This window comes from Phoca vitulina, unplaced genomic scaffold (genome assembly GCF_004348235.1).
Source record: "Phoca vitulina isolate PV1807 unplaced genomic scaffold, GSC_HSeal_1.0 scaffold12, whole genome shotgun sequence".
In the NCBI taxonomy this organism is placed as follows: Eukaryota; Metazoa; Chordata; class Mammalia; order Carnivora; family Phocidae; genus Phoca; species Phoca vitulina.
Window position 1 is genome coordinate 21,291,051 of NW_022589715.1, and position 72,089 is coordinate 21,363,139.

The window sequence follows — 72,089 nt, forward strand, 5'->3', positions numbered from 1 at the left end:
ATAGGCCTTTTGACAGCCATAGGACCCAGGAATGTCCTTCTCAAGGGCCTAAGAGCCATCTCTTCAAAACATAAATATCTAGGGGCACCTGGGTGGCTCAGTTAGTTAAGGGTGAAGCGTCTGCCTTCAGCTCAGGTCCTGATCCCGGGGTCCTGGGACTGAGCCCCACATCCTGGCTCCCTGCTCAGTGAGGAGTCTGCTTTTCCCTCTCCCTCTGCCCCTCCCCTTTCTTGTGCTCTCTCTCTGTCAAATAAATAAATAAATCTTAAAAAAAAAAAAAAAGAAACATAAATGTATAGAAGGACAGTGCCCTGTCTCCTCCTTTCTGTGGGAAGGTAGTGACCTAGCTTCAGTAGGCTCCTCCTTCCAAGTAGTAAAACTACTTTCTGTCATTAAGAGTTGGAGTTTGCCTTTTCGTTTTTATTTCTGGATAAAGCTTGTTAATATACATGATCACTCCAACTACCAAGTACTTAGGATAAATTATGAGTGATCATTGGTACTCTCAAGTTCTCTTACTTAGTTATTGTTTACCTTGAGAACATTTATGTAATACGTTCTATCTGCTTGGCTGTTTAAGGGAGTGTGATTTCTTTCTGTCTTTGAAATCCCTTAGTGGATTGCCTGTGATGTACATCACATTCAGGTGTAATGTTTATTTAATAATAAAACTGTTTCTGTCTCTATAACCTTTATGGAGAGGTTTTCTGGGTTGGAGTAAGATTTTGCGTTTTTTTATTGTATTTCCCTGACACCTTCACCATAATAAAACCATTTTCCCCATACTTGTTTTCAAATAGGATTTCCTTTTTGCCCTCCAAAGAGTCCCAACCCTTATGTACTTTAATCTGACTTTTAAGTCCCTTTTCTTCAGACTATAAAAGATGTGCTCCCCCTGCCCCTCACAGTCTCTTGCACCATTTTATCCACACCGACCCGGACATACTTCACTCTAAATAGCCAGCGCCTGTGAGTCTCTAAGTGAGTCAGCCGGAAGTGAGTCTCAGGCTGCCAGAACTGCTTACAGCCCTGGAGAGCGAAGCCTGGGAATGCACAATCCCCCAGGAGCGGCTATGGACCAATGACTGGGGGAGGTAAAAAGTTACAAATGCTCCAGCTTCCTGGCTGCCCATCAGAAAAATTCTGAGGTGTGACCTACAGTACCTCTGGCGCTCCCTCACATGATCAAATGGAGGGAATGTTGCTCAATATGGCAGCCTTGATTGGCCTCCTCTACTTGACATGCCCAGTCCCACTTCCCTACTTCTCTGTCTGTATTTCCTGGGAACATTCTTAATAGCTTACACAGTTCCTCATTACATAGTTAATCTAATGCTCTCCACTCTCTCTCTCCCAGTTTCTGCACTAGGACAGACTTCCTCTCACCACACCTCCTGGGGCTCTCACTAACCCCTCCTGGAGAATGGATGACCTTTCCTTCGGGAAACCAAAGGTAGAGTCACCATCCTAGGGCTCAGTTCCCATTTCAGCTACGTGCTCAAAAAGAGCTTCATTCTTCTGGAGACTGATTGTTAAAGGAAGATGAGGTAGGTAGGATGCTGGAACTCTGAATGAAAACTGGTATGAGGACATCCTAAAACAGCAAAAGGACTTTAGTAGAAAGATTGGTGAGATTCAAATGAAGTCTATTCTATTAAGTTCAGTTAACAATACTGTACCATGGCTCATTTTCTGGTTCTGATAAATACTATGGTTATGTAGGATGATGACATTGCAGGATGTGTTGTGAGGGATAAAGGCAACTTTCTGTACTAAAATTAATTCATAATTAAAAGTTTAAAAAATATATTTGCAACCTAGAAAGAGACAGTAGGAAAAAAAATGTTTTATAGGTATTTCCTAGCTTTTAAACAACTGTGGGGCACATGGTTTACAGAAAAACATATTCCTGCTAGGCCTTTCAGTTATGCAAATGCAAGACAGGGATTAGCATCAGAAAAGATGTCTGAATGCTGTCTAGAAGGAGCACAACTGCTCAGGGCAATAATGTAAATGGTTGTGGCTGCTTTATGCAGAGTTTCAACTCTGCAGACTCTTCCCTTTACAGAAGTGCTTCTTTTTAAGCTACAGGTAGAGCTGCACTGTGCGTGGAGATTGAGGTTTGGTAATCTAGGGGGCTGTGTGTGCACCTGCACACTTCTGTGTTGTGCACCTGCACACTTCTGTGTGTGTGTGTGTGTGTGTGTGTGTATGAGAGAATGTCGCCCACACACATGCATGTATGTGCTTCCATGGCCTAGTTCCTCGCAGAACAATAGGAGAGGCCTGAGAAGACTAAAAAGATGTACAAGTTCATCAGCTGTTTCCCAGCAAAAGGAGCTGGCCGAGGAGAATCAAAACCGCAATGGCCTATTGTGGAGAAAGATTTAACTAATGCAGATTTTGAGAAGTATGTCGAGGCTGCACTAATTTGTTCTGCTGATCTGTCCATCTTGTTGGGACTGTATTTTTTTTTAAGATTTTATTTATTTATTTGAGAGAGAGAAAACATGAGTAGGGAGAGCGGCAGAGGGAGAAGCAGACTCCCTGCTGAGCAGGGCCCCCCCCCCCACACGCATATGGGACTCAATCCCGGGACCCTGGGATCATGACCTGAGCTGAAGGCAAATGCTTAACCAACTGAGCCACCCAGGTGCCCTCGGCCTGTATTTGAACCATAACATCCTCAAAGTCACCATCTCTGATTGAGGTAAACTGTCCTAGATGACATGAAGACGACCTGGCATTTGGGGATGAAGTCCTATGATGAGGAAGGGAAGAATATTACAGGTGCCACGAAAGTACCATCATGCATTTTGGGACTTAAAGAAGATCCAATAGCAGAGATATTATTTTTTATGTTTATCATACCCATGTGTTACTTTGAATTCTTTGTTAAAATCTCATGAAAGATCACAGCCTGATCACAGCTGTCTTGTGGGAATGGAGGCTCTCTGGAGTAGAGAAAAAAGCTAAAGCAACCATCCTCTAAGGACAGGATATTGGTCTTGGCGGTGGCTTAAGAGAGGTCAGTACACTCCAAAGACAGGAAGGTGATCCGCAGCAGAACACCCAACCCATGCCGGCCAGCAGGTGGGGATGAACAGATGGACACCACATGGCAATTACACAGGCTGACACCTGAACATCTCCGAAACAAAACTTCCCAAAGATAAGGGGTATAAAGAAGACCGCAGCACTCTATTTTAAAAGGCTCTTTAATCCATACTTTTACATAAACTGGTAAACTCTAAAGATAATGAATTATTCATGAATATTATGGCCTTTTATTCAGGCTTCCTCTCATCTCTCCTGTGAACTTGATATCACAGTGGGCAACTTTGGTGCTCATATTGATGACAACCACTGTTAAACCACTGTCAGTGTTACTCTGATACTTGTTAAAACAGTAAGGTAGATTTCTTCAGGACTATGGTAATAAGGAAGAAAGATAGGGCTCAACTCCAAATATAGCAAAGACAGCCAGGGATTTATAGGCAAAGAACAGAATGAGGGAGTCAGTGGATGGAAGATTACTAAGAGGAGCCTTTGAGGGTAGGGGGAGGCTAGCTAAACTGACTTAACAGAATTCTTGCTAAAGGCAGGAGAGAATGATCCAATATCAAGGATGGGGAAATTCTCACTAAACTGATTCTTAGCAGGATTCTTGCTACAACTGAGTTATGCAGGTCTGGCAAAGACAGGGGCCAAAGTCAAGGTCTAGTGGAGAAGAAGGCTCAGAAAAAGCCTAACTACAGTTAGGGTCAAGGGCACAGCCCTTTAAAATTGGCCTGCCCCATCTAAGCCACAGATGAGTTATCTAAAATAAAATATAGGCAATTTTATCGACCTTACAGGATTATTCTTAGGATGAAATGAGATAGTAAGGTATATAATAACTTAGTAAGTGCACAAATAATTCTCTCTCTTCCTCCTTTGCTGAAGTCCAGAAATGAGTAAACATAGTACTATTCCTAAGCAATCATCCTTTGCCTTATTTTGCTGTTTCTCAGTCTCCTCACTTTTAACTAGCATTCTACTGTTAACCTAATTCAACAAGGGTCTGTTGGATATCTGCTATGTGCATAATGCTAATTAAAAATGCTTATCAGTTTAGTTTTCTAGATTTAATTGTTTATAAGGAACATCAAATTTTCCAAATTGGATATCAGGATACATGATCCCAGAGAAAGGTTTTTGTTTTGTTTTGTTTTGTTTTCACTGAAAGCCAAAATGCCATAAATGGTGTTTAAAAGCTAATAAAAAAAATCTTGGAGATAATATTTGCATAAATGTGACAAAGAATTAATACTTCTTCAGTAAAATTAAGAGCTAATTCCGTGAAAGTATTTGGATAAGATCCCAAGATTCCACTCAAATCTTATTCCGTCATTTCTTTCCCTTATTCATCTTCCAACAATATTAAGTGGGATATTAGCAGACATGATGAAACAGGGTTTAAATGTGCTTGCACAGTTTGGCTTACTCACCTGCTTTCCTGTGATTGCCATAAGAAGATCACACCCAGGCTCTGGGTCTTGAGTCCTAGTGGTTCCAGAAGGATGAAGACACATGGAGCAGATCTGAATCTGGCCAGCTTTCTACAGACCAAAATAGCCCAGCTGAGTCCAGCAGAGTGACAGCTGGTCCATGATCTGTAAATGAGGAAAATAAATATTTGCTATTTTGAGCATCTGAGATTTTGAAGTTGTTTGCTATACAGTTTTACTGCATCGAGACGAACACATGCTAAGGGCCTCAAAGTTTAAAATTAAAGAGGCATACACCTGTCTCTTTCAAAGCCCCCTCTCAAGTGTCAGACCCTAATTTTCACTGTTGCAACAGTATGGGTGTAGAGAAGGAGGTAACCTCTAGAGACTGGAACTCCTGGGGAAAAAAGGCTTTATTTCCATAACTATGATCCAAAAAATTTCCATTAATAGTGATATTGGTTAATATCTATTTAGGGCATACTATTTTTCAGGAGCAATTCTCAGCTACTGGCATAGTATTAAAGAGAATAGATTTGAAAGCCATGTTCTGTAGGATCAAATTTCAGTTCTGTCTGATAAGCCATATAAAGTTAGCTAGGTAGATAACTTCTCTATGCATCAGCTTCCACGCCTGTGAATTTTGGATGAGAGGTTATAGTTCTTATCTCATGGGATTGTCGTGAAGATTACATGGGTTAATATACACAAGGTAAACAGAACACTGGCACCTAATGTTAATTATTATTGTTACTATTACATGTATAAATTTGTTTAACTCTTGAACAATCCATGCAGGGAGTTAGTATTATTCTTGTTGTATAAAACTGCATGAACAGAAAAATAGCATAACAAATAAAAGCCAGGGTTTTAGCAGTAATGTTTCTATCACTTACTTGATTGTGATCTTTTGCAAAACATTTAAACTCTCTATGCATAAAATTTTTTAATCCTTAAAATGGGTATAACAATAATACCTCCTTTTAGAGATAGTAAGTGTTTGTGTATTGGAGGATAGCTGGGGGAAGTTTGGTGGTGGTTATGGGAAAGTCCTTAAAGAAGACCCGAAGGGTTCCAAAGCCTTAATGTATATATACCTCCACATAATTTTTTTAAAGATTTTATTTATTTATTTAAGAGAGAGAGAGAGAGAGCACGTGCATAGGAGAGGGAGGGGCAGAGGGAGAGGAAGAAGCAGACTCTCCACTAAGCAGGGAGCCCGACATAGGGCTCGATCCCAGAACCCTGAGTTCGTGACCTGAGCTGAAGGCAGACACTTGACAGATCCACCCAGGTGCCCCTAAAAAGTTTAAGTAATAAACATACCAATAGAAAAATAGATAAATGTATGACTGACAATTGACAAAACGAGAAAAATCATTTGGTCAGTAAACCTTTAAAAAATTTTAAGCTCAGTATTCAAAAATGCAATTTAAAATGACATGCCATTTGGTGATTATCCAATTGGCACAGGCTTTAAAAGTGATTCTGTTGGTTGGGGCACCTGGGTGGCTCAGTTGGTTAAGCGACTGCCTTCGGCTCAGGTCATGATCCTGGAGTCCCGGGATCGAGTCCCACATCGGGCTCCCTGCTCGGCGGGGAGTCTGCTTCTCCCTCTGACCCTCCTTCCTCTCATGCTCTCTGTCTCTCATTCTCTCTCTCGCAAATAAATAAAATCTTAAAAAAAAAAAAAAAAAAAAAAAAAAGTGATTCTGTTGGGGTACCAGTAGGTAGAACATGCAACTCTTGATCTCAGGGTCGTGAGTTTAAGCGCCATGTTGGGTGTGGAGCTTAACACTCCCAATACGCTGTGGTAGAAACATCTTCTCTTATATTGCTGGCAGGGGAGGGGGAGGTTGGGCTTGGGGGAGTGTAAATTGAGATGAACCTTTCTGTAGGGATCGTTTGTAATATATATCAATAGCCTTAGATCATAAGATCCAAAAATGTCTACCAACATATGAATGGGTGGATAAATTTTAGTATAGTCATACAAAGGAATAACATTCAACAATAAAAAGGACTTTACTACCGAATATATATTATACAACCAGGGTGAAGCTTAGAAACATGTTGAATGAAGAAGCCAGAGTCCTACATCTTGTACGATTCAATTTATATGAAGTTTGGTGAAGACAAATAAAAGCTATGGTGACAAAAATGAAAATAGTGATTTCCTCTGGCAGTTTGGGGGCACTGGGAAAAGGGAGGTGGGAAAGGGTGAATTGGCTGAAAAGGAAAACAAGAGAACATTCTGGGGTGATGGGATATTCTATATTTTCTATATTTTATAGATACTATCAATAGGTACTATACTATATTCTATAAGGTATGACTAATGTCCTCATTTTAGAGATGAGGGGACTGGTAGTGGTTGGTTGCATGGGTATATACATTTGTCAAGTCTCTTTGAATTGTACACTTAAAATTTTATTGCATGTAAATTTATCTCAGTTTTAAAAGAGGAGGGGCAAGGGTCTTAGAAAGACTCATACAGCAGTACCCAACAATTTTAAAACTGGGAGTGTATCCAAAGTGTTAAATGCTGTGTATACTAGATCCTAAAGGACATCTCACCAAAGGAGATATACAGGTGGCAAGCAAATAAGCGTATGAAAAGATGCTCTACATCATGTGTCACCAGAGACCTGCAAATTACATGAAAAATAAGACACCATTAGACACGTATTAGAATGGCCAAATGCTGACAAGGATGTGGAGCAACGGGAACCCTTGTGCATTACTGGTGGGAATGCAAAATGGTACAGCCACTTTGAAATACACTTTGGCAGTTTCTTATGAAACTAAACACACTCTACCATATGATCCAACAAGTGTGCTCCTTGGTATTTACCCAAAGGAGTTGAAAATTTATGTCTACACAGAAACCCACACATGGATTTTTATAGCAGCTTTATTCATAATTGCCAAAACTTGGAAGCAACCAAGATATCCTTCATTAGGTGAATGGATGAATAAACCATGCTTTATCTAGATAATGAAATATTATTTCACTAAAAAGAAATGAGACATTAAGCCATGAAAAGATATACGGGAACCTTAAACGTTTTGAATTGTACACATAAGTTAAGTGTACATTTCATTGTACATTTTCATATACTCGGTGAAAGAAACTGTTCTGAAAAGTCTACAGACTGTATCATTTCAATTATATAGCATTCTAAAAAAGGCAAAACTATAGGACAATAAAAGATTGGTGGTTGCCAGTGGTAGGAGTAAGGGGATAAATAAATAGGCAGAGCACAGAGAACTTTTACAGCAGTTAAAATACTCTGCATGATACTATAATGATGAATACATGTCATTATACATTTGTCCAAACCAACAGAATATACAACACCAAGAGTGAACACTAATGCAAACTATGGATTTTGGGTGATAATGATGTGTCAGTGGAGGTTCACCAATTATAACAAATGTACCACTACTCTGATGGTTGATAATGGGGGAAGCTATGCATGGTTTGTAGGAGAGTGAGCATATATGGGCAGTATCTGTACCTTGGCTCAATTTTGCTGTGAACCTAAAAGTGCTCTGAAAAATAAAGTCTATTAAAAAAAATTTTAATTAAAAAAAAAAGGTAAAAATGCCCATCTAAATTCCAAAGAGTGGAATACCTGAAAATGTTTGGAATTTGAATAGTCATACTAATTAGAGTTTATATCAACAAAGAAGCAAGTTTCTGAAAAGATAAAATAGCAAAAGTTCTTTGACTGAACACAAGGGAAAAAGATGTCTGTGATTTCCATAAACTGTAATCTCTATACCCTCCCTTAGGCAAGCTTTGTTTGCTCTCTCCTTTGTTACTGAGAGTCAACATTGTTTCTGTTTCCACTTCTCATTGGTTATCTTGGACTCAAAAGACCTTCATGGCTAGGAGGAAAGACAATGTGCTGGTAAATATGTATGAAAATATTTATCATTGTTTATAGCAATTAAAAATTTGAAAAAATCTAAACATCACATAGTGTGACACTTTTCTTAAGAAATCGTGATCCATGAAATTAAATATTGTGGAAGCATACACTAGGAAAACAATCCCAATTTGTGTCCTACTAGTAGTGTGACCTTGAACAAATCTTGGCTTCAGTGTTCTCAGTGTGAAATGGGGACACTGATAGAGAATCATTGCAAGGATTGAATTAGTTAATATTTGTAAAGAAATTAGAACAGTGCCCTGCAAAGACAAAATTCTAAGTAAGCATTATTTGTTAATATTTTAGAAATTTATTTATAAGAAATAGTATTTGAATAGAAAGAAAGCATTGCTTTTTGGGTGGAATGTTTAATAGTGATTCTTAACTTCCTCTTTATTTTTATTACTATTTTTAAATGTTCCCACCATGAACATTTATTGAGGGAACATAAAAGGTAAAATTAAAGAAGTCTTTGCACAATCATTTCTTACACTAATAATATGGCTTCATATGTTCTTTCTGGGAAAGAAAATAAATTTGAAAGGTATAAATTAATCACAGATAATGTTAATCTTGAATAGACAGATGAAGAAAATCAGATGATGTCTTGGAAACTAAGCATTTTGTTTCCGACTATGCCTTAGGATACTCTATAGGATTTATTTGACTAAGCTGTTTAAAAACTTTTTGCCTTAATTGTTATTATGTAGGCATACATGCATTCAATAAATGTTTGTTGAGTATGTGTTTGAAAAACAATGTGAATGTTACAAATATGAAGCACGACAACCTGTGATGACAACTCTTTCCTTTCTCATAATTAAGTAATAATTTCATGTGTACCAATCAGTCTCCAAAGGATCCAGGGGAAAGTACATATACACATTTCTCTCAGTTACAGTATATCTATGGTAAGAGCCAATCTTGTATTTAACAAATATTTAGTATATATCTACTGCACTCCAGGCACTGTGACAGACACTAGAAATACAGTGGAATAAAACAGACATGATTCCAGCCCCCAGAGAGTTTACAGGGACAGAGGAGAGCCAAAATTAGCCAAATGAAGAGAAAAAGCATTTTGTAATTAAAAATTATGGTATCTGTTATGAAGGAAAAGAATTGTGTGCTTTACGGGATGAAAATAATTGGGGAGGCTTAGGGGTGAGCCAAGTGAGGTTGGTGGGGAAAACATCCCAGGAAGACAGAATAGTGTGAGCAAAAGGCCCAAGTGGGAAACAGCACCACGTGTTTGGAGAACTAAAAGAAGTATAGCTGAAGTATTTAAGTTGGAAACAGGAGTCAGGTGAAGTGGGGAGAGAGGCCCAAATCTGTTCACATGGGGGCTTTACCGTCAATAAGACATGATGACTAATTTAATCCAGAGGAGGAACAAAAACGTTCAGGATGGCAGTTCTATGTCTTGGAGTGATTGGAAAGATGGTGATGTAATTAAATGAGATGAGAAAAAGTAGACCAGGAGGAGCTTAAAGGATGAGATGACAAGTTTAATTGAGACAACCGAGTTAAATGGGCAATTAGAAAAACATGACTACATCTCCAGGTGAGATCTGAGCTAAACATATAAATGACAGGAGATTATAAGAGAACCCTAAAATCCTCCCCTAGGTCCCAGAATTACCAGCTGGAATATATACAGTGCTCCACAGAAAACTGAAAGTAGTAACCTTGTCTTGCAAACTCAGATTACCTGCCTTCCCTGTTCCCTGATAAGTTTGTTGCTCCCACCAGCATACCAGCGAGGCTGTGGCCACAACTGAAGCATGTGGGCCAGTTCTGAAGTTTATCAAAGTATGAATAGATGGTGGGGCACCTGGGTGGCTCAGCCAGTTAAGCGTCTGCCTTCGGCTCAGGTCATGATCCCAGGGTCCTGGGATCGGAGCCCCACATCGGGCTCCCTACTCTGCAGGAAGTCTGCTTCTCCCGCTCCCTCTGCTCCTCCCCCTGCTCATGCTCTCTAGCTCTCTCACTGTCTCAAATAAATAAATAAAATCTTAAAAAAAAAAAAAAGTATGAATAGATGGTTGCCATTTTTCTGAAAGTCTTTTTGGACTCATGCAGCTAATTCTGTATTATCTAACATCCTCTTATGAAGGAATGGAACAGAACTAGGTAAATGTGGAAAATGTAAGATGTTATTGTCCAATTGATTTAGTATATTTTTCACGTCAGTCTTCTATTATACTAAAACATGCCCAATTACATCATCATCATTCAGAAGGTGACAAACCTCAAAGACTTTATTGTAGAAAAATAAAATGAAAAGCATCTCATCAACTACATTCACAAGAATGCATAATAAGTATAAAGAAGTACAAGAATTCTTTATTTTTTTTACATTTTTTAGTGATGTTTATCAGAAAAAAAATGGTATAGCTTTCAAGATGTTGGCATGTTTAACAGGATGGCTATTACTTTTAAAAATATAACGTGCAGGGTGCCTGGGTGGTGCAATCGGTTAAGCGTTTGACTCTTGGTTTCTGCTCAGGTCATGATCTCAGGGTCATGAGATCAAGCCCTGCGTTGGCTCTGTGCTCAATGGGGAGTCTGCTTAAGACTCTCTCTCCCTCTCTCTCCCCCCACCTCCTGCTCACTCTCTTTCTAAAATAAATAAACAAATCCTAAAATAAAATAAAATAAAATAAAATAATAAAATAAAATAAAATAATACATAATGCGCTTGCGGCGCCTGGGTGGCTCAGTCTGAAGCAGCTGACTCTTGGCTCAGGTCATGATCTCAGGGTCCTGGGATCCAGCCTCACATCAGGCTCTGCACTCAGCAGGGAGACTGCTTGAGGATTCTCCCTCTGCCCCCCCCCCCACCCCTCCCCCCCCCCAAAATAAATAAATAAATAAATCTTTAAAAATATATATAGATAAATAGATATAGATATAATGTGCTTAAAAATTATTGGTATTTTTTTCAATCTCTGTAAGTAGAAATATTTTTCCATAAAAAAGATTATATGTTTTCTTCAGTTTTTAATACCTAAAAAAGATGTAGATAAAAATAACTTTTTTATTGTTATGTTAATCCCCATACATTACATCATTAGTTTTAGATATAGTGTTCCATGATTCATTGTTTGTGCATAACACCCAGGGCTCCATGCAGAACGTGCCCTCCTTAATACCCATCACCAGGCTAACCCATCCTCCCACCCCCCTCCCCTCTAGAACCCTCAGTTTGTTTTTCAGAGTCCATCGTCTCTCATGGTTCTTCTCCCCCTCCGATTTCCCCCCCTTCATTCTTCCCCTCCTGCTACATTCTTCTTCTTTTTTTTTTTTCTTAACATATATTGCATTATTTGTTTCAGAGGTACAGATCTGAGATTCAACAGTCTTGCACAATTCACAGCGCTTACCAGGGCACATACCCTCCCCAGTGTCCATCACCCAGTCACCCCATTCCCCCCCCCCCCCCCCCCACTCCAGCAACCCCCAGTTTGTTTCCTGAGATTAAGAATTCCTCATATCAGTGAGGTCATATGATACATGTCTTTCTCTGTTTGACTTATTTCACTCAGCATAATACCCTCCAGTTCCATCCACATCGTTGCAAATGGCAAGATCTCATTCCTTTTGATGGCTGCATAATATTCCATTGTATATATATACCACATCTTCTAAAAATAACTTTTTAAAAAAATTTGCAAACATACCATAATATCTTCAATGCTTAATTTCTTTAGTCCTTTTCTTCCATGGTATTTCCCAATTTATAAAAGATTAGTTTTGCATTTTTCCTGAAATTTTATCTCATTACAAAAAGAACCAAATATACTTTAAAAATATATATATTCTTAAAATTCAGAAGGTATTGGTTTAGCACCTAAGATCTATTTTCACTTTAGACCTTGAATCATCTTTATGGTACTATATTAAGTATTAGTATTAAAATACCAATAAGTATCCCAAACAAATACTATTTAAATTTTCTCCATTATGCTACAAGTTATATTTATAGTCCTTGAATGATTGGTTACTTATTTGCTTTTCTTTGTCAATATAACTTCCCTTTTCTCCAGTGGATGAAAATTTATGCAGAACATTAAACACACACACAACACACACGCATATGCACATATAAAACCTCGGAAGTCAGAGATAAGAATGTCTCTCTCCACTTGCTATCCTAGATGGGGGAGTGGGGAGCTTCTCCTATTGGCTTCTGAGATATTTTCACAGCATCTCAGGGCTCTTCAGAAGATAGTTAGAAAACTACCTTCATAGATGGTTACATTGTTTGGTTTTCATTATTTCTAGTGTCAACAAATATAAATAGTCAATATGTATTTAAATTATTCAGGCCATTTGTAAAGTATATCAAAATATACATCTGGGGCGCCTGGGTGGCTCAGATGGTTAACCGTCTGCCTTCGGCTCAGGTCATGATCCAAGGGTCCTGGGATCGAGTCCCGCATCAGGCTCCCTGCTCAGCTGTCGAGCCTGCTTCTCCCTCTGCCTCTCTCTCTCTCTCTCTCATGAATAAATAAAAAATCTTTAAAAAAAAATATATATATATACATCTGATCTTTTACTTTAGTTATTATTAATAGGAATGCCAATTTACTTCCGATTTGTATCCAAAGGAAAACACACACACACAAAATGAACAATCCAGAAGTGATGAACAAGGACTTTTAAAAGCTTTCAGGATGTTGGTTTAATTCCTGTGAAATACAGTAGAGAACATGTTCCCACGGGGACCCTGGTTTGCTGGTCTGTTATGACTTGCATGGCGCCTCTACCGTCTCAGAGCTTTGTGTGTTTGGTTACATGGCTTAAACAATTTTGTATTTTTGTGTACGCATTTGGGTAACTGTGAAAAGGAGGTAGTTCTCTCTTCCGCCAACACTCCATATTTACCTCTTGATGCCCACCTCTCAGAATCAAGCTGAGTGACATTTTACACATCTGCAGCCCTCAGTGAAAGTGTTCTGTGAACCAGGAGATTATGCATCTTTTCCATGAAGTTGATTTCTTTTGTAATCTTATTTTTGTTGGTTTTTTTCAGTATAAAATTTTTAAAAACTGCATACCTTCCAAAGTTTACAAGTCTGTGTGTTGGTGTTTTGAAGGGTTTTGTTTGTTTTTGTTTTTGTTTTTGCATTTCCAATATCAAGGAGTTCATGAAAACGGTACGGACCAAACTAATGAGTCAGTCCATTAAAACATTCCTATCGTCCACCATAGTCTTCCTCAGGTAGGAGAAAATTGATTAATGGTCAGCACTTGGCCAAAAAAGAGAAGCTGAGTAGCAATGACCACTGACCTATTTCTCTTTCATTACTTAGTAAAATATCTCTAATGTTATAAATTTTATCAAGAAATATGTGTGTATGTATTTTGCCATCAATTAAGGCAATTTTTTATCCTTTAAAATGATCATTTATGCTATGCATTTCCAATGACAGACTCATTCTTGAATTCCTAGAATAAATCCTAGTTGGTGATATTGCATTTAACTTTTATTATAGTCCTAGATTAGATTTCTTAAAATCTGTTATTATTATTATTAAGACTTTATTTTTTCAGGGCAGTTTTATGTTCACAGAAAAACTGAAAATAAGGTACGGAGATTTTCAAACCTCTTTTTTAGATCATTGATTATGCATGCTCTGTTTCTCAGATTTGACTATTGGGATTATGCTAACTTTATAAAGGTAATTGGGAAAGCTTCTTTCATTTACTGTGTTCTGAAAAACTCTACATAGCAAAGGAATTATTGACACCTTGAAGCTTTCATTGAACTCACTTGTAATTATGGCCCAAATGTTTTTTGGATACTATTCATTAACAACTTCCCAATTTCTGCTCTACATATCAGTCAGTTGGGATTTTTAACTTTTCTTCAGTGAATTTATATGTTTCCTCTAGATTTTCTGATAAAAGAACACAAAGTTACAAACACTAATATATCTGAGTATTTCTTCCTCTTCAATTCATGGGTGGCTTTTTTTTTTTCTGCTTATGCCTTCACAACTACCTCCTACCTTACTTTAATTTTACTTCTTTCTTTTCTAGCTTCTTGAAGTGCATCTTTAGATAGTTTCCATATGTTTCTTATTAACGATTGAGCATTTGAAACTTTGAATTTGCTATGAAGTACAGCTTAATTCACTTTGTTTAAATGTTTTCATCATCATTTTTTCTAATTTATAATCACAGTTCTTATTTCTTCAATAATTTGAATATTTACAAGACTTATCAATAGTCCAGTCACTTTTCTGTTTAGTATTTCATTATAAATTTCCAGCTTTGTTACATTTTTCAGGAATTTAGAGATGAATGTGGAAAGTCATTTTGAAAACATAAACATAGACATGGAGTGGGCTACCATCTAATTAAAATAATGTAAAGGATGGTAAATACTAAACAATTTCATTTTTAGTAAGATGAATTCATCAGATTCATTGTCATTAAAAACTCAAACAGCATAAGATTGCAAGTATTTGTTCTGTTGCTAATAGGAAAATGGTGACAATGTACTATATCACCAAATGAAAATAAAAACTCACACAAAAATAGTATCAGAGAACACTTTGGAAAGAACAAATAATGTCAGCTGGTGTGCCGAGAATGTCGATACAAACCCTATTACAAGTCAAAGCATATGATTCTATTAGGGCTCACCAGCTATGACTTCGCTACCCAGACATTTAAATTTTACCTTCTCCTTCACAGTATCCATTGTTATACTCAATAGCTAGCACTAAAGACTTTAATAAGTATAGTCAAAGTAAATCACTTAGGGCATCTGGAAATTTAGTGCAGAAAATAAAGAGAGACTTAGACTTGGGATATTCAGATTTCAAAAATGCCTGACAATCTGACTACATAGGCCAATTCTAATTATATTCTAATAAGGTTAAATTTTAATCTTAAGGTTTTATAATACTACATGACTTCTATGGTGGATTATATGCATATTTTTCCTCTACCATCTCTTGGATTAATTATATTGTCAAGAATGTCAGTTCTCAAGCTGTAAAATGTTATTTCTCATTAGACGGTATAGTAGTCAATTTTGTCAGATATTTTCTCTTTAACCTTACCTATCAATGTGTACATCTTCAGGCAGATCCATTTCTCTGATACAATATATTGTAGCCATTGTAGCCATGATACAGAAGCTAAAAAGGACTCTGGTTGGTTGATCAAATACTACTTCTCAAGTCAAGGGTTCATAATTTCATTTTAAAAATTAACTTCTGGCTGACTCTAGCTAGATGCTCTCAGAATAGAAAGACATCATTTTGGGAGTACCTCTCATTTTAAATGCATTAATTTTACAAAATTTCAAACTGACCAAAGTCAGGGCAGTAATTTCTGTAATAGAATTTCCAACCTTGCTCTAATTAATATTATTTCCAGATCATTTTGTACAGCTATCTTCCCAGTGATATGAGAATAGTGCTCAGCTCTAATGGGAATTAAACATCAAGGCAAAGTGGAAGAAATAAGGATGGATTCTGGAGAATTCTAAAAAACAAACATTTGGGGTCAGGTAAATGGGATAAAAGAAAAAGGGAAAACAGAGCTTCAAGGAGGAAAGTAAATGTATACCTGCAGCTTGTACTTACATAGACACCAGTATAATGTAGGTATGGAAACCAGTTAAAATTGTAAAGCACTGAACACTCAGTTACACACCTTGGAGACTCAGCTAAGAATGCTAGTCCTGTAGACCTGTTCCCTGTGGCTACGGATTGGTTCAGGCATGGTCACATGATAAAACTTTGACCAATGATATGTGAGGTTGTCTGCCAGAGGGATTCTGAGATGGTTTCTCTCATTTTAAAAAAGAGCGGTCAAAACAGGATCATTTTGCCTGTGAGATTATCACCTGGTGGTGATGTCTGGAACTGCAGCAACAATGTTGGACTCCCTTCTGAGGGGAGTGGGCCTAAGAGCAAACATGCTGAAGATGACAGAAAAGAAAAGAGAGATACTCAGTGAATCACAATGACATCACTGAGCCATTGAGTTAGCCAGACCTGGACCTGCACTTGATATGTGAACCTAGAATACTGTCTTTTATGTAAGATCATAAATGTCCTTAAGTTAATTAAAATTCTCTTCCAACTTTTTCTGTGGAAGGAGATAGAGATATGGGGTAGTACTGATAGAGAGATGGGAGGGGGGTTGCAAGAAGGTCTATTAGTTATCTATTGCTGTGTAACAAATTATCCAAAACACAATTGAAAAAAACAAACATTTATTATTACACACAGCTTCTGAGCCTCAGGACTTTTGGAGCTATTGAGCTGAGTGGGTGTCTCATAAAGTTGCAGTCATGCTGTCTGTCTGGGCTGTAGTCTCTAAGACTTGCCTGGGGCTGGCTGTTCGGCTTCCACACTCAGTCATGTAACTTGGGCAGGAGGTTTCAGTTCCTCACCACACGGACATTTCCACTGGACTGCTCACAAAATGACTTCTCCTGAGCAAGTGATCCAAAGGCAAGAGAAAAACTCATGCGAGAGAGCATGGAGGGATGTGCCCTCGAGATGGAAAATGCAGTCATTTTATAACCTTTTCTTGGAAGTGATATACTATCACTTCTGCTGAATTCTATTTGTTAGAAGCAAGTTGTGAAGTCTTGCACACACGCAAAGGGAAGGGAATTAACTTCTGCTCTGAAGGGAGGAGTATAAAAAAATTGTGGACACATTAGAACCACCTGGGCTTTATTTTCAAGATAAAGCAATTGGAAATATTTAAATACTGATAAGAAGTACCCAGCAGAGATAAAGTGGTGGACATTTCTGTGTATTGGTGTCTATTTTCTCTATGTGCTAAGTAGTAAGATCATTTGCTAAAGGTGTTCGATAGATGGTACATGTAGAGATATAAGTTAAAAGGAAAGAACTGAAGTAATAAGGGAAGTAACAGAGAGTGCTAAATCTAGAGACATAGGTAAAAATATGTTAAAAGCTATAAAAGGATTCTATATTATATAGATAATTCTACATAGCTCGGTATGAATATCTTGAATAAAAGGATATATTTCTATCAAAACAAAGATGACCATAGTTGTTTCCAGAGAAATGAGAAACCCTAATTTTAAAGTTTTCTAGGAATGAATTATACATGCATGCACGTGTGCGTGTGCGCGCGCACACACACACACACACACACATTACATACAAATGGTTTGACTAGGGGCACCTGGGTGGCTCAGTCGGTTGGGCAGCTGACTCTTGGTTTCAGCTCAGGTCATAATCTCAGGGTCCTGGGATCTGCCAGGCATGGGGCTCTGCACTCTGCAGGAAGTCTGCCTCAGGATTCTCTCTCTCTCCCTCTGCTCGGAAGCGCACACGCTCGCTCTCTCTCTGCCTCTCTCTCCAAAAATAAATAAATCTTAAAAAAACACAAATGGTTTGATTAAAGAATTCTTTCAAACATTTATGAAACCATAAAATTCATCTGATATACAACTCTTACAGAGCTTACACAAATGAAAAAAAAAAAAACAAAACCTTTCAATTGTTTTATGGAATGTATTTCCCTTATACAAATAAGTTAGTTCAATCATTTAAAAAATGAAAACAGGTATTTAAACTCTGTATTTCTCTGAAGTATTAATATGGGGCCAAGTTTTGTGTATCTGCCCTAGAAAGGATTTCTCAAGTTTATTTGATGACAACAAATTTTGGATAATGTAGCACTGATTATATCATAGAACACCATGAGAAACATTGCTGTGTCAGATGGGCCCTAGCAGATTTAAGAATATTCAAGTATTCCATTAAAAGAACACAGCTAAAACAAGTATTTTCCAGGAAAGCAAAAAATGGCTTAGTATCAGGAAATACATTAATATCTTTTAATCTACCAACTGATGAAAGATGGTAGTGGAAGAATGCCGGTCGTCTTGATAGATGTCAGAAAACAATTTGATTTACAACATACTACTATCAAGAACTTCCTTAGCATAACAAAAGCACTCATCTCAAAGCAATAGCCTACTTTATAATTAATAGTTAAAAAATAATTAGAAGACACATGAAAGTCAGAAGCAAGACAACTGTAAGTGGAAGAACTCATCTTCCAATTACTGCTCCCATTCCCAGAAGAGACCTGCTTTAGAATCTGAACTAGCCCAAATTAAAGAAAATCTGTCATTTCACTCTTTTGGCAGTATTTTGCATTGCTAATAGTAGAGAAACTGGAAGATGGCCCTTCAACGAAATTAACTTCTTAATGAATACACCAAGTTTCTGTACAAACAAAATTATTCAAGTAATCCAAACTTTTTGACAAAAAAAGTAACATGCATTTGACGGCTTCACATGCCTGGGGAAAGCCAATACATGTAAGAGTTGCCACATACACTCAAGTGCATAGACTAAGGGTCTGTGGTGGGAGCTCTCTACAGAGTGGAATAATGCACGCAGCTTGTTGGTTATGAACAACAATCTAGGGAGAGTGAGATGACCTGGGAGATATTCCACGTGGGGAGTTAAAGAAAGTGACACCTAACAGTGAATTTTACGTTGTTTCCAGATGCGTGTGCCCTATAAACTCCCTTCTGCTCTCTGGGTCTAATGCACCCCAGCACTGTATTGGTTCAACGTCAGCATATAGAGGGAAGGTAGTCACAGAGGCAGAGACCACAGAAGCAGATGTACTGAGGATGCATCCAGTACCAACATTTAGAATGAGTTGAAATCATCATGAGAATACAAGCCCTCGAATTTTCAGAAGTAGTGCATTATAAACTGGAATTCTCACTAACTTGGGATGGGAGCCTTACTTGTTTAATTTGCAAATTAAATAAAACAGTAACCTGGAGACATAGGGGCTCACAAAGATACCCAGTATCACCAATATTATTTAACTCTGCTTTTATGGTTTTTATTCAATGCAATCATGCAAGGAAAAGGAACACATCATAAGAAGGGAGAAGGCAAAAATATCAGTATTTGCCAAAGTAGGGTTTCACACCTGGAAAACCCAGAGAACTAATAGGAGAATTTAGTAAGGTAGCTTGATTAATATACAAAATATCAATGTTTTCTTCCACTAGCAATAACCAGTTTGAAAGTGTGATGATAAAAAGATACTACTTACCATAGCAACCAGGATAGACCTGCTCCATTTAGCAAATAAAAATCTAGGATGCCCAGTTAAATTCAAATTTCAGATAAACAATGATCTTTTTTTTTTTTTAGTATAAGTATGCCCCCATGCAATATTTGGAACATACTTATACTAAAAAAATTCATACTTACACTAAAAAATATTGTTTATCCAAAATTCAAATTTAATTGGGCATTCTGAATTTTACTCAGCTACTCTAGACCAGAAGGTCTCTTGAAGAAGGAAGGTGCAGTCATGGAGCCAAGTACACTTTTCCTGAGTAGGTTTATTCGCTGGCTCTGCTATTCAACGATGATTTTCACCATAGTCTGTATTTTCAACCTTTCGAGTTCCTTTAAAATTGCAGCCAAATTGCGGAATATCACTTTCAATAATTAAAATAAGTTTTAATTCTGTGTGAATTCCCATATTTCTGGCCCAGTGAGGCCTTTTGGCGTCTGGCTGGATTTTCCTAGCCTTCTATTTCAAACGGGCAAAGTTTATCAGTATCCTCCCCCTCTTCAAACAAATATCCACCTGCTTGCTCACACAGTATTGGTTGCTGTGGGCCCACTCGTCTGTAAGCCTGTCTGGGGCTCACATCAGCAGGCTATCCCATTCTCCCATATGGTCTTAGAGGGCCCTCGGGGGAGCTCAGGCCCCACTTTGGAGAAATCTGCTGCAGTGCATTAAACATTGACCATGGCACAGGACAAGGAACCAGCTGTCGAGCTGGAACGTCCCAGAATCTGAGTTTGCAAAGTTTTTAAAAAGGCCAGTTGTTACTGGCTGATGAGCCACGTTTCCCCGAAGGGTGCTGTGTTCTTGGGAGGCAGCCATTCCACTATTTCAAAGATTAAGTTATAACTGAACAATGTATGAGGATGTATAAAAAGTAATTTACCATTTTATAATTACTTTTAATTAACCATTTTATAATTACTTCCTCCATGGTAATGCCTCTGGGCCTGATTGTGAAAACAATTATCGGCTGGGAATTTGCATACCAGTAATAGGCCTTAACATAAACGCCATAAATGTAGCTCTTTCTTGGTACTTATTTGGCATATCATGAAATCACGACTCCAGCTATATATTATTCACTCTCAGCCTTCTTCCATATTGGAAGGAAAAATAAAAAGAAGAATGTGCCTCTTTTTAGAAAACTGCTTGACATAATTACAGATTATTTTATTCTAAAGTCACTTAAATGTTCCATGGCTATCTACTTTTTAAAGCAAAAAGGCAAATGTTCTCTCCCTGGCCTTCAGGGTATTCTCCAGATCCTACTCTTCCCCAGGAACACTTAGCTCTCACCAAAGTTAATGCGTTATCATCGCATAGGAAATGTCTACATTTAGAAACGACAATATGCTCCTGGCCTTCTTTTGTAACTGATGATTAATATCACAAGATTGTCAATTAAATCAATGATACTGCTTACAATAAAAACAGTATATTTTTAAATATCAGAGCAGAGACCAGTAGAATCACAGAAGAATTCACAATAAAGCCTGTTTAAAAGAAAGAAGAATAAGGAAGCCGAATGCCCTTAATTGCTGTGAGCCTAGCCTTCTCTTTCTCATTAGCTTCTGCGTGGATTATGATCCAGTACTTACTTTCCCACCTGCATTAGGAAAATTAACTGAAGGTGTATGACCCTTGTCTGCAGGTGCGGTCCACCAGCTAGCACATTATGGTTCCTTGGAAGAGACTAATGAGAAAATTATTAATAACTAAGGGAAGTTTATTGTCCTCTATTAGCCAGACACTGATGCAGCAGCCCTGACCTAAAGTCAAAATAAATATAATAGGAAAAGAACCCGGGGCTTTGGTCAAGCAAGCCTGGCATTCGAAGTGTCCCTCATAGTCTAGTCCCCATTACACTTTGCTCTCACCAAGTGTGAAAAAAGGGGAGTCACCACCTACAAAATGCCTGCATTTTTTAATCGTTCTCAAGGCTCTCACTCTTGATGTTAGTCAAGGCTGTTATCACAAATTCCTCTAGGGCTGGGGGAGGGAGAAGTGTGCTTCTCCTTTTAACAAGAAAACATACCTTATGATTTGTGCTTTCCTTGTTTTTCTTAAATTCTAGAAAGCTCAGAAACAAATTCTTTTCTTGGGTAAAAATTCCACCTTTTTCTCTTTTAACTTTGTCTTTTAATGGTGCTAATAGGTGTTTGTCTCTCACCGTATCCGGGCAATTGGGAATCCTTTTGGGGATAAATAGCTAAGATTGTTTAAGGGCCAACTTAAATATTTTTTGTTTCATGTGATGTCGCCTGTCTTTCCAACTTCACCCAAGTTCCAGTAAGCCATGGGGATAACCTGCTGTACACTTGCATGCCTTCCAAGTTTGCTCATGGAAATCCCTTCATCATGCGTACCCTCAAATCTCATCCTGCATTTATTCTTCCCAGATCCTTTGAAGCTCAGCACTTACCTCCTCTCAGCCACTGAGCCTTTACTGACTGTTCCAGTTCCTACTGATTTTCTGACCACCAACGCTCTTAGCATAGATGCTACTCGGTTCTTTGATTTTTTTTCCCCCTTAAGTCAGTGTTAAGCTCTTTCTCTTTAAAGAGATGATCAGGTTTATGAGATCAATATCCAAGTTCTCACATATATGTAAAGGTTTGAGAAATTTTTGTAATGGACAAGTTTTAGCCATTTAAAAAACATAGCTTTCCCCCGCTTGAACGTTGTTAGTAACACATTATTGCTAGGCCAACCACACAAAACCAATTCAGTCACATTGCATCTAGTGTTTTTAAACTCTCTTTACCAGTTGTTTGACCAAAGCACCTGGTTATTTCCTTATTGTATTTATTTTTATTTTAGGTCAGAGCTGCTTCTTGTGTCCCTGACTAGGAGAGGACAATTTTGTTCTCATATTCATTAATAATCTCCTTATTAGTCTCTTCTAAGGACCCATAATGTGCTGGCTAGGGTACAGAATTTGAAGGTAAGGTTCACACACTCTTCAGTTAATTTCTCTGATAAAGGTGTGAATAACAATTGTCTCCTAAGCCATATCAAAGCTAATGAGCAGGAGAAAGCTAAACTCAAAGCAATTAAGGGCATTCTGCCTCTTTATTCTTTTCCCTTTTTTAACTTTTCCTATTTTTTATTGTGACTGGTCTCAAATCTGACACTTTAAAAAAATTCATTGTTTTTATTTCAAATAGCACAATTGCTCTGGTTGATAATACTGAGATATTAATCAGCTGCTACAAAAGAATGCAAAACAGCACATCATAAAAGAAGCGCTATTCAATCTATACACATAGTGGGGAGAGCATAGATGGTTGCTGATTACTAAATAAAGCTGAATTCATAACAAGATGTAATGTAAGTGGAAGAAATTGTAAAATTCTAAAATCGTCTGGAATAACAGATTTATATCAAACAACAGAAATAATTCTATCAAAACTACAAGTGGACATAATAGGATAAATAGTTGAGAAAGAGAAGAGCAAATGAGTTATCTAAAGAAGGAGTGGGGTGGAAGAGGAGGAGGAGGAAGAGGAAATGAAACCATCATGCAACAAAATGGCCTACTCAATTTGTTTCTCGGAGTGACAAATAAAAAGGAAGTGAGAATTTGAAAATCAATTTTTGTTCAAGTATAACATGCATTGGAATGACTTGCAGATTGTGTGGAGTATACAAATGAATTTCAAAATCTATAAATCAATTAGTTGGGATTTAGAAAGTAGTGAGTATTTTAAAAAGATGACAAAGCTAGAGAAGTAGTATCTCTATGCAAACTCAAGTGGTTCCATTCTCTGAGGTTGGGACATCCCAGCCTGAGGGGATTAGCATTAGGTTTTCCATCATTGGAGGAAGTAAAGCCCCTCTGGGAAGTAGTTGCATTAGGGAAGCGGTAGAACCTGTCCCAAATTTAAAAGCAAAGAAGTAGGAACGCCTGGATGGCTCAGTCGGTTAAGCGCCTACCATCGGTTAAACGTCTGCCTTCGGTTAAGCGTCTGCCTTTGGCTCAGGTCATGATCCCAGGGTCTTAGAATCAAGCCCTGCATTGGCTCCTTGCTCCTTGGGGAATCTGCTTCTCCCTCTCCCTCTGCCTGCTGCTCCCCCTGCTTGTGCTCTCTCTCTCTCTCTGTGTCAAATAAATAAATAAAATCTCAAAAAAAAAAAAAAAAAAGGAAAGAAGTATCTGATTCTGTTAAAGGACTAACATCATAAAGGAAAAATTGCAAACAAAAATAGGAACAATGGTTTTGTTTTGCAAAATTGCCTATCCTGAAATTTCTGTCATAAGTGGTCTCTGATTTGTCATTATTTACATTTAGGTTTTTCCCATTATAAAAGTGTCAAGTTCTCATTGTTTAAAAATCTGAGTTTTAAAAAATATAAAGTGAAAATCATGCATAATTCCATGCTTCAGAAAAGAAATAATTGTAATATTTCTCATAAATCCTTTGAGAAATACTTCTGTAGTCACAACATAAATAAAAATTTTAAACTGAGCCATATTGTATACGAAGTTTTATTATTTTGTATTTTCCCAAATGATAAAATATTGTGACTATCTTTAAATACTCTTTGTAGACAGAATAGTGCTTCTCCTCCCCAAGATGTTCACATCCTAATCCCTTGAAATTTGTCGCTATGTTAGGTTACAGGGCAAAGAGGAATCGAGGTTACAGATGGAATTAAGGTTGCTAATCAGTTGACCTTGAGATAGGGAGATTATCCTAGATTACCCAGGTAGACCCAATGTAATCACAAGGGTCCTTGTAAGTGAAAGAAAACAGAAGAATGAAATCAGATGATGGCGGCATGAGAAGGACGAGACCCACCCTTGCTAGCTTTGAAGATAGAAGAAAAAAAATGGGGGGGGGTGCAAAGCCAAGGAATGTAAGTGGCCTCTAAAAGCTGGAAAAGACAAAGAAACAGCTTCTTCCCAAGAGCCTTCAGAAGGAACATAGCCCTGCCAGCACCTTGATTTTAGCTTAGTGAGTTCCTTATTGTACTTCTGACCTCAAAAACTGTAAGACAATAAATTTGTTTTGTTTCAAGGCACCACATTTATGGTGATTTTTTATAGCAGCAATAGGCAACTAATATACTCATATAAAGAGATCATCATTTTTCTTACTACATAGTGTTTTATTGGTGGAAGGATCATAATATATGTAACCAATCTGAGAGCTGACAAAATGTTTCTTAAAAGACCAGACAGTAATATTTTAAGCTCTGCTTGCTGTATCATCTCTATTTTAGCTACTCAGCTCTGCCCCTCTTGTACATAAGCAACCAGACACAATATGGAAACTAATGGGCTTGCCTGGGTTCCAGGTGAAATACGTTTACAAAAACAGGCTGCAATTTGCTGACCCTTGAACCGATCCCCTATTGATGGATGTTTAATTATTTCCAAGCAAATGAGCTGCTTTTATAACTTTCTGATTAATGTATAGCAAAAGAAAAACAGCATGAAGTAATATTTCTCATTCTGACATATTTTATTAAGTATTCTGAATCTTTAAAATGGTTTTAAAATTCAGAACAAATTAAAAGCACCTATGTACCTTGTTCTCAAACGCAAAAGTTTGAATGTGAAATGTTAGAGGCTGGATTTTTCTTAGCCAATTATAGTTCCATTCTTAAAGAGCAAGAAATGGATCTTTAGGGCAAAAAAATCAAATGTCTGAGCCTTAAGCAGAGGTGGCGAAGTGGCACTGACCCACACAGCCACTTTACCTTATGTAGGGATTTTAAATTGTGTAATATACTTGGTAAGAGTCCGACAAGGCAAAAGACCAGAAATAAAGGGCAAATTCCAAAGCAAAGTTCCCAATGTCCCATCCCATACAGTTCCCAGGTCAGGTCAGGTTTTTATGGTAAAAAGTCTACGATTTTGACTTCCCCAATGCATGGAAGCATAGTTGTGTTTTTGAGGATCTTCATGATTTATGAGGCCAAAAAAAGAAAGAAAGAAAAAAGAATAAAAGAACTCCACACTAACCACAGAGATCAAGGATAAATTAAGATTTGGGGGGAAATGTTGGCATACATACAAGAAAACAAACCACTGTGTGATTAACCTCCCCATAAAACCCGCAGGAAGTGGACCAAATGCTGAAGAGTGGATTTGACCAATGTCTCTCATCTTCCTTCCAGGGTAGTGGTGGCATCCCAGAGACTCATGGACGCTCATCTCCTAACTAATGGACTGACCCAAACTGAAGGGAAGATGCAGGTGGCAGAGAGAATCAGAGTAACGGATATTGTATTATTTGCATCGTGATTTCCCAAAGAAGAGTTCAACAGACTTGCTGTGTGCTGTGAAAGCACATATTTCATTTAGCTGCTATAAATTCATCACCCTGCATTTTCATTGACTGTTTTCTTGTTCTTGGTGCTGATTAAAGCACATTATGTGCTTTTCACTAGTGACTTCCTATTTTGTGTACAGACACTCTAATTTTGTCTTTCCCTTCCAAACATTCTCTAAAACTCGATAACTGGATTCGCACAAAAAATAAAAAGCTATGGAGCACTCCAGACCTTTTGGAGATCTTAGATATGAAAAGTAGGACACAGAGCAGAACCTACCAGACAAGTGGCAGATGTGTTTTCAGTGTATTTCAGTCAACCTCAGCAAGTATGAGACATCAGAAAGAAAAGAAAGTTTTGACCTCTGGGGAAATATGGGTCACTCACTGATACCACACTCCTTCACCAAATACATAAAAATTCTGGTGAAATTATGTATTTTTAAAGGAATAACAGAAACAAAAGAAAAAACTCACAATGCTGAGAAGGATCTGAACCAACAGCCCATGGAGTGAGAGTAAGACCTGGAATCCTCCCCCCAGGCTGAAGCTGATCCAGAGCATATGGTTTTGGCCGGGCACCCTCACTAGGATCCAGCCTGGAGCTCAGGTGTGGGAAATCCTGCTTGCCTGCAAAATGCAACCTGAGAATCTCCCCCACCAGTCCTTGTTTTTTTGACAGAAGCCTTGCTCCAGGCTGCTGATTAAAATTCAGAATTTGTAGGCAATACTGTCGACGAATTCATCCTGACCAGCCTGTGAGGAAACCCCAAACCGAGGTACTCACATACAAACAGGCTCAGAGGTGGGGACTATGTAGAAAATGAATTGACACAAACCTAGATCTGTCTCTATAGTGAGACTTACACAGCCCAGGAAATGTGTCCAAAATCCCAGGAAAGCTAAATCCCATGTAAAATTAGCACACGGACAAGATGACAGAACTTCTGAGGAAGATTCGGTGCCAAGAAAGTCAGTTTACAGAACTCAAAAATGGGAAGATTCACATCAAATGAATTAAATCTGATGAAATATGAAATGCATTGTAATGTAAAACCATTTAAAATGCTCAAAGGAATTAAGGAAATAATAGAATAGAATCAAGAACAACAGGATTACACACACATGTTCGTGCATATTTGAAGGTTAATTTTGTTCATGGTATTCTAATCCTTTTCACCTGTTGTCAATAGATGATGTTAAATGTTTAATTCTCTTTCCATTATATTTACATCATTTATTTTGTTTTGTTTTATTGCATCATCTAGAAATTCCAAAACATAATTTGACTAATAAGAATATATATGAAGATCATTGTCTTTTTTACCATTTTAATGGGAATGCTTCCAAGATTGTATGGAGTGTAATGTTGGATCCCATATTTGGTGTTTTTCAGAAAAATGTTCTTCCCTTGAAAAACATTATTCTTTATGTTACAGAAGATACATCTATTCCTAATTTAACAGCATACTCTTTAATAATATGAAATAGGCTTTTTAACAATAAATAAAATATTTACTTTAATTGACATTAATTAATTAAAGCATTCTGAATATTAAAGTGCACTCATATTTCTGGTATAATTCCTGACTCATTTTTTATATGTATATGTGTATGTATGTCTGTGTTTTATGATATTTGATTATGTCCACAGCTCTGAAGACTTTTATTCTATTCTATAATTAATAACTGAGCCTATTGTATTTGTTTTGATGCCTTCTTTAAAATTGCCAAATACTTATGTGTAAGTTTGTGTTCTCTTTCTTATACAATCTTTTAGTTTCTAATAACGTTTATTACATTGTCTTTCTCCACTGAATTCTGAGAGACATTATCAAATTTTCCCTAGATATCATGATTCCATGAGCCACACCTTTAACTTTTCTTTTTAATTCTCCATATTTGGATTTAAATCATACTATAGGTTTTTAATTTCTCCTGGAATACTTCTTTAACTCACCATCTCCCATTTCATCTCCTGTTGTCCTCTCTCAAACCTTTGCCTTTTTATCTTTTCATCTGGATCCTACTACCTATTTTAGAATATGCTTCTTTCTTGCACTTTATTGACCTTTTCAAACAATGTCTGGAAATTCTGTTCTGAATCTGTCATTGGTATTCCTCAGAAGTGCGTTCTTCCTCTGAGTCTTACAACTATTATTCCCTTCCCATGTTTTGTTTTCTTTTTGTTTTAATCACTACTTATCACAAGTAAGGCCAGCTAAGTATCTACCAACAGAGAAAAATTTGGACTGTCTTTAACCTTGAGGATTATTTCCTTGTGTTCAGGTCAATCTTTTCAGGTTTAATACTAGACACACTGATTCCTTTCCCATTTCTGAGTGTTATCAAGATTTAACATACTTATCCCTGATGTACCTCTTTAGCCTCTCCTATCCTCACTGCCCAATTAAAAGATTCTCTGGACTGGTAAATCACTAAGTAATAACAATAATAATAATACAATTCCAGGATTGTGCTTCTTTCTTTTTTTTATTATTTTTTTTATTATATTAGTCACCATACAGTACAGGATTGTGCTTCTTTCAAACCACTTCAGGTCACCATTCCAACCCTAGAGCTTTCAAGGTGGGTACTTTCTTTGGCAGAAAAATAAATTAACCTGCACAAGACAGGCTGGCACATTACCCCAGGGGAACTAAAGCCAGTTTCCTGTATTGTAGGACAGACAGGCGACAGAAAGGACTCTGGTATATCAAACACTAGAATTTAAGGAACTGAGGAAAAGGACTGTTTGGAAGCAATGGAAATGGCAGGGACACCTAGAATCTTGCAGTACTCCTAAAATAAGACAAATTGTGGTGGTGTTACAGTGAAAAAGCCTAGAGATTTCTTCAGATTTTAAGAATTATGAAGAAACAGAGTAGAGGAAGGAGACAGAGAAATACTAGACAGTAACATTTCCTGTTGTAAATTTAGGGTATATCTCCTTTAAAATGAGAGAGAGATGGGGCACCTGGGTGGCTCAGTTAGTTAAGCATCTGCCTTATGGCTCAGGTCATGATCCCAGGGTCCTGGGATTGAGCCCCGCATCAGGCTCCCTGCTCAGCGGGGAGTCTGCTTCTCTCTCTGCCTGCCACTCCCCCTACTTGTGCTCTCTCTCTCTGTCTGACAAATAAATAAATAAAATCCTTAAAAAAAATGAGAGAGAGATTTTTTCTTAGCACCTCAATTGATTTATCATTAATGGAACTAAGCAAATCACAGATAAAAAGAGGTATCAAGGTGTAGGTAGATAGATTATAGATAGATAGATAGATGATGATAGATAGATAGATAGATAGATAGATAGATAGATAGATAGATAGATAGATGATAGATAGGAGATAGATAGATACAGATGAATGATCAATATGAAAATATGAATAGGGTTTCAAGTTCTCTATCTAGGGACTGGAGATGCCACTCATAATTTTCTGATTTTTTTTCAAAAGAATGAAGTATTTCATGTACCAGATTTCTCTGACAGAAATTTTTATGAATACAAAAGGAATATTTGAGACCCAAGATATCTTCCCACAGCCATTGCAGCCATGAGATTACTCTCTGCAATCTGGCAGAAATCACGTTTGCTCTCTGAAGACGAGGACTGGAAAGAGAGCCTGAGTCAGCCAAAGGCATTGTCCTGAAGAAAAGGAATTAAGCCAATGTATACAAATCAAAGACTGAGAACCCATGGTCCCTTCTCTCTGTTCAACTCAGAAAATGCTGCCAACCAGGGTCATGGCCCTCCACGTAGTTCTCTGGAGAATTCCTCTGAAAATCTGGCCAGCACAAGAGAAAACACCTATACATGCTGACCTTGGGGGTGAGATTTTGTAGCAGCCTGCCTCAAAGACACACAGTAAAGCCCACCAGTCAGTGATGCACAGAGAATTCCAATCAGCTTTTTAGCGTCTCAGTCATAAATAGGAAAGGACGGCAAAGGATCATCAGATACTGAAGAAAGTAACTGCAATGAAATTAAATACCCAAATGAACCAGAAAAAGTGATCTCGAGAAAAAAATAGTGGAAATGGAAGAAACTGTGATCTGGAACATACCCAACCCCTACATACAGGTAGTCTGAACAAAGTTCACATGAGTCTTTCCTAGAGGGCAAGGCAGCCCAGCTGCTAAATTCAGGAGACGAAGCTTTGTACTTTAAGTCAACCTCAGTGGTTCAACAATTTGAGTCTACACCAAAACTCCCTGGAGGGCTTTTAAAAACATATTTCTTGATGCCACTCTAGTTTTTGATTCAGTAGTTCTAGAGTGGGTGAAAGAACTTGGATTTCTTAAAACGTTCCTAGGTGATATTGATAATGAGGGTCCAGGGACCACACACTGAGAACCAGTGGTCTAGTTCCAGTCCCAGCATCTCTTTCCATCCAACTATTTACAGAAAATTATCTTAAGGAAATAACCGGACAAATGTGCATGGAGGATTGACCCAAACAATGAATACTAAAATAAAACAAAAGTATTTTGCAAATATATTGGATGTGAAACATTTATAAATTATATTTGCAAGGAAAGAACCTAGAAGGTTAAACACCCAGATGCTAATAGTGCTATCTCTGGGTTGTAGGATCAAGGTGATAAATATCTGTATTTTTGTTTCTTTTTGCTTTTTGATTCAGGTTTCAAAAAAGTTAATATATTGAACAGGTATTACTTGTGTAACAATTTGAATACATCATACTTTTTAAAGCCATGGCCCAACTTTCATGCTTCTTCCAAACACATTTGGAAACCAAGTGTCTCAATTAGGTCCATCATATCCACGTCCCATTTACCCCAATAAATGAGTGTGTATGTGTTTGTTTATGCACACTCTCTGCTTCATAGACATGTTAACATTAACTATAGTTTGAATACCAGTTGAAATTAAAAATACTCAGATGCTGGAAACAAAGGGAGAAATCTCTGTACTGAAAAAGTTCTTGAAAAATTGATTTTTAACGTTAACGATCAGTGTAGACTTCCGTTTTTATTGAATGATGCCAGAAGGCTAAGTTTGGGATCTTTCCTGCTCTATGCCTCATAATGTCACTCCATCTAACCACCTTCCTCTTCATCAAGCTTTGCAAAGTAACCTTCTTTTTACCATCCCCTACCCTCCAGAAATAGTTTTCTAAATAAAATACATTCAGCTTCCTTGCTATCATTTTTTTTAACAAAAGTATCAAATTTCTATTTCTATATAGAGTTACGCTAATATAAACTGATAAGAGATATACAGAAGAATATTCCCATACTATAGATTTGTCATTCCCAACTGGTGGAACTCAGACACCTGGAAAAGTAAAAAAAATCCAAATAGATCTCAAGTATTGTCTGTGGAATGAGTAATGTCTTGTGCACACACACACATGCATACATTTATACTGTATTTTGTCAAATTATATAGATGTCATTATGATTAATGAAATAGAAATTATTCTAAAAGGGAATCTGTCATTGTTTTACCCATACTGCCTTTCTTCCCTCACTGACTATGAAAGTTCAACTATTGATAAGCAGTATTTTTGCAATTTTTTTTTTAGTTGAAAGGTGTTATCTTCTTCCTTTAAAAACTTAGAATACTATCAATTTAAGTTTTAGACTTTCTTTCAGTGGCAGATACAGTAAAGTAACTGAAAACTGATGGATACAAAAATATAAGAAATATGTTCATATGTTTCTAGTTCGTATCATGATTTCATCATTTACAAACTATCTTCCATTAAGAAAATGACTTACACGCTCTGCTTCCCAGTCTGTTCCTTCATAAAAATGGGGAAAAGTAATGTATGGCACCTATCTCTTGGGTTTGTAGTAAGAGTAAAGTGAGTGCTTATGTGTAAAATGCGTAGAACAAGACCTAACACCTAATAAGGAAGATGAGATTATTATGTAGCAAAGATTTCCTCTTCCCATGCCCCCACACATACCATGCAAAGATTGTCTATCTGCTCCACTGATGTTATTTGGGCCATACGACTTATTTTGGCCAACATGACGTAAGTGGAAGTAGCAGTGGGCCTTTCTGGGCTGAGACCGCAAAAACATTGCCTATTTCTACTTGACCCTCTTGCACTTCTGGTTCTCCCACGTGAGAAAGGCATGTCTTAAAGGATGGCTGGCCTTCACCTTGGCCTCAGAATGTATAGCTGAGTCACTTCGGTCAACCCACAGACCCATGAGCAAGAAAAAAAGTGCTTATTGTATGACCCTGTGTTGTGAAGTAGCCTGTTACACAGTAGTAACTACCCAGTACACCAAAGAAACAAACAAACAACTATGAAAATTAGATGTAACTGCAAAACAAGTAGAGCAACCTATAATCTTTTCTCGCAGTTAGAGATACTCCTTAGGGGCGTGCACAAATATTTTGTTCTCTCTGCTTCAGAGAACATGGTGGGCTCATACTGTCCTGCCTAACAGAACTCATGCATAGCCAGGTAATCTGCCTTTGGTGAACATGAGCAAAATCAATGTGTGTCACTTCCAGATAGAAGCTTCAAGAGCCAGTATACACTTTGTATCATCCCAGGAGAAGAAAAAGAGAAGAAACAGATCAGAATTTCCAGACAATGTATGATCAACATATAGCATGAGTTAGAGATAAATTGTTACAGGCCACAGAGATTCTGGAGTTGTTTGTTATCACAGTGTAACACCTATCATGACTGCTAAAAAAAAATGGTACAGCTATGGAATTATGCCATAACATTTTCAAAAATAGTAGCTTTATTGAGACACAGTTCTCAAAACATAAAACTCATCCTTTCAAAGTATACATTTCAGTGGTTTTTAGTGTATTCACAGAGTTGTGCAACCATCACCACTAATTTTAGAACATTTTTATCATCCCCCAAAGAAATCCTATACCATTAGCAGTCACTCCCCATTTCTTCCTCAACCCCTAGCAACCACTAATCTACTTTGTCTCTATAGATTTGCCCATTGTGGACATTTCATATGAAGGAAATCATAAAACATAATGTTTTCAAAATATATCAATGTCGTAGCATTGTATCAGTATTTCATTCCTTTCTATCACCAAATATTATTTCATCATATTAATAAACCCCATTTTGTTTATCCATTCACCAGTTGGTGAACATTTTGTTTGTTTATACTTTGTGGCTATTATTCCATGTTAATATCCATGTACACGTTTTTACATGCACATATATTTTGAATTCTTTTGCATCTATACCTCGGGATGGAATTGCTGGGTTTTATGGTACCTTTATGTTTACATTTTTGAGAATCTGCCAGACTGTTTCCAAAATGGCTGCATCATTTTTCATTCTGACCATCAGTGTATGAAGGTTTCAATTTCTCCACATCTTTGCTAACACTTATAATTATATGCTTTTTGATTCTAACCATCCTAGTGGAAGTGAAGGGATACCTAATTGGGCTTTTGATTCACATTTCTCTAATGACTAATGATGGCAATATCTTTTCATGTGCTTACTGGCCTTCTGTGTATATTCTTTGGGGAACTATCTATTCAAATTCTATGCCCATTTTAAATTATATTATTTGTCTTTTTATTATGGAGTTTTAAGAGTTTTTTATATATTCTAGATACAGCTCTCTTATCAGATACATAATTTATAAATATTTTCTCCCATTCTGTAGGTTGTCTTTCATTTTCTTGATGGTGTCATTTGAATCACAAACTTTTAAAAACTGTTGGGCACCTGGGTGGCTCAGGTGGTTAAGTGACTGTCTTCAGCTCAGGTCATGATCCCGGAGCCCTGGGATCGAGTCCTGCATTGGGCTCCCTGCTCAGCAGGGAGTCTGCTTCTCCCTCTGACCCTACCCCCTCTTGTGCTCTCTCTTTCACTCTCTCTCTTTCTCAAATAAATAAATAAAATCTTTAAAAATAAAAAAATAAAATAAAAATTGTTGATGAAGTGCAATTTATCTATTTATTTTGTCACTTACTTTTGGTGTCACATCTGAGAAACTATTGCCTAATTCCAGGTCATGAAGATGCACTCCTATGTTTTCATCTAAGAGTTTTATAATTTTCATTCTTATACAGTGATGTCTATGATCCATTTTGAATTAATGTCTGCATATGGTGTAAGAACGAGGTCAAACTTCATTCTTTTGTGTGTAGAAATGCAGTTGGCTCGGCACCATTTATTAAAAGACTATTCTTTATCACTGGAATGTCTTGGCACCCTGCCATAACATTTTTACTAAAATGTGTGATTTTAATTAGGAGCTAGGCAGAGGGTAGCCAAGAAGATGATACTGGGGGTTGGGCTGGTGGCAATCCTTCTTATGTAGCAGTCAAACTTTGCTAAAATGGCCACCTTCATAACTTATGAAGCAGTAATGCGCTGAACCAGCTTTTAGCTCTGGGTGGAGAAACTGAAAATCAGAATCTTAGTATAATCTTTTGGGCTACAATTAAATGCATTTGACAAGATACTGAAAGAAAGAAACCTAAGAAAAGAATTGACCCATATGTATGCAGGAATAAAAGGAAACATAGAGTACAACAATTTGAAAACTGCTATGGACTGGATCATGTTCCCCCAAAATTCCTATATTGAAGCCTTCATCTTCAGTGTGATGGTGTTTGGAGATGGGGCCTTTGGGAGATAATTAGGGTTAGACGAGGTTATGGTGGTGGGGCTCTCTCATAATGGAGTTAGTGTCCATATAAGAAAAAATACCAAAGAGCTTGCTTGCTGTCTTTCTGCCATGTGAGGACATAGTGAGAAGGTAGCCATCGATAAGTCAGGAGGAGAGCCCTCACCAAGAACTGAATCTGAATCTGCTGACATCTTGATCTTGGACTTCCCAGCCTCTAGAACTGTGAGAAATAAACTTCTGTTGTTTAAGTCACACAGTCTATGATATTTTGTTACAGTACTCTGAGCAGATTAAGACAAGGGCTTCCAGGGCTGGAGAGGTACATGCTTCTCAATGGCAAATAGTACAAAAGAAAATCAGGAAGATCTGTAGTGATAATGAGTGATTAAAACCTCATGAAAGGGGCGCCTGGGTGGCTCAGTCGTTAAGCGTCTGCCTTCAGCTCAGGTCATGATTTCAGGGTCCTGGGATTGAGCCCTGCATCGGGCTCCCTGCTCAGCGGGAGGCCTGCTTCCCCCTCTCCCACTCCCCCCGCTTGTGTTCCCTCTCTTGCTGTCTCTCTGTCAAATAAGTAAATAAAATCTTAAAAAAAAAAAAAAAAAACTTCATGAACGGTATCAAATGAAAGATATAGTCCTCATATTCATTGTTAAAATTTTCTGAATGAATTAACTAAGGGTATAGAAATACCAAATATCCCTTTATGATTCAAAATACCAGAAATCAAGTCAAGATGAACAAAATCATATCGAAAAGAACTGCCAGTATGGCTTTAGGCACTTGAAGCTGCCCGGAATCTGGCTTAATCTGTGACAGTAGTACTGGTTTGAACAGTACCCCCACCCCCAAATTCACGTCCACCTAAAATGTGCAAATCTGATCTTATTTGGTAATAGGGTCTTTGCAGATGTCATCAAGTTAAGATGAAGTCATCCTGATTTAGGACACTTAATTCTTATAAGAACACTCAGTCCAATAACTATTGTCCTTACAAGAGAGAAATTTTGATAGAGACACAGACACACAGGGGAGAACACCGTGTGAAGATGGAGGCAGAGACTGGAATAATGTATCTACGAGCCAAGGAATGCCAAAGATTGCCAGCAACAACCAGAAGCTAGGCTTGGAACAGATTTGCCCTCTGAGCCACCCCTGCCAGTACCTAATTTCAGATTTCTGACCTCCTGAACTATGAGAGAATACTTTTGTCTTGTTTTAAGCCACTTAGTTCATGGTAATTTGTTATGGCAACCCCAAGAAACTAATACAATAATTAGACTACCCCAAATCCTTTAGGCTGGACTAAAGATATTGCTTCTTCAAACATCAAAATGGCCCTTGGGCCTCTAACCTTTATGAACAGGAAACAGATTAAGAAATCTCATCAGCTCCCAAGAGTCATTTCCCTCAATGCCTTCTTCAAATATGGCCAAAAAAAGATACTGGGGCATGGACAAGAGGTCCTAGAGGGTAAAGCCAAAAGCTACTGAAACAAAGTTCTAGGCAGCTGCAGCCACTGCCGGAGGAGGAATCAGCACCTCATCAAAGAACATTCCGGAAGGACAGTCTGGCTTCATGGTTGTATGACCTGTGCAGTAATATAGGGTCCCAAGCTCAAAAGGACCCATGCTTGGTGTAGTGCTCTTGTTACAATTTTTTTGAACAAGGGGCTCTGTATTTTCATTTTTTCACTGCTTCCTGCAAATATGTAGCCAGTTCTGTGTAGAGTCTCATCATAATGTCTGCACAGGGAGACTTCAGAATTGACTACAAACCAGTGACTATTCTGTGTCTCCCACACATAACAAGAGTATTTATAGCTATTGTCCTGTCCCCATTCCTCCACTGAAAATTGAGTATGGGACAGGGAAAATAACTTGTTTTTTGAAGGCACTAGTCTCGGGAAAAAAGGAGCTTCCTCCAGACCAGATGAGAATGCTAGGCGTCACTCAGAGAAACTGTACGTGGAACACTTGCATCTGTGGCTAAAGCCATGGAGAAGGGATTCTATTCCTTGTAGAAAGGATGTGTTTTCTGTGTACAAAGGAGAGTAGACAACATTTTTGGTGACAAGGGAGCTGGGCTGGGGTCGTTATTTGAGTGTCCCCAATACCTGGTTCTTTCTGGCAGTTTTATGCTTCTCCGTCCCGAGGAATCCAGGCATGGGCATGTCACTTGCTTTGATTAATGGAATTTGAGCACAAGTTATGTGTTGCACTTTTGATCAGAAGCTTTAGTGTGTACTTCCCCGCATTGCCTCTTCATTCCACCATAGTTCCAGATTGGAGCTGCTCTAACAGCCAGGTCCAGGATGTGGACAACAGTGATACAGAACGGAGTCAGCTGATTCCCGGGAACACATGGTGTTAATGAGAAAAAACATAGATGTCAAAAGCTATTGATTTTAAAGGTGCTAATTACCACTGCATAGTTTGACTATGTTGCTTGGTTAGGGGCAAACAACTCTAAAAATTCAGTCACCTCCCGTGTAAAAGCTGATAATCTTGATGGAGAATATTCACCAAACTTGATTAGGTGCCACAGCGCACACACACATAAGTGCAAATGCACATGCACACACACACACACACACACAGACACACACACACCTGGAATGTAAATGAGGGTATTCTTACATAATGCTCTCCTCATAGGACTTGATGCATACTAAAATGATTCATTCGGGAGGCTGTAGACACCTTTTATCTGGAGAATTGTAAAAATATAATCATTCTCATCTGAATGGGATGGGATAATTGTGTTTCAACTCTGAAATTTTGGGGTAAGGGTTTAGAAGGAGAAGTATTGGGGTCTGTTTACACCTTTATACTATAAAACTGGGACAGACTGGATACACACACACACACACACACACACACACACACACACAATGAGGAGAGTTTAGAAAAGGAAGATCTTGAAAATAAGCAGGTCTAACATCAGGAACGTTACCACCTTCTATTTGGGACTACTACAACCAAACAACCCTGGTTATATATACAAAGATGAGACAAAATTGCTGTTTCTCAACATTAAGCAGCCTATTTACTATACATTTCTAAGATTATCCAAATGGCAGCTATGGTTATCTTGCCATATTCTAACAGCTGTCAAGGATTGGCCCATGATGGTGTGAAATACAAACCATCTGCTCTCAGCTGGAAAACTGATTATTTAGGAAGCATGTGCTTTCACATCACTTATAGGCCCACATGGTGTTTAGCTGCATAGGGCATTCTTTAGGGAACAGGTGCCATCCAGAAGGGTTTAAAAGAAGCATGAAATTGATCCAAACTTCACACTTCTGGAGCATAAGGATGTGCCATTTTTCTCCCTATAGGAGTTGGTCCATCAGTGGAAATATGCAGAATGAAATATATTTTGAGAAAGGGTTTAAGAATGACACAAAAATTAAGATATTCCTAATAAGGGTGTACCAGAATAACAATAATTAAATTTCATCATCCTATTTTGGAGTCCAAAATCTAGGTTTAAATTAACAGATTTTCTGTAAGGTCTTGGTCAAGTGTTTTAAACTTTCTGGTCTTCAGTTCCCTGTTAAGTCTAATTAGATTATGATATCTTTCCTACAAGTCTCATTGTGTTTTTATAGAATTCAAATGGCATAGTATCAAAACATTTTCAAGAGATGAGACATAAAATGTCAGATGTAGTTATTATTATGAATCCTGATCAAGTGCTCAAACACTTTCTCTTACCTGGATTGATTTCATTCCTGGCACTAAGCATTGAACTGAATGAAATAACTTAAAACATTTGTCCCATAAAGATGAAGAACATGACAGAGACTGCTGGTTCCTTAGATAATATCCATTTTTATTTCTTCTTCCCTCCTAAGAAAAACCCCAGTCCTCATCGTGGTGGTGGTGAAAAGGTACCCAGCTAAAAACCTTATGTCCCAGCTTCTCCTGCCCATGTGTCTTGCGGCACCCTCCTTGACATTGAGACAGAATTAGAAGATATTGACTAGTTTGACAGAGACCAACATGGTTGGCCTTTCCATTTTGTTTTTGCCCTTCACTGCTCCCTCCATCTTCCTGCAACATGGACATAGTCTATCTCGTGACAAAAGGATCAAGATAGCAGACGAGGATGGCAGAGCAGAAAGGTGGGAAGTGCCTGGGTCCGTGAGAACTGCAGAGTGGCTGCACCAGCTCCAGCCTGACTACCTCTGGACTTCATGTTAGTTAGCAAAAAATAATACCAGCCAGATTCTATCCCCAAGTGATACAAGAATTTTGTGCTTATACAACAGACATCCTATATTTTTTAAATAATATACATATTGCTATACTTTGCTCAGTTGTCATATACATTAATTTTTATATAAAACTCACTAAGAGAGCTTACTATTAAAAAAATTACACAATATGCTTTGTTGTACAGGAATGATACTTTTTATGGTTTGTTTCAGATTATACATATTGAGCTACACTTGGAACTGATTTTGCAGGAAGCATAAATAGAACATGTTTCTTTCCAATCTAATATAAAATTCAATGATGCTCTCTATCTTTTGGAACAATACTGGTCCGACTTTTGAATTTCCATAAAGAATTTATGTTCTCAGTACAGGAAGTAACTGGAACTACGGTAAGATGGAGTTCTGAGTTCTGAGAAAAAGTTGAGTCCATACTTACTCCTTTGGGTTCCTCCTTTGTGTTCCCCTGTTACACTATGGAATGGCAGCCTGGGGTGGATGAATCTGTGTAACTTTGTTATAAGGTTATCGAGAAAAATTTTGAGTTGAATTAGGAGACTAGCCCAACAGTGCATAACTAAAGCTAAAGCTACCCAGATGGCCGTTCCCATGCACCTGACCATTCCCAGCACTGCTCTCAGCTATTAATTGGTACTGATGAAAAGTTCACTGGATTTGGTAGAATCAGTGTTGGGCATTGGTTGAAAATACCACAATCATTTATCCAAACTAGATCGATGTAATGGATTACAAATATCAATACTGTTTAGACACAGTTAAGAACCAATTTGATTTTGGATACTTGATGTAATCAAAAGAAAAAAAGCTTCTAGGTGCACCTGGTGAAGTCTCAGAGGTGAAGCAGGTTTAGTATATAATTATTTCTTTAAAGCATAGAAGTGACCAAAATTTACTTGGGTCAAGGGCATATGTTTTCATGTAAGCTCTTTAAAATATTTTATTTTATTTTTTAAAAAATACAAGCCAAAAGTAATGGAAGTGCCCCCAAATTCAAATACTTCCCTGGAGTACAGACAAAAGATAAAAACTTTCCCTCTCAACTCATCTCATCCTGCTTTTTAAGAGTGACCAAATACTAATATTTAGTCACTGTACATCAATCCCTCCCAAATATCTACGCCCATATAAACACACTCTTCCAGACATACACACTTTTTAAAGAGTATTTTGTTTCTGTCAAGAAAAACAGGTTTATATATGCCTATTGTTCTGGAATTTGAATTGTTCCACTTAACATTATATTACAGACATCTTTTCATGTCAATATATACATGTCAATATGTACAGTGTTAACTTAGTCTTTTTCTTTGAGCAACAGAAGATTGATTGATTGATTGATGGTATCATAATCTATTTAGCCATTCCCCTTTCCACAAAAGAACATTTAGATTATATCCAATATTTTGATATTACAAATAATGTTGGAAATAAGTTTTTCTTTCCAGTAAAGACAAATTTGTTTTAGACTAACCTTTTATAGAGAAAAACTAGAAAACCTGAAGACAGATCAATCTATCTATCATCTATCTATCTATCTATCTCTATAGATAAATGATATAGATTGATAGATGATATATATCTAAATCTAGAGCTAAATCCAGATAGAAAGATGTTTGAATGCATCAGAAACATTCCAAGGCACTGAGGACTTCCAGGGACCAAGCACCCAAGGTAAGGAAAGACCAGAAGGATTAGCCTGACATTTTGTACTTTCTTTTCCTTTCAGAATAATGATGATTCAAAAGAAAGAGTAATTAAGAGGCTACAAAGCTGAGCAGAAAACAGTAGCTGAGAAGCTAAGAATCCAAACAGAGCTTTTGAGAGTTCATAGAACAGGTGGAACCAAAATATTGAGTTCCATGCTGCCAAAAGAAGAGAATTTGACAGACATCAAAGGATTTTATATTAGGGATTTCTGAAGTGCTGCACTTTAAGAGTAATGGTAAACAAGATTGTCTCTCACAGATACACACACACGTGCACAATTCAAGAAAAAAAGATGACAAAGAATGTGGTAGAAGTAATACTTCAAGGTGTCAACCAGCCTTCATTCTCATCTGTGGGGTCTGGGAAAGACTACTTCCAAGCTCCTTGATATTGTTGGTAGAAACCAGTGTCCTGTCACTGGTTTCTTACTGAGGTCCCTTGGGGATTGCTCTCAGATCCCAGAGGATGCTCTCAAATCCTTTCCAGGCAGTCCCTTCTGTCTTCAGAACCACTGATGGACTATCTCTTTAGCTCTGATCCTTCTCATGTTTGGATTCTCTCTGACTTCTCCTCTGCTGCTCACCTGTAAACATTTTGCTTTTAAAGAGGTTATATGACAGATTAAGCTCACCTAGATACCCTTTTGGTAAACCCAAAGTCAACTGATAATTACATATGCAAAATCTCTTTTGCCATATAACATAACATAATTAGGAGAGTGAGATCTCATTATATTCAAGCTTCCACTCTCACTCAATGAGAGGAGATTGCATGAAAGTGAGGATCAGATCCTCTAGGGTCATCTTAGAATTTTGCCTACCACACTGCTTATGAGACAGAAACTTTAAATACATAAATGCATAAAAGTTGAAAATAAAATGAGGGGGAAAATATATCACGCAAACACCAACAAGATAACACTTGTGTAACTATACAAATACCAAACAAAAATGCTTAATTAAAAAGTATTCATTAGGGGGATTAAGAGGTAGGAATTTCCAGTTTCAAAATGAGTAAGTCATGGGGATGAAAAATGCAGCATAGGGAATATAGTCAATAAAATTTTAATAACATTGTATGGTGACAGATGGTAAGTATACATATGATGGTGACCATTTTGTAATGTATTTAATTGTTGAATCACTACATTGTACCTCTGAAACTAATATAATATTGTATGTCAACTATATTTTAAGAAACAAATAAATGTAATTAAATTTAGTTTCATACATGTAAAAAAAGTATCAATATAAATAAAAAGAGACATTTCATAAGAGCAAAAAAATCAATCCACCAAGAAGATATAAAAGTGTTAAAAGTGTGCACACTAGAAATTTAGCTATAAAATAAAAATAAACAGAAATAAGAGGAGAAATCAGTAAGTCCACAGTTATGGTAGGACATTTTAACACACTTTTCTTTTTATTATTATTATTATTATCATTATGTTTAGTTAGCCTTTCTTAATAATTAATAGCACAAGTGGGGGAAAATCCAGTAAATGTATAGAAAATTTGAGTAACATCGTTAACAAAATTGACCATTTGATGTACTGAATATTAAATCCAATAAATACATAACATGCCTTCTTTTCAAGTACATACATAACATTAACCAAAATTGACCATATGCTGGGTCTTAAAGCAAGTCTCAACAAATTTCAAAGGATTAAAATCACAAAAAAAAGTGATTTATAACCACAGTGAAATAAAGCTAGAAACTGATGATGATGATGATGGTATTGAATATATGACTTCTACACATAAAACTCTAACTCATTATTGAAAGAAATTAAAAGATACCTAAATATATGGAAAAATACAAATGTTATGGATGAGAAGACTCAATATTGTAAAGATAACTATTTCCATAAACTAATACGTAGATACCATGTGATCTTAACTAAAAATTCACAGCACTTTTTGTGGAAATTTACAAGTTGATTTTAAAAAATTTATATGGAAATGCAAAGAACCAGGTACAGCCAAGACTATCCTTGAATAAAAGAGTTAGAAGACTTAAATCAAATCACCAGATATCAAGATGTATCATAAAGTTATTTATTCTGACAAAAACTCACCTCATTGGATCTGGATATTGTTCACTCCAAATGCCTGGTATCTGTCCTCCTGATGCTTACTTGAATGAATCTAGAAGAAGTATTCTGTATCTTTCTAGCCAACTATGCCTTGCTATACTGACATTTATTAAATAAATACTTACATACAAACACTATATATAATATATAATATGTATATGTACAATATTCATATTCAATATATGCATATATATTGACTGTTGGGCACTACAAAGTAAAGAGGCAAGGACAGATAAATAGACCAAAATTGCAGAACAGTGAGTTGTAAAGTAGATTGTTCATGTATGGTCACTAGATTTGTAACAAAGGTGGCACAGTAGAGCAGTGAAAATAGTGAATAATCCTTTGTTAAATTGTGCTGCATCTATTGGATATCCGGATATTGGACAGGAAAGGTAAAGAAAAAAAGCTTGCCCCTATCACAGGCCATATACATACAACTCAGTTTTAGGCTAATTACAGTAAATTTCAACAGTAGTAAGTTTCTGAAAGATAACAGAAAAATATGTTCATAAATTCTGGATAAGCAAAGATGTATTCTACCACACTAAGCACTATGGAAAAGATTGATCAACTGGAACACATTAAAATTAAGAACCCATTAAGAAAGTCAAAAGGCAAAACATCAAGTGGAAGAACATATTGGCAATAAATATAGTTGACAAAGGCCTTACAACAGAATTTATAAAGAACTCCTGCAAATCAACAAGAAGAGAAAAAGCAACCCAATAGGGAAAAAAATGAGTGAGTAGACTTCTCAGTTATGTCACAAAAGAAGAAATCCAAAAGACCATTAAAAAAAAAAGAAGTACTCACTCATGTTAGTCATAGAAATGCAATATAAAAATGATCATGAGAGATCACTTAAAAAACTACAATTTAGAAAGACATAGTGTCAAGCTCTCGCAGAGTTTGGAGCAGCTGGAGTTCCTGTAACTGCTAACGGGAATGTTACATGGTGCAAGCACCATGGTAACCTACTTACGTTGAACATGTACATGACCCACAACCATGCAATTCTACTCTATGTTTTAAAGAAAGGCGTATTACACAAATCAAAAGATAGGCACAATAATGGCCATGACAGAATTATCTATAATAGCCAAAAGCCAGAAAAAGCCCACTTGTCTGTCAGGAATGTAATGGATAAATTTTTCTCCATTCATGCTATGGAATTCTCAACAACTAGAAATTGAATGAACTGTTGCTATATAGAGCAGCATCCCACAACATACAACAAAAAAAGTTATCACACCAATCTCAAACACAATGCTGAACAAAAGAAGCCAGATACAAAAGAGTACAGATCATCGGATTCCCATGTGAATTTCAAAAGCAGGCAAAAGTAATTAATGATATTCTTAGCAGGTTAGGGGTTATATTTGGAAAGGAGTGTAAGGTTGGTGACTGTAAGATTAGTGGCAAGAGGAGGTTTTCTAGAGTGCTGATGATACTCTATTTTTCTTCATCTATGTGGTGGTTAAATACATGTGTTCATTTTGTAATAATCCAACTAGCTAAACAATTTGTTAATTGTTGCACTGTTATGTATGCATAGCATACTTCATTAAAATGTTTACTAAGCCTACAAAAGGAATTAAAAATAATGCTTAAAGAGTAATATTTTTACATATATATTGAATATTTTTATGAGTATTTTTGTACTATTCCTGGATGAGTAATTGCCGGCCCAAGGGCATGTTACACTCTTGAAAGCTCGACCATTTTTTCCATTGTGTTGAAAATGAATATAATCTACAGAGAAAAGAAGCATATTTTGTTCACTGTCTACTATTACATACTCCATGTAATCCTCACCCAGCTCGGTGAGGTAGGTAGGTGGCTCATATTACATTTTGCTGATGAGAAAACTGAGTTACTGAAAAATCAAATACTTTGCTGAAGATCTCATGTCTGGTATACGCTAGAGCAGGAGATTAAAATCGGTTCTGTCCAAGTCCAAATCCCATTTCTTTCTCCTGGATCAAAACACACAAGAGGCTATGCTTTCAAAAAAATGGAATTAGCCTAAGACTGTATCATTTCATGAGCAGTGGATTTACATGCATAAAATCCCAAGCCCCAGATCCAGGATCTGGATCATTTGTATGCATCATCTTTGTAATACCGCTCAAAACAGAACATCCTTATACTGTATAAACTGAGACCAACAGAACCATTGGAAAAGTGGAAGAATTGTTTAACCTATTCCCAAAACTGACAGAGGATAGGTAAACATCTCCAAATATGTTTGTTAAATCTGGCTCCTAAAGATTTTCAGAGTTTATAACTTCCCAATAATAAAATCACTTCACTGGCCCTGAATTTTATTTCCACCTTAAATGCCTGATATTTGTACCTAATGTTGAAGTAAAATAATTCAGCAGAAACGCTACACTTCTTCCCAGGCAGTCCACTTTGCTGCAGCTGGTACGTACGTATTACTTCACTCAAATAGTTGGAATGCCCACTATCTGCCAGGCACGGGGTTAAGCAGCAACACATATCAGACAAAAGAAAGACTCCACCTGCAAAAAGCATTTTGATAGAGAAGAGATGAAGTTAAGTACCCAGGCAATTACAACCCAGAGTGAGAGCATCAGGAAAGTAGAGTATGGGATAAAAGTACAGTATCCCGTACACGACAGAAAGGAGTCAATGAAGCTTAGAAAAGAAATATGAATGTACCAGGGCAGGTAGGTGAGAGAAGCCAGGCAAAGGCAGTTCAGGAGGGAGCCCAGAAAGCAATTCCTGAGAGAGGAAGCAGCACAGGGATGAAGAGGTAGCAAGTGTTCACAAAACTAAACCTAGTTTAGTGGAATTTGAGTACTGAGTGGAAAGAAGGGTGGTGTGTGTGTCAAGAAATCGTCAGGATAGGTCAACAAGGCACGTTAAAAATGTCTTTGGGAGTCATTTTAAGAAATTTGGATTCCACATGAGAACAAGGCAAAGCCATTAAAGAATTCTGAGAAGATCAGATTGGGGTTTTAGAGCGATTGGCTTGGCTGGTACAATGATGTGGTGGGTACAATGTGGAATATGGGCAGGAACTAAGAGAACTGGAGTCAGGGAAATGCGCTCCAAGGCTTTTACAGGTCACTAGGCAAAAGATGAAGGTGGCCTGAACTGGGGAAGAATCAGCATGATGGGTGAATGTAAGGGATAGGGACATATTAAGAAAGGACAATGGGCAGAATTTGGTTTAAGGTTGACAGAAAGACAGGAGTCAAGCATGACCACTCAGCCTTCCGACTTGGGAAACTGGATACGGGAGAGCACTCTCCAGTGACATAGGGACAAAAGGAGAAGCACATCGAGAAAGAAGATGTTAGGTTGCATTTTGTGTATGTTGAATTTTAGCTGCCGGGGGGCAGCCTGGAAGAGATTCCAGTAGGAAACTGAATGCATAGGCCTAGCGCTCAGAATAGAGATCAGGCTGAAAACTGGAATACAGGGGTTATCAAGACACAGGTGATTATCAAAGCCAATGTAAGGCAAGGTTACAGAGAGGTGGGTGAGTGTTAAGAGACCAATCAGCACTACTAGTAATGGGGTTTTCGGAGAATAAGGTATTCCCTCTTCTATCTTTACCTTGTTTTTCTTTCTTTCACATGCTGACATCTATGTCAGAGCAGCCACCAAGCAATTTAAAAAGTGAGTAAAGAAATAGAGAAGACCCACATGAGGGAAAAAAAGCAAGACCCATTTTGCTGCCACCTAGATCCCGCTGTTATAATGAATGCCGCCACTAAGCTTAAGAATCACCTACATTTCCTACCTTAATCTAGGAAAGCAGAGGAATGAATTCCCGTTTGAATTTAGCCTTCTTCTGGCATCAAACAGAGGAAACCAAATTTTTTATGTCAACCAAGATTGCTTTCTCACAGATTTTGCTATTAAAAGATTTGTCTATTTAACAGTGTCTTATATTTACAGAGTGCTTTACAGTTTTCAAAACACTCTCACACATGTATGATTTGTATCTTACAACCCCATAAGGTCCACCATTACCCTCATTTCATGGACAAGAAAAACAGAAATCGGAGGGAGAGATGAACCATGAGTGACTATGGACTCTGAGAAACAAACTGAGGGTTCTAGAGGGGAGGGGGGTGGGGGGATGGGTTAGCCTGGTGATGGGTATTAAGGAGGGAATGTACTGCATGGAGCACTGGGTGTTATACGAAAACAATGAATCGTGGATCACCACATCAAAAACTAATGATGTATTGTATGGTGACTAACATAATAAAATTAAATTAAAAAAAAAAAAGAAAAAGAAAAACAGAGAACTGGATGCTTACAATTCATTATTTCTTGATGTCCATCATCTGGTTTTCTGACCCTGGTTTCATAAAGTGGAAGTCAAATAGCCTGGCTGGGCTGATGTATGTAACCTCCTAAAATTTGCCCCTTCCTACAATTCTTTGTCTACTTTGGCCCAAGTTCTAATTTTGTTAAGAGAAGGGAGGCAGCAGTTTTGTGATCAAATGCACCCCGACGTTGGGGGGGAAGACCTGCATTCCAGTTTCCATCCTGTGTGGTCCATTCAGCTCTCCGCAGCCTGGCCTTCCCATTTATGAAATGAGGATACGGGTGCCTCTATCTGGGCCTGTGTTGCCATGGAGATGAATAAGATGGTGACCAAGGTGAGCACAGTGCCATCTGTAACACACCGTGCATGGTGGAAGGCAGTGACCTTCACTCTGTCGTGTGCATCAGAATCACCTATGAGCTCTTAAAAAATACCCAACTATGTATAAATACCCAAGTCCCGCCCCAAATATTTAGAATCATAATTTCTGGGAGTGGTTTAGTATATCTTTCCTCTTAAAAACAGAAGTGAAGGGGCGCCTGGGTGGCTCAGATGGTTAAGTGTCTGCCTTCAGCTCAGGTCATGATCCCAGGGTCCTGGGATTGAGTCCCGCATCGGGCTCCCCGCTCCGCGGGAAGCCTGCTTCTCCCTCTCCCACTCCCTCTGCTTGTGTTCCCTCTTTCGCTGTGTCTCTCTCTGTCAAATAAATAAATAAAATCTTTAAAAAAATAAAATAAAATAAAAAAATAAAAACAGAAGTGAAAAGCACTAGTTGAGGTACCATTAACTTTACAATTGCAGTGAGGCAGCAGAACAAGGCCGTTGAGTGTGGGCTCAGGACACAGCTGTCCCCGCAACGCCACAGCTCTGCCACTTGTGGGCCTGCCATCTGAGCAAATTGCTTCCCCTCTGTGATCCTTATATGGCTCCGATTGAAAAGGTAAGTTGCAAGTCATCGAACTAGTTAAAAACATGTGAGACCTTTTCTATAGCATCGTACACAGAAAAATCTTCAAAACAGCAGCTGTTGTTATGTAAATATTAATGTAAGTTCTCCTGTCTCAGGAACTGGATGGATCACTGAAGCCCTGACCATGTAGAATCTGCTTTCAGTATCACCATCCTGACGGTCTTCAAGGTCTTTCTTAGTGCCAGTCAAGTTGCTGCTTTCTTAAAATGGAGAATGGGAGCCCCAAGGCAACTGCTCCTCACCAGCCCCATGAGTTTGGCCAGTCCAGACTCCGAAACTTCCCTTCATTCTGCAAACCACTCCAGGTTCCCAGAAAGTGCAAAAAGAGTATGACTAAGAAGCTTAGAAACTGCTAGAGATGGATCTGCTGAAGTGCAGGAGAAAACTGAAAAAATGTGTTCTGAAATGCCCTGCAGAGAAAGGGTTTAACTCTTGTTTTCTACTGCCATCCCCACCTTCCCCTGCCCTCCCTGCCCTCCCTGCCCCTTCATGAGGCACGGACCAACCAGCTTTCCTCCCATCTGAGATGGAGCCACTGGGTAGGAAGCGTTCAGCCATAAACCTGCCAATCCACTCCTGGGGCTTTCTCATGCTGACTCCGCACTCATATCCCACCTGTGAGGTGAGGGGAAAGGTCCTCACTTCAAGAAGAGGAAATTCAACCCTGGAGAATTACAGACACTGAGTCAAGTGAACACATTTTTAAAAAACTGCTCACCTCAGTGATTATGGCCAGAAGGCTAAATGTCTCTTACCTCCTTCTTTCAGACGTGACCACAAGCTCTATAGTCTTGTTCCGCACTTCTCAAAGTGTGCCCACATACCAGAAGTATCGTCATTAGCTAGGAACGTGTTAGAAATGCCGAATCTCAGGCCCTATCTCAAACCAACTAAATAAGAATCAGCATCTTAGTGAGTTCCCCCGGTAAGCTGCACACGCATTAAAGTCTGAGAACTAACTACTGGCATGGTGGTTCAAGATGCAGAGTTGACTCAGGACCCAGACTGGCTGTGTTTGCATCCCTGCTATGTCATTTACCAGTTGTGTGACCAGGGACAAGGCACCTAATCTATCCAGGCCTCGATTTCCTCACCTGTAAAACAGACATGAGAATAGTATTTATCTCACAGGCTTGTATGCAAAATGCTTGGTCTATAGCAAAGCATTCTGGGAGAGATCTCTTTTTATCAGTCTTCTGTCACCACCATGCCATTCAAGAGAGTAAGCCATTTTCTGCAGACCTCTCAGTTCAGAAGTTCTTTGTCTAGGCCATTGATTTCTCTGTCCAGCCAAGTACTTACAGTAGTATCAATTTCACATTAGTTTTATTACTTCTTCTATAGAACTACATTCAAGGAAAAGTTCCTGGCAAAGACATCCATCAATCTTTCAGTCTTCTCAAAGGAAAAGAGAACCCCAATTCAACCTAGCAAGAATGTTTACATTAGTGCACTGATTACGCATACAACACTAGGTAATCAACCTGGGAAGTTTATTGCCCACCCACTTGAGAGTTTAGTGTTATTAGCTAATTAAAGAGAGGATCTGTCCTCTTTTACATATTGCTCTTAATGAATTAGATAATCCCAGCACAGTTACCATGGTACACTATTTATAAAGACCTGCCATTTGGTTGTAATTTTTCAACTGATTAGAGCTTAATTTCTCTTGTAAATTGCCTATAAGTAACAAATATACCATAGCGGGGTGTCCAGGTTTATGGCAAAGTAAAATTTATCTGTTTGGGCTTCCTTGCTTCTGAAGTAAAACACAGCACCCAGGCTTACACTGCCTTCATATCTGGATCCATCTGAGCAAGATAGACGCAGATGAATTGCGTGTAACAGAAACAAGAGTACAGAACTTATAATAAAAGAGAAATAGTGGTTTTTCCTTTAAATATATTATGTTCTCTTGTTGCCTTATTTGTGTCTTTCTGGAATGACAAGACATTTGTATAAAAATAAAGAGGAGACCTTCTACCTGAGCATATTTGAGTGATTTATTTTTCATCCAAAGTCTTTAAATAAACCAGATCATATTATGTTCTTCTCCTCTCTCCCTCTGCCTCTACCACCCTCTGTCTCAAATGTATGTACCTCATTACAACAAACGTCACTCATTTTTAGACTCCAATTTGCCACCATCCCACACAGACCTGCTGTTCCATCTCTCCATGTTAATTCCCATAAATAACTGATATCAAAATGCAGAGTCTTGGAGATACACTTCAGAAAACTTCATATGTGGAGAAACCAGACACTGGAAGGCTATTCAAGGCCTTGGAAATTGCTACAGATTTGTTCCATCCTTCTCTGAGCCTTCAGCAACACATTAGTGGCAGAGGGTTAGCACTGTCCATCATAAAATTGGAGTAATATGCAGAGTATAGCACACGTAGCTTTAAAGAAATCCAGGGCAATTTCCAAGTAACCCATATGTTCATAGGCTGCTTATATAGATGCAGGATAATTTATGTACCAAACACATATGTGATTCCTAAGACATATTTAGGAGTGTACAGTGTTTAATTTTTTTTTATTGAGATCTTCATCTATTTGTATATCTGACTTGATGGTGAGTGTCCACACCATGCACTCAAGGCATCCCACCATCTAAAGAAATGCACCACAGTTTAGGATTGCCAAAGTGTTCTGGAAACCTGATACCTAACTTCTAAAACTCATGAAATGTGAATTTGGGAGCAATAAGTTTATTTCCCCCCACTCTGCCCTTAGGAGGGGACTCTCAGAAAGAATTTTAAGATTCAATACATAGGAAAAAAACAAGTCTCGGGGAGTGAAATGGTCTCTCCAAGGTTAAGACAGATGTGGGAGTAGCCAGGATTAGTTGCCCTGCCTACCAAATCCTTACAGCATCGATAGCTATATCCAATAGGTACTGGATTTTCACAACTATATTTTCAGTGCAACTAAGATTGCAGGATGTTCTTATTATGACAATTTTTACTTATTTCTCTAAAGTTCTTCTGTAAAGCAGCTCATGACACCCATGTCTTGGCATCTCCTTTTAGTGAGAGGCTTGGATGTTCTAAATGCCATGAATGGCATTTGAGAGACACAAACTTATTTTGAATTATTTTCTTACAATTCAATAGCTTTTGAGTTGTCTCCTTGGAATTCTGTAGACTTCACAGAAGAGGATCAGACACTCCTGAGAAGAGGAGAAGAAGGAGCTGAGCATTTGTGGCTCCCACCCCTTGTCCCTTCTACAAACAGATCATTTCCATCTCCTGAGCTTTAAGGAATGGGTTTCTACACAAGACTTCAAGAAAAGGCTTTACTATAATAATTCTGAAGACTGCTATTCTAATGTAGTAATCAAAGGTTGGCTAAAGAACTTGGATAATTCTAAGAGAGATAGAATATGCTACCTAAGTCTGGTGACAAAATATCCCAATATATAAATTACTGAAACAACAATTATGTAGGGGAGAGATATTTAACTGGATTTCTGCCAACTGTCTGTTCCAGGGGTCAGCAAATGATCTCAACTTAACACCAGTCATGCCAGTGGTTCCCTTCAGAAGAGTCCCAGTTGGAATTATAAATTATATAGGAGACATATATAACACCAGTATATGAATGAATTTCCTCTTTAATAGTCCACTTTAGCCTAATAGGCTCAATGTTTAAAAGAAGAAAGAATCAGTAGCATAACATAAAATGCAATTTGGTACGAGGACATTCTGGGTCATAGTCCAATGATTGCTCCGCATGAAGAGAAAGGTTTAATTTTCCTTCCAACAAAATTCAGTCAGAGAGCACTTTATGGATGATGATGTGGTCTCCCAAATAAACTTTAATTTTTCCTGACCAATTGGAAATATGTTCATTTAACACCTTCTTATAATAATCTATTAAATAGAATAGATCACTTCACTTTTTCTATGAAGTGCCAGAGAGTGAATATTTTAGAGACCGTGAGCTCTTGGTCTTTGCCACAGCTATTCAACTCTTAGAAAAGCAGCCACAGACAACACATAAATGAGTAAGTGTGGCAGTCTTCCAATAAAACTTTATTCACATAAACAAACAATGGGACAGATTAGACCTGTGGACCTGTTGGCCTATGGCTTGTATGGCCTGTCATTCATTGGCCCCTAGAATATACTAGACAGAAATCCTGTTAAATATCTCTCCTACATGCAATGTATACTTCAGCAATTTATCAAGTAAGGATATGAAAAATAACAATACAAACTTACAAAATCCAACAATAAGTGAAAGATTATGAACAGCGGTAACAATAAAAAATCCCTCCATGTAAAGTGTTATCAAGATCTTCTGCTAAGTTGTAATTACAATGACTTATTAGCAGTATATTAAAAAGGACCCATTATCCCAGGCATTCCAAAGTCATATTATGGCCATTCAAATGAATTACCTGCCCACACATATTTTGTCTTGAGTATGGAAAACCGTGACATAGTAAATAGTCCAACCAAGACTCTAATCAACCTAATTAAGCAGTAACAGCATGGAAACATGCACACTCTTAGTTAAATTAATATTTCTTTCACAAGGAGTCATGAAGAGAATATGGCTTTACATAAGCATCTGAACCATGAAAAATACATTTATTTACTTCCCGAATAGGAGATAGTCACTGGTACCCTACCAAATGAAATACTTCCTATGTAATAACTAGATACAAGACATACCATTTATGTTATGCTACTGATTCTTCCTTCTTTTAAACATTGAGCCTATTAGGTTAAAGTGGACTATTAAAGAGGAAATTCATTCATATACTGGTGCTATATATGTCTCCTATATAATTTATAATTCCAACTGGGTAGGTACATCATTATGAATGCTTCCCAGTGACATGTTATGAGCAGGGTCACACAGATACATAGAAACCATAGCTATAAAAATGTATGGCTTTCTTAGGACAAAATGTGACAGTAGAGCTCCAATCTTTGAAAGACAGTTAAAAAGTTAGTAGTCATGAGATCTGGGAGCCAATCTTCACTAGCCCTTCAGGGATTCCCTCTAAAAATTCACTTCATTCTCTGAGTCTTATTTTTCCTCTATGCAAAGTGAGGGATTGGAATGAGATAACATGGCAAACGTCACCCTCCACATCAAACACAACAGATAAAGAAGGTCTGGGTTTAATCTTTGCTCTACGGGCTTGATGACTATCAATAAGTCAGTTACCTTCTCAAAATTTATAAAGTAAACCTGATAATAATAGTACCTATTCTGTAGGGATATAATAGGTAGTGATAAGCTAATGTGCATAAAACCTTTAGCTTTATGTGTCTGGCATATAGTAAATATTATTTGCCTTTGATATTTAATAGACAGGAGTTCTAGTAAAGAGGTTGAAAATAGTCCTCCTTTAAATCCTTAAATCCATGGGTGCCTGGGTGGCTCAGTCGTTAAGCGTCTGCCTTCGGCTCAGGTCATGATCCCAGGACTCTGGGACTGTGGGAGTCCCACATCGGGCTCCCTGCTCGGCGGGAAGCCTGCTTCTCCCTCTCCCACTCCCCCTGCTTGTGTTCCTGCTCTCGCTATCTCTCTCTCTGTGTCAAAAAATAAATAAAATCTTTAAAAAATAAAAAAATAAAAAATAAATAAAAAATAAAAAATAAATCCTTAAATCCAACAAAATCTTTAAACCCTGCAAAACGAAATGCTAGATACATAAAACTAGTGCCCAGCATAATAGTCTCTAAAAGAATATAAAAGAAGGAAGGAAGGAAGGAAGGAAGGAAGGAAGGAAGGAAGGAAGGAAGGAAGGGAGAAAATATGCAATACTCTCCTCTTCGTGGATCTATGAATTAAATTTGACAAGTAATATTTAATTAAAACAAAATCTTCCTGACAGATAGTGAAAAAATACAAAAATAATTCATCTACCCTAATAGTGCAGAAACATAGGACCTTGTTAGATGGATGTCTTCTCATCTATCTTAAAAACGATTAGGTTTTTTGAAGAGATTTTTTAAAATCAAATAAACACAGGAAAAATTGTTTTGCTATTATTTCTTAAGTTTTTGCCTATCCTAGAATATATTTCACACAAAGATCATAACTTGGCTAAGGATAGCATTATAAGAAGTTGGATTCTGCCACATTGCTCCACTGTTTCTGGTGATGTGTAAAAAGACTACAGAAGCCATTTCTGAGTTTCCTTCTTCTGAATTGCCTCAAGACCATAAGATTTCCCACATTGGATTTTAACTAGCAGGCAATATATTCACAAATGACTTTTGAAAGTTGTTTCAAAGTTACTGACAAAAGATAGACAGAATAGCAATCAGTAAAAGACTGGAAAATCTTGGGCTACACAACCCCAAAGGGCATATGACTCTGAGTTGATGGAAAATCAGTGCTTCCCTACATTTTCTTTGATCTCTTAGTTTTTGATAGATATATAAGGAATGAGAAGGGAGACGAAGAGAGACTTTAAGTCTTTGTTTCTGTCATATTTTTACATTAGATACATTAGCTTCTCGGACCTGTGAGAATTTGAAAATGAAATCCTCTAGAACACTGTACTGTTTCTTATAACTAGCTTATGTCAATTCATGAATCAGCCACCTGTTTCAACTACTGAAACATTTCGGATATCTGGTGCATTTCCTTTATTGGCTGACATGACCGAGAACATTCTGATAGATGATAGGACAGAGAAGGATTCTGGCCAGCACAATGGGAAAGGGAAGTTTTTATATTTTCTATGGTTTATTTTGCCAGATTAGAGTCCAGTTATTCATGCCTGGCTGGCAACTTAATCCAGACACAGGGATATATCAAGGAATTTCCTTGCTGTGGCAGAATTTTTTTTTAAAATTTTGTGGCAACCCAATGATAACTGGGGCTTTACCTCCACCTGACCAACAGTATCTTTATTATGAACCCACTATGAAATATTCCCTCATGATAAGCACAGTCTCCTCACCAAACATAACCTGAGATTTAGAACTACAATTACTTATCCTGTGTGTTAACATTCCATTTCCAAATCTTGGTGCTGTTTTTGGAATGGTGGAGAGACTGTTGCAGTTCTGGATTCACTTTTCTGTTACATGCAAGAGATGACAAAAAGTCAATCCTTTCCTCAGTCCATCTTAATTGAAAAAAAAAAAAGTGTCTGCCCCTTTTCAATGTTAATTTAAAATCTCATTTAATTAACTTATTTTTTATTTAGCTTATTTAATAAGAATGACTCGATTTTATGAACACAAAAAAATCATTTATCCTGGAAGATTGGGTCCTATGTCATTTATATTAGATGCCCTTCATCATGGAGGGAATAGAGTGATCTATCCTCATGGAAAATGAATTTGCCTTTCTTGCTGACAATATTTCTGCCAAAACCACCACCTGTGGTCTAAAAGAAAGTCAACTTCACCCTAGAGATTTCTATCAACATTGCCTCCAACCAAGGAACTCATTTTATGTAAAAGATGTGCTGCAATGGGCTTAATTCCCAACAGAATTCTCTGGTCTTACTCACCACTGCATTACCTAGAAGTAATTGGCCTAATAGGTGAGTGGATTGACTTAACTAAAGGCTACATCAGTAATCTATTGCTGCATAACAAATCACCCCAAAATTGTGATTAAAACAACAATAGTTTATTATTTCCCACAATTCTGAAGATTGAGTGGGCAATTCTTTGACTAGTTTTGCTTGGGCTAACTCATTTGGTTTTTGTCAGCAGGATACTCAGTTATGATTAAATGGTCCAATTTGACACCTTGCCAAAGTCCAGCTGGGATGGATGGAAGAGTTGGGATGGCTAGACCCCTCTCTCATCCTAGACTGCTTCACACGATGGTGGAAGCATTCCAAGAGAGCAAGGTATAAAGTACAAGCATGCTTGTATCCATGTGTGCTGAAATTCCATTGACTTAAGCAGTCACATGACCAAACCCATAGCCAGTGTGAGAATAGGGTATCACAATCTACCACATTGAACATTTTGAGCAAAGGGCCCAGAAACAAAAGGCTTTCCATGCCAAATTTTATTAGGCATGAATATCAGGTGGTAGATATTTTAAGTGGCTAAGCACATGTCCCCAAAATAGGATAGTGAAATGGGTGCAGGGGGTAGTGCTAGATTTTGGTTTTGTTTCCCAGTGAAAATTTGTGTTGTATAATGGAAACCTTATTTTTACAATCTTTTGAAATTGGATTTCTGGTTTTATTAACAGACTTAATAGTGAGAGTTTATGATAAATCTGTAGTTAATAGTTTTTTGAAGTTCCAGAAATTTTTAAAAATAAGCTTATGAAAAGGATTACTTAGAATGATGTGACTTTCTCCTTTCTGACCTCATTTTGAAGCCACTTTAAGATGGTTTTGTAAATTACTCACATTTACTGCATGTTAGCGACATACAGCAAATATTACCTGAAAAGTGACTATGAGATTTATTATGAATTTTTAAAGTGAATCCTTAGAATAAGGTGAAAATTATTGCTATGTGTGTTTTCGATAAATGTAATCATTTCTCCTGATAACAATAATCATGGATATAATTCACCATTTATTACCTGTCACCATTGAGCAAATAGCAAAAAAGGAATTAACCTTTGAACAGAATTAAATGGACATGAAAGAGCTAAATATTATAGGAGTGAAAATATTTATACAAATGCTAATTAAATATTTGTCATTTAAATTAAATGGCATAAAATAATATTTTTCAGGCAAGGAGGTAAAAGTACCATGAAAGCGACACTTCCAACCTTTGTATAGGCTAACCATTTAAGGGCTTGAATTTGTAAAAGGTTTTTTTATTAAAGCTGTGGCTATGAATACAGTTCATGTCTTAGCACCTGCATTTATATGTGACCATAGACACAAACCAATTTCACAATATTGGCTGTCAAAGCTACTCAATAATATGGTCAGCCAAAATATTCAAATTATTACCCCTAAAGTATGTTTGAATAATACCAAAACAACTATGATTCATTTTTTAAAATTGCCAATATGATCCTTTTAAGTAAACAACTCGGGTTAAAAAAATTTCTGTCAATTATTTCTACTGGCATTCTATAGAAACCGGTAAACTGAAAATGGTATTTAAATTACTGAAAATTATTGAAAATACAAACAAAACATTAAAATCCATTTGTAAACAAAGTAATATTAGTTCAGCTTCCTAAGCCCTCTTGGTGTAAGTAATTAGTTTCCATATAAATACATCTGTCCCATGAAGTTGTAAGCTTTTGGAATAAAGGCTGCGAGTGGATACCAATTAGAGTTAGGGCGAGCTTCAAGTAACACAGATCCAAAAAGTTTGGCTTAAGTAAAATAGGGTCATTTCTCTGTCATGACACAGTCCAGGAGTAGCCAGTACAGGACAGATATGGTGCCTTCTGCATGTCTCTGAACACAGTCTGCTTCCAGCCTTTGGTCTCCACTTCCCAGGAGCATGGCCTTCATCGTCATGATCCAAGATGGAGATCTAGACATCACTCTACAATCTAAATTGCTGTTTGGAGAAATAAGAGAGGGAGAAAAGGGCAAAGAGAATCCTCAAATTTTCTTATGAAGAAGTTTCTGGAAATGTGTCACCCATCACTTTAATACACTTCACATTAAGCAGAACATTGTCAAATAACCACTTAGCTGCGAAGAAGACTAGGAAACGTAATCTTTATTTACATAGGCTCAGCTCAAAATTCTACTTCCATAGAATAATGGAGAACAGATATTTGGGGGCAACTAGCTATCTCAGCCAGATTCTCATCTTACTCTTCATGTTCCCTACACCCTTCCCAAAGTGTGTGCTTAACAAAACAGACTTCCAGTAAATTCTTGTTGAACAAATTAATAAATGGGAGAATGAGTGAATGAAGTGAGAGAATACATATAAATTTCAACATATAAATTCATTTTAAAAGGTTTTAAGAAAATGAATTTCAATTGGAGTGCTAATTAATATAATCGAAACTTCCAAAAGAACATCATCCTAATCAACTGCTCAGATCCTTCTGAAAAATGTGTTGAAATAAAAGTTAACTCTGAAAATTTTAAATGTTAACCCTAAATATTCAGTGTTTACCTGTAATTATACAAAGAGAATATAGATAATAAGCTCACTGATGAACAGTAAATGAATTAAATGCCATACTCCAGTTGCTAAAAACAGTAATTTGAACAATGAATAGACCTATTTTTTTACGGCTAAACATGTACCTGGACCTCTGTGGGATGCACCAAATATATCAACTCATTTAATATTTAAAACTACCTCAGACAATGAGCAAAACCACTTTAAAGATGAGGAACTGCAATCTATAAAAGTTAGGCAACTTTCTCATGGTCATAGGAAGTTAAGAAGCAGGATCCATACTTGGAGTTGGCCACTTCCCAAGCCTTTCTTCACTACGAGAATGTCATACACAAAATTACGAAATGAGACTGGACTGGCAGCCTGGATCCAGATTATGGATAGCCTTGAATTCAGGCCAGAGAAATTCAGTTTTATTCTGACATAAATTGAAAATTGTTATAAATGTTGGAGAATGTGATAAATATGAGGTCTTGGAGATGTTATCCTGAAAATGTTGTATAGGATGCAGTGGAAGGAGAGGAGGAGCAAAGAGGCTGATATGGCACTCAGAGTTCTCCAGTAAATTGATGTGCAGACTAGAATTGTAGCTCCAGAATTCAAAACATGGTGACACACATAAATGTATTTCAAAGAAAAAAACAAAGAGAAATTTGGCGGACAAAGAGTGTATCATAGTTCTCGCAGACTTTCAGGTTTCAAGTGAGGGTTAAGAGGCTCTCAAATTACAGTCAAAATCCTGTTCTCCCTCCTTGGATTCCCACACCCCACCCGCCACTGGGCTCAGCTTGTTGATCATTTCTACAATAGAGCAGGAGATGCATACACATTGCAGACCAACTTCCAGACCAAGAACATCCCAGTTCCTGGAGGCTAAACTACCCCCATCTTTATGCTATATCATTAATTAACAAAATTTTCAAAGACCAATTATCAGAACATAGCCCTGATCTTGTCAGAAAGAGAAAATGCATCACAGCTGAAATACCGGTTTCAAACATCATACCAACTGAACACTTATTCCTATTACTAGCACTTCCTTGCTAATTACTCTAATTGCTATAATTCTTTGACCTCAACCTCTTAAACTGTCTGTTTCCATCCTTAATGGATGGCTTCACTTCTTGCGTTATTGATTACATAAAAAGACCACAGTCCTCACCTTCTCATACCTGCCTCTATATCCATCTCCCCCTTCATCTCTAGTCCAGTGGAGAAAGCGTTACTCCTCCTAACACAGAAAGAACTTTTACCTGGGCTCTGCCTCTGTTTTCCTCTTGTCTTCCAAAATTTTAAAGTATCAGTCATTCCTTTCTCGCTCGTGTTTCTATTTTACTCATCTTCTACTGCATCATTCCCCAGAGCACACAAACATACTCCAATGTCTTCCTTCCATATTTAAAACCGTATCTTCCCTGGGAACACCTGGGTGGCTCAGTCGGTTAAGCATCCGACTCTTGGTTTCAGCTCAGGTCATGATCTCAGAGTTTTGAGATTGAGTCCTGAGTTGGGCTCTGTGCTCAGCAGGGAGTCTGCTTGAGATTCGTCCATCTGTCCCCGCCCCCCCGCCTCTCCCTCCCTTTCAAAACAAACATATCCTCCCTTGTTATCCCTTCCTCCTCCAGCTATCACTCCAAGTCCCCAGTCTCTTTCATAGTCAAATCCCCAGGGAGTTGCAGCACACACCACTTCCATTTCCTTATCTCCACTCAAGTACAACTTCTGTCTTCATTACGCAGCCATAATTCTAGATGCTCTTGATTGCCGGGTTGAAAAGTCCAATGGGTACATTTCTCTCTTTATCTTATGTGATATATAATAAGCATTCAAAACAATGGGCCCTTTTCTTCTTCTTGAAATGCTCTTTTCTCTTAGTTTCTGGAAGAATGTTCACCCAAGTGTTTCTTCTACCTCACTTGCTGCTCCTTCTAAGTCTCTTCCGCTCTTGTGTCTCCTCTATTGTATCTCCAATGTTGGCATTTTTCAAGACTCGTTTCTTGTCCCTCTTTTCTCTTTATGCTCTCTTCTTGAGTGATCCCGTTTATCCCAATGGATTTACATTCCAAGCTAGTGCTAATGTTTCTCAAATACATGTGTACGGCTCTCAACCACATCCTCCTTCGAGAAGCAGTACAGTACATTGAGTAAGTGCCTAGTTTTGAAACTTGGTGCCCTTATTTTCTGTCTGGGGGATTTGTTCGCATTGATTAACTTCTCAGTACCTTACTTCCCCCAGTTATAAAATGGTAATAATAAAAATACCTTCTTCATAAGAGCACTGTGAAAATTAAATGAGTTATAACATGCTAAGCTATTAGAACCATGACTGGCACATCGTAAGCTGTCAAAAGGGGTTTGCTGTTATAAATGAGTAATGAGTTAAAACAGAGAGCTGGACACCCTTTCACAGCAGAAATGTTAGACTCTGAGAGAGGTAGTGCTAGACACAGAAGCTGAGGCAGTCAAGGGGGGAGCAATAGTGTGGCCTTCTGAAAGTCAGGCCAGGAAGACTGTTTTTGGCCCACTAGAGGTTCTGTTGAGAATGACGACGAAACTCTCCCTGCTTCCCAGCTGCTGAGAAGGTCCTCTGGGCTTCCACGTCCTTATCACAGGCCTCATCTCCTTATATAACCTGATATGTCTCTTCCTTGCAATCTGAAAAAGCCTAACACTGTCTATAGTGTTGCCATCTGTTAAATTATTTAGTTAGCATACGTTCTCAGAAGTAATAACTACTGGGCCAATGAGAATAAACACTTTTATGTTTCTTGACAGAATATTTATGTATGTTTTCCATAAGTACTAAACCAATTCACATTGCTTCCAGCAAAGTGTGTGCCTCTGCAATCTTACCCACAATGGATATTAGCAAAGATAAAATATTTATTGTATGTTTATTGTGCCTTACTATGGTCACTCTTGTGGTAACGGAGTAAAGGGAAGGACTCTGGCGCAGGCCCTAGACTTGTTCTGCCAGGACCCTTTGTAGGACTTGCAAAGCCCTTCATAGGAAGGACTAGAGAATCAATTTAACTCAAAGGCCCTGAGTTTTAACAGAGTGGATAAAGACGCATGAAATAATATAAGAGGTTTTATTTTGGATATAGTTTTGTTAATAGAACTAATACACTAATACTTTAGTAAAAAGAACATGGTCTTGATTTCAGATGGACTCCAACTGAAGACTCATCATTTTCCAGTATTTTGACTTTGAACAATTTTCTAACCTTAAGGATGGAATAATAATGCTTATGCCTACCTACAGTGTAATGTGATAGTTAAATAAAATAAAATAATATATACACAAGTGTTTGATACATTCTTGTTCGCTGGTGATTTCGGGGATTTTCTGCCTTGGTGCACTATCTCTTCTCCAACCCACTGCTAGTCATTTGTTCATGTGCACATCCTCCTGCCTTTGTCTCTGGGCTGGGGAGAAAATAAGGATCATAAACTTTTTCTTATTTCAATTGGCAAAGCAAAACACTGTCCTAATATTTGCATACTGTGGGTTGTCAGCTATGCAGTTTGTCAGCAAACTTCCTGTGATCCAGGAACCATTTAGGTTAAATGTATTTATTCAGCTGAAACAGATTTATAGACCATGAAATATCCATCAATGGTAATTTTTTTTCACACAGAGGAAAATGCAACCATACATGTCTTAGGAGTAATACCTCCAAAACAACCTTAGGTAAAAATAGGAAAAGGAACTAGAAAATAATTAAATATGTCTTCCTTCCTCACTCCATTCAATAAAATCCAATCCATCTCAGATCACACTGTATTCATAAAGTGTTTCCTTCCTTTCCAATGACTAAATGATCTCTCTCCCCTTTGACTATTCCCATTTTTTTATATCTACCATTCATGAAGTTCTGATGAAAACCTAGTCTATACTGTTTTTCTAATCTATGCTTTATATCTCCAAATATGTTGTCTGGACGACAGGGATCTCTTTATATATTTTGTATCCTCTGCAACAACTAACACAGTGACCCATGCTCATAGTTGATATGTGGGTTTTATTGATCATCATGACTACAATTCAAACTTAATATTTCATGAATACTTCTTATAATTAGAGAAAACTTTTCCTCTAATTACTTTTAATAGTTAAACTTTGGAATCCAAACAAAGATCTCAATATTGAGGAAATAGTTAACTCATGGGTTACCCATATAATAGAATATGATTCAGGTATTAAAAATTATGTTTATGAAATTTGTAACAAGGTGAGAAAGGCTTGTGAATATTGAAAATAGACAGGACATCAAAATTTATATTAAATATACACCTCTATTGGTTTTTGAAAGAATATATACAAATATATTGAGAACATCCAATTCTGGTTATGTCAGACTAGCTTGTAGTCAACCTTCCCACCAGAAACAATTAAAAATCTGGTTGAAAAAAATCAGCTATGTGAGGCACTGGAAAGCCACCGAGGTAGCCAGAATTTGAGAAATCAAAATTCTGGAAAGAAGAATAACACATTTATGTGAACCTAACTTTGTGTGCTTCGTTTTTGCTCAAAATACTTATTATTCTTAAGAATAACAGGACCAAGTGTCCAAAAAGCTGAGCAAAAAGGGGAGAGCTAAGAGTCAGAGAAACAAGCCAGAACTCTTAGCAATTGTACAGAGCTGGGAAGGAAGGAAGAAAGGAGGGAGGGAGGGAGGGAAGGAAGGAAGGAAGGAAGGAAGGAAGGAAGGAAGGAAGGAAGGAAGGAAGGAAATGGGAGCTTGGAGCCACCATAATGGCCAGTCAGCACTTAAAGGGTCAAGATCCCAGAAGGAAGAAAGTAAAAAGCAGTGATATATCCTCTGCCAAGGAATTTGGCTGTGAAAGAGTAAGGATTTGAAATGGTAGGCAGATAAAGCAGCATCAAAGAAGGTCATATTGTAAGTATGGAAATAGACAAAATTAGGCTGCTACTATCTTAATGAAGAAAAATAAAGATACTAGATGAAAAGGCTTATAAAAGCTACAATAATGAAGAGTATGGAAGATACTTAAAGATAGTTAAAGAAAAATCCAATGTAATAGAATAGAGAATCTTTCTTATGGAAAGAAATGGAATTTTGACCTTTCCGTCCTAGCATACACAAAATTCATTTCCTTATAGATTTAAGATCTAAACTTAAAGGAAAAACAATAAAGTTTCTAGCAGACAACATAGAAGAAAGCCATTTTTATCCTAAGGTAGATGAAAATATCTTACAAAGAACACAAAGACACCACCCATAAAGGAAAGAAAATGATGAATTGAGCTCTGTTAAAGTCAAGAACTTCTATTTATCAATAGTTACCACTAGGAGATTAAAAGAACAAGAATGGAGAAGATATTTGCCATACATACAACAAACCAAGAATTTTAATCCAGAATACATAAAGAATTCAGAAAAATCAATGACAGAATAATAGCTAGCACAGCAGAAAAGTAAGCAAAACCTTGAGAAGGCATTCTACAAAACCAGGCTACACAATGAGCAAAAGATATATCAAAAAATGCTAACAGTGGTAGACATGCAAACTAAACACACAATAAAATACCATCATATATTCTCTAAAATGTAAAACACTGACACATGCCACATGTTGCCAAGGATGTGGAGCAACTGAAACTCTTCTACCCTCCTGTGGAAGTATAAATTAGTACACCACTTTAAAAATCTGGTTGGAAGCATCTACTAAAGTAAAGCATATGCTTAACTTTTTTAAATTTCTGGCCCAGAAATTCCATAAAGCACACATGCATACAGGTATTAGAAAAGATGTACAAGATGATTTATAACAATTTATTATAATGACTAAAAACAATAAAATTTTAAAAGCTCGTCAGCAATAGAATGAATAAATTGTGTATGTTACTACAATGGAATACCATGCAGCAATGAAAACCATCAAATTACTGCAATGTGCAGCAATGTGGATGAACCTCACAAATAGAATGTTGAGTGAAAGATGTTGGACATCAAAGGGTACATTTATATAAAGACTGCATTTACATAACATTCAAAAATAGGCAAACTAATCTATATCATTGAAAGGTTCCTGGATGGAGCTCAAGAGTATAATGCTAAGTGAAATAAGTCAATCAGAGAAAGACAAATACCATTATATCTCACTCATATGTGGAATTTAAGAAAACAAAATAAATGAGCAAAAGAAAAAAAAGAGAGAAACAAATCAAGAAATAGACTCTTAACTATAGAGAACAAACTGATGGTTACCAGAGGGGAGATAGGTGGGGGATGGGGAAAATAGGGGATGTGGATTAAAGAGCACACTTATAATGAAGAAAATAAAATAAAATGATTTAAAAATATCTATGAGAAGAAAAAATAAAATAAATAAATGTCACGTTAATGTTTACTGTGGTAGACAGAATACTATTCCCCTAAAGATGTTGATGTTCTAATCCTTAGAAAGATGAATGTGACCTTACATACAAAAGAAACTTTGTAGATATGATTAAATTAAGGGCTTTGAGCTAGGGAGATTATCCTGGATTATCTGGGTGGGCCCATTATAATCACAAAGGTCCTTATAAGAGGGAAACAGGAAGAGTCAAAGTTAGAAGGAGACATGCAATGGAACCAAAGGTTGAGGTGATGTATTTTGGGAAAATAAAAAAAGAGATCAAAATCCAAAAAATGCCAATGAACTCCAGAAACTAGAAAAAGTAAGGAAATCATTTTCCCCCTGAAGCCTCCAGGAGGAATACAGTCCTGCCAAATTATTGATTTTAGACTTCTGAACCCTGGAAGTATAAAAAAAAAAAAAAACCCACCCCAAAACCAAAAAAATAAAAACCAGAAAAAAACCGTCATTTGAGGACCTTTGAGAAGAGGGTGGTAGAGGCTGAGACAAGGAATAGAGGGATTTCTTAATTGTTCAATAATTTAAAATATATGCATAAGGTGTGCTTTTTTGATTGATTCTCTTCTCTTCAATAAAAGGAATTTTTTTAAGACTTTATTGAAGTGATTACACTAAAATGATAACTCTGGTTGATTGTCTCTAGTTTATACTTACCTACTTCCTCAAAATCATGTGTGATGACCTATTTTCTTGACAAGCTAGTAAAAAGTAAAAAGCTTTAAAATAAACTCCAGTGTGAGATACTTGCTCTCACAAGTGGGGTGGGAGATTTACACAGATGAAAAACACCTATCTCGTATCCTCAAAACTGGGAGAGTAGATATAGGTGTAAATGATTTTGATATTTAAAAATTAAATGTGAGTGATACAGAGTGGCAAAGGAACAGGGAAATGGTAAAGTTTTGAGATATTAGGAGATTTTTTTTTTCTTTTTAAAGATTTTATTTATTTATTTGACAGAGAGGGAACACAAGCAGGGGGAGTGGGAGAGGGAGAAGCAGGCTTCCCACGGAGCAGGGAGCCCGATGTGGGGCTGGATCCTCGTGACCTGAGCCGAAGGCAGACGCTTAATGACTGAGCCACCCAGATGCCCCGGGAGATATTTCTTGAGAAGTGACATTGATAAAGATGAAAGGGTAAGTGCTTACATACAATCCAGTGTGTATTTTACACATGCTTATCATTTAACCTATAAACTAGGTACTGTTATTAGCCCACATTTGCAAATGAATAAACTGAGCATTAAAGGCAAAGCCCAGTTTATGCTCAAAGTCAGGGAGAAGAAGCCATGTGTAACTGACCCCAGGATCTGAGCTCAGCCTGTCTCTGTGTTAACATTCATGCCTGAGGTTACAGGAGTTAATAAATGGGAAAGTAAAAGGAAGTGTTTTCAAGAGAAAACAGAGCTCTACAAATATCAATGTAACAAACTAATGTTTTGAAATATTAATTTTTTCCTTAGTTTTCCTTTGCTTCCTTGGACATAATCCTTCCCCCTGGTCAATGAGAGAAACCCATGTGGCCTCAAGAATTGATTTTGTAAATAGCAAGAAAGCAAAGAGAAAAAAGGAATCTTCAATATTTGATATGGCTATTTGCATTTAGATGATTTTTTTTGACATCCAAAATAGGCTCACAAGGACCACAGAGAAGAAAAATGGTTTTGAAATTCTGAACTTTTTTATTTCATAAGGGGTTTTTGTGGGTTTTTTTTAAGAAAAGGAAAAGTTTTTTTATTATTAAAAGTGAAAAGTCCTAAAGGAGGCAAGGTATGGTGTTTATTACCATGACAAGATATGGCTGGAGACTAGAAGTCTGTGCGGTCACCTGGCCTAAGCGTAAATAAGGAAAACAAGTGGAGTATGACCTTAAGAGAGGTTGAAGGAACAAGTGAGCTTACCCTTTGGGTGAACACAGCAGAAGGGGTGGGGGGGATTAAAAAAGTAAATGGAGTCATGGTGTAGAGCTAGCCAAGCATTGCAATGACTGTTGCTAGCCAAGGAGCTTCTTCAATCTTGCCAAGATCAGCTTGTCATTGCTTTCCTTTAAGTAAAAGTTCCCTTGGCTGAATAGCCATGTGAGCAATCCTCATTCCCATTGGAGAGGGGCATCCATCTCCAGTTTCCTACAGACAATCAATGAATCTTCTAGCAAAATGAATGCTCATCCACATCCTGAGATGAACTAAATCCCATTAGAACTTCCCTGCAAGGGAATCCCTCCCACTTTTCAAAGACTTGAGACCTCCCCAAATAGGGAACAAAACCCTTGACCTAGAGGAAGTTAGTGGTAGTAAAGAAAGCCTGGAGAGACTCCTGTGTGGGGGTGGACCTCTACAGTTATATTAAAACAAGCATCATTTTAGAAATACTGCTCCGCACAGCTTTTGAGACTATTGAAAGAAAAAGAAACAAATAGAATTAATTCACTAATCAAAAGACTAGATTTTTTAAAAAAACAACAAATAAACAAACTTCTAGCAAGGTTAGTAAAAACTAAAGAAAAAAACCATGAATCCATAATAAAAATGAGGAAGAAAATGTAACCCAGACACTAACAAGATTTTTCAAATTATTAGAATTTACAATGTCAACTCTTGTTTAAAGAATACTAAAATATCAATGGAACAGATCATTTTCTAGAAAAAATATACCAACACTGAAGTGTTAGAAAAAATTAGAAAGCTGCTAGTAGTAATAGCCTAACCCTAAACAAAAAGCCAAAATGCTTTCAGAAAACAAGAGTTCTTTACAACTGTATGTAGATAATCCTTGTGATACTCAGCTTGTTTGAAGACATAGAGAAAAATAATCACTTCAAAAATTTTAATTATGAATTATGTTTTTTAAAACAGGCAAGTACAGAAATGTTTAAAAAGATATTCTATTGATATTCATACTCAAGAGTAGCAGATACCAACATTTAACCATATCTTTGCCAATATTTGGTATAGACTTTCACAATATTTCCAGTTTATTTAGTGTGAAATAATATTTTACTCTGACTTCATATTGCATGTCTCTGATTTTCACTAAATTTGAGAACTTCTTAATGGTTACTAGCTTCCGGTTTCCTTGTCTGTATTTTGCTCCTATAATTCATTTGCTCATATTTCCATTTTTTTTTTTTTCCTACTGGTCAGTAGAGCACAAATCCTGGATATATACATAGTAATTACCTTCCCTCTGGTTTGTCTTTAGATATTACTTATGATGTCTTTAAAAAATTTTTTAAATATTTATTTATTTATTTATGTATTTTAGAGAGAGAGAGCACAGCGGGTAGGGGCAGAGGGAGAGGGAGACAGAGTCTTAAGCAGACTCTGCCCTGAGCATGGAGCCCAATTCCAGGCTCAATCTCACAATCCTGAGATCACGACCTGAGCAGAAATGAAGAGCTGGACACTTAACAGACTGCACCACGCAGGCGCCCCGCGATGTCTTTTTTTAAACAAAATATTTAAATTGTTTATACTCAAACCTCTTGATCTTTTCCTGTATAAAATGTACTTTTTAGTTTGCTTGTTCAAGAAAATAATTCCTAACCCAAGGTTAAAATTTCTTTCTTCTCATGTATTAAAGTTTTGCTTCTTTATATTTAGATTTTAAACCACCTGAAATTTATCCTTATGTATGACGTGAAGTGGAAATCTGATTTTATTTTTTCTTTATAAATAACAAATTATCTCTGATATATTTATCCAAGAGTTTAAACGTTCCCCACTGATTTCTAGAATTACCTTTTTCACTTATCAACTTTCCGTGTATGTCTGGATCCTTTTCTGAGATCCTTTTTTTGTCATAATAATTATGCTGTCCCAACAATTACAGCTTTATAATTAGCCAACAACTATGGGGCAAATCTTGTTGTTACTTGTTTACCATCTAAATCTCTAAACTCAGGTCCTTCCATCCTGGAGAATTCCTTTCCCTATTTCCCTTTCTGGAATTCTTTTTGTTTTTTTGTGAAAAATTTGGAATTGATCTTCTAATTCTTTTATCTCGTTTGTTATATTTTTAATCTTTAACTCTCTTTACTGGGGGAGTTTCTCAATTTTATATTACAAACTCTCTATTACATCTTTCATTTCTAGTACCATAATTTTTAATAGTTAAGGGTGTTTATTTGCTGTGGGAATGTTTCTTTTGTAGCATCCTGCTCTTGTTTAGGACCCTGGGATCATCCCTTATCCCTGATCAACTAAATTTTTTTTTCTTTGATGATTTCTTTGGCTTCCAGTTTGCCTTTGTTTTCTATGACCTTTTTTTTTTTTCTATATATTTGTTTCCTTTGGTCCTTCATATAGGAGGTTTTCCTTAAGTATCTCAACCCACAAAGCCATTGGGAGCTCTGAATGCATGGACAGGATGTGTTGACTAGTGGACGACAACTCTAGAGTGACACATGGTGAGCTAGCTTTTGAATGAAAAAACTGCAGTAACACTATGTCTGGACATCCTCATTTTTGCTGCAATAAATTCTAAGCTTCCAGCTTAAGGCTATTCCTTCAATATCTTCTGGCATCCACTGCCACCACTAAATGTCTCCCCACACATTTCTTATTATTCTTCTGTAGGTGATCTGGGGTTTTTTTTTGCAGGGGGAGCGGTGTAGATTTAATATTTTCTTTTTATCTCTTATATTAACACTTTTCACTTTGGGGTGTTTAGTTGTAGATTTACCCTTATTTATTCTATGTGTCACTCACAAGGCACTTCCAATAATAGATCTCATGTCTTTCCTCAGTTAGAATCTACACATTTCTGAGTTCAAATTTCCTAGAGGGAAAAAATGGAACAGGTTCCTAGCCAGCTAGTGAATAGACTTTCTTGTATCATGTACCCACCCTAGTCTAGTCAGCTGGAAAAGAAGAGAGAGGATTAAGTATACTTACTAGACTTCCTTCTGAAAAAGCAATGAGTGGAAAAACTTCCCAGAAATAGAGACTAAGGGGGCTCCAAAGCCACAGAAAATATCTAATATACAAATAAACTAAAAATAATGTATTGAGTCAAGTCAAATCCATATAGCCCCTTATGCTTTAGAGAATTCATAAGCTCTCTAAAATTACATGCAAAATTTTCTATGCTTGGACTTACATCCATTTTAAAAGTAGCCTATGACCCTCTGAAATGTGAAGAACCACCGTTTTGGATATATACATTTTGGATATATAAAAAATTATTTATTAAGCAACATCAGCAATAATAAACAAGTATATAGAATATCAACTATTTTTGTGTATATATAAAATATTTAGTGCTTATTTTTAGATACTGCTGGAAATAGTGGGAACTTTTTAATAAATTCTTTTTACCAATAACTACTTACAGTAAACTTATATATCAGTTCTGTGTCAAAAAGAAATGAATAAAAAAGTAATGTGAAGACTAATAATAATAATATGCCCTTGCAAGATATTGAGTACAGAGCCTTGAGGTCAAGAGCCTGCCATATGTTGGCTTCATAAAATAACTCCATAAATCAGACCCATAAAAATCTTGATAAAAAGATATTGCATCAAATGGAATAATGCATTCAGACTACTATCGTTCTCCCTTAGCTATAGAACAAGTAATGTATAGTAAACATACATCTCCTGAGGAGATAAATTATATCATCTGGATTTTAAAAGGGTCCTTTTATGGGGCGCCTGGGTGGCTCAGTCATTAAGCATCTGCCTTCGGCTCAGGTCATGATCCCAAGGTCCTGGGATCAAGCCCCACATTGGGCTCCCTGCTCCATGGGAAGCTTCCTTCTCCCTCTCCCACTCCCCCTGCTTGTGTTCCCTCTCTCACTGTGTCTCTCTCTGTCAAATAAATAAATAAAATCTTAAAAAAAAAAAAAAAAAAAGGGTCCTTTTAGGCTAGCAGAGCATTGTTAAGATAAAGAAGCCTCCCAGGACTCATTTCGATGAGCATAAAAGGGGCATCAGGTTTAAGCATCCCCATCCCTTGTGGCTCTGCTCTAGGCAAGCCACAAACAAGCTGTCTCCTCAATGAAATTTATATTTACTATGCACATGCCTAAGTGAGTAAGAGAGAGAGAAAGAAATTGCCACTGTGAAGCTATTCTCATTTCTTTTGTGGGCTGGTCAGGGGACTCACTGAATGGAACATAATCTCCCAGATGTACTTTGCTTTCCTTCCAATTGATTTTTCACTAATACTAACTTATCTCTTTTTATGATTAACACATGAAAAACGGGCTGCTACCAAGAACTCATTTAATAGCACAAATTAACCTTGTCTTTGTTAATTTACTTGATGAAACTTCTCTTCATTAAGGTGATTCTTACACCTGAGCTTTGAGATTTATCACACTGTAATGGTGTACTAAACTCACCAACTTTGATCTTTCCCACCCACTTGCGTGCCAGCCCACTCTCTACCTAAAACACTTCGTTCTTTAAGATGTAGGAAAATATCACCTTCTTTGTATAGTTGTCTCCACTTCTTCAAAACATTACTTCTGGGTGCCTGGGTGGCTCAGTCGTTAAGCGTCTGCCTTCGGCTCAGGTCATAATCCCAGGGTCCTGGGATCGAGCCCCGCATCGGGCTCCCTGCTCAGCAGGAAGCCTGCTTCTCCCTCTCCCACTCCCCCTGCTTGTATTCCCTCTCTTGCTGTGTCTCTCTCTGTCAAATAAATAAATAAAATCTTTAAAAAAAAAAAATTACTTCTGCCAATGGCCTCCCATATTTTAGTATGTATTACATCATATTTTATTTGTAGGTTAGTTTTTAATATGTATACATTACATTTTAATATGTAACACCAGGAGCTAAACCTCAAAATGCTAACCCCATATCTCAATTCTCTTTGTTTTTTAAGGTAGAGTATCTATAATGAATTTAACTAGTAGTCTTAGTCTAGGAGGCATTCTCCCTAAAGCAGTAAGAATTAGTTCACCTCATTGGGCAATACTCCTGAGGAACTACAAGGTGAAGAGATGGCATCCACATTCTCCCTTAGGGACACCTCATTCTGTACCCTGCCCAGTGGTGAAGGGGACAAATGTCCTTATCGCAATCCATTATTAAATTCCTTTTCAATTTTCTCACTTCATTTATTTTCTATGTATTTGCTTTGGTTTTTCTTTCTTCTTTACTTTATTCTCATCTTTTTCCACCTCTCTCATAACCTTACTTCTGAGGAAGAAAAGAAGAATGCTTTGTAATGTAGGTAGGAAGAGTCAGGTTCTGAAGCATGTAACTTACATTTCTTTCCCTCATAATCCCATAAACCTTTCTTCAAAATTATTATAAATTTCACCCTCAAAAGGGTCATCCAGAAATAGGGGGGAAAATGTTGAAGACAAGAATAATATGTAGTTTGGCTTCAAATTCATCTCTGTTGCAATAAAGTGGGGGAAATGATCATTTCATACTTATTAGGGGAAAAAGAGGCACACCAGTTCAGTGATAAAGTTCTTTAAAGATTTTCCTTTTCTAGTGATAAATTATCAAATTCCTTTCTCCTGTAGGCTTTATAAGGAGAGTAGTAGTCTTTATAATGCTTGAGGCTCACCTCTTCGCAGGCCCTCACCCTCCAAATCAGGCAGGGGATGTGGCCCTGTGCTAAAGAGAATTCTGGGATGGCCCCCAAGTTAGCTTCCCACTAGTGTACGCACCTTGCATACATGTAAGCATGACCTGTGAATATGATGGAATAACACTCCCATGATTAGGTTATAATATATGACAAGGATAATGGGAAAGTCACTCCCATAAGTAAGATACATTATGTAAGATTCCACCTTATTGGACTAAAGAGAGACACTCTCACTAGTTTGGACTAAATGAGTTGCTCTGTTTTGAAAGAGCCATGTGCCTAGAGCCTGAGGACATTTTCTAGAG